The sequence below is a fragment of the Lampetra fluviatilis genome, chromosome 39, assembly GCF_964198595.1.
Source record: "Lampetra fluviatilis chromosome 39, kcLamFluv1.1, whole genome shotgun sequence".
NCBI classification, from domain to species: Eukaryota; Metazoa; Chordata; class Hyperoartia; order Petromyzontiformes; family Petromyzontidae; genus Lampetra; species Lampetra fluviatilis.
In genome coordinates, this window is record NC_136313.1 from 5,725,788 (window position 1) to 5,786,735 (window position 60,948).

The 60,948-nt window shown below is 47.2% G+C and overlaps 1 protein-coding gene across 1 annotated transcript; it reads right to left on the reverse strand.

Moving 5' to 3' along the window:
* Nucleotides 1–27,877: 27,877 nt before the first annotated feature.
* Nucleotides 27,878–60,261, reverse strand: GFM2 (GTP dependent ribosome recycling factor mitochondrial 2). Its single transcript, XM_078874534.1, has 21 exons — nt 60,153–60,261; nt 54,678–54,735; nt 54,054–54,147; nt 53,129–53,174; nt 48,558–48,655; nt 45,581–45,706; nt 44,851–44,939; nt 43,664–43,752; nt 42,551–42,611; nt 41,685–41,894; nt 40,918–40,998; nt 40,289–40,437; nt 39,630–39,770; nt 38,518–38,617; nt 36,575–36,779; nt 35,382–35,458; nt 33,580–33,718; nt 31,657–31,836; nt 30,176–30,291; nt 29,851–30,033; nt 27,878–29,509 (listed from the first exon to the last, which is right to left on the reverse strand). The coding sequence occupies exons 2-21, from the start codon at nt 54,714–54,716 to the stop codon at nt 29,384–29,386; spliced, it is 2,349 nt and encodes a 782-aa protein (XP_078730660.1). The 5' UTR covers nt 54,717–54,735; nt 60,153–60,261; the 3' UTR covers nt 27,878–29,383.
* Between the last annotated feature and the right edge of the window lie 687 nt (nt 60,262–60,948).

Sequence of the window (60,948 nt, forward strand, 5' to 3'; positions counted from 1 at the left end):
CTTTGTTCAGCCTGCGTACGCATCTCACGTGTTTTCGCGGGCCCGTGCTTTACCCTCCTTATATTATATGATTGATTATACCGCGATTTTTTCCCATAACGCGGTGTTCTACAGGAACGCAATTACTACCACGTTATAGGAGAACGGACTGTAACCGCAAAGCGAAAGGGCAATGTAAAAGGGAGGATTTTTAACTTAGCAAGGAGGGACGCAATTACAAGTGAAGGTCCGAGAATTGATAACCGACGTAAACAAATGTTTATTTACAAAGTGCCAAGTAAATCAAATTGATCTGGGCAGGACGCCGAGCCAGGATTTTCAGATGGCAGTTGGGGTGAAATATAACAACGACAATGGGGGCGCAAGTGAAAGAATAGAAAGTAAGAGATGACAGAGAACGAATTGGCAAGAATTGGTTTGAAGGAGTGCAATGGATGGGGGTTGGCGAGAGTTCGTGAAGAGTGGAAGACGTTGGGGAAGGGGGCCTTCACCCAGCAGTAGGATGGCAACAGCTGTGCACGTGTGAGCGAATCTTGATCAGAAGATGCTGTATAAAAAGTGGGAAGTTGGCATCATGGGAGAAATCACCAGCGGACAGGGAGTTAGATATCTCTACATAAAGTAGACTCTGGATTATCCACCTGAGGTTTATCCAAATTACGGATTAACCGCGCACCTGAGATTTTGACACAAATTAACAACTCATGGAATTTCACTTGAGCCCAAGTGAATTGCTTAAACTGAACAAATATTTTCTCCGGCTAATCCGAAATCCACAGTCGAGTAGTCGCACGTCTTTCGAGCAGTGGGCGGAGTTTGATGATGTTGATTGTCGTGGCTCTGCTGTCATCCGCTTAGTGGGCCGAGTCTTCTGCTGGGCGGCTGCAGGAAAGTGTCATCACTGAGCACGGGCATCGATCGGTCGATTGTTAGTCCTTGGCATAGAGACCCACGGGAAATTGATAGTTTGGATTATGCATTGTTTTGAATTATGCGCGGCCGTCCTCGTCCATCATTAACGTGCAAAATCGAGAGTCTACTGTATAAAGTATTTTGTTGTTACATTTGAGATGCAGGAGGAGACAGTCATCTGCAGAAGGGAAGTGCGATGGTCATTTATGTCCGTGAAATATTGCGCGTATCGTAAATCGCATAATTGTTATTGTCATCACCCACCATCGTATAAGCCTGGACCCAAACAGGGGGCGAGGAGTCAAAAGCACGGACCGCTGACGAGAGTAAGGAGTTCCAGACCATGGCAGAAGCAGAGGCAACAAAACGAGAAGGAACAACCTCCCTTCGACCTCCCTTTCGCCAGAGGTCAACTGTTCGACGAGGAGGTGCGTAGCTGCTGACGAGGCAGCCGGCTCAACCTCGGCTCTTACATATCGACGAGAAGTCGCCGGGGCTCCGTTCACCGGCAGGCACGTTCTGCAAATCTCCGTGAACAAAAAAAACGTTCAAAGCGACGGCACGCGTCTGTGTGGGGTGATTGCGAATGAGTAAAAAAATTGTAAAAAAAAAAAATGTTTAATAAATTACGCGTCAATGTGTCTGAGAAGGCATCGCGATGGCTGTAATTGTGTTGTCGGTTTCGCGGTAAACCCGTGTATACTCGATACTATTCTCTGCCGCGTGACAGTAAATAAGCACAGTGTGGTGCTTAAGTCTTGTTGAAGTTCATGTGATTGACTTTAAATGTGTATTATTATTGTTGTTGTGCAAAACATGCTCTGGTCTTTCCTTCCCCGCAATCCAATTGGTGTTATGGGTGCAGTATCACGAGATTGAGCGTCCATTCGGAAATCTTATCACAGATCAGTGCCGGAAAAGGTCAGGACTCGTCCTGAGAAATCCTTCGCACGGCCTTTCTATCCTTCACACACGAGTAGCCAGAGGTGTGGACTCGAGTCATGTGACTTGGACTCGAGTCAGACTCGAGTCATGAATTTGATGACTTGCGACTCGACTTGGACTTGCATAACAATGACTTTGTCCCACCTATGAGATGTGGACTCGAGTCATGTGACTTGGACTCGAGTCAGACTCGAGTCATGAATTTGATGACTTGCGACTCGACTTGGACTTGCATAACAATGACTTTGTCCCACCTCTGCGAGTAGCCGATAACACCTCCCCACGCGCACTGCTGTGCAGAGGTCGCAAACGTGTTTTGATTCCTTACCCGTACCCGTACCCAGCCGCACCAGGGTCGCAAATGGGTACCCGTACCCAGCCGGGTACGGGTACCCGTACCCGTACCCTACCTGATATGAGTGACAAACAGTTACTCACCGGTGACTTACGGCCTACCCGTACCCGTACCCGGCCGCACCAGGGTCGCAAACGGCTACCCGTACCCGTACCTGGCCAGGTACGGGTAGCCGGGTATCGGGTAGGGTACGGGTATCGGGTACCCGGTTGCGACCTCTGCTGCTGTGAAACTGTTGCTTGACGGTCAAACCGATGTAAACAAACATTTCATTCTCAAGAGCGTTGTGGAGAAATCCTCCTGTTCCGGTCTTAAATAGAGAGATACATGTGATGTCACTTGTGAGCCAATCAGGTGCGAAGGTCAGAGGGGGGATGGGGGGGGGTAATGTATGCATATGAATTGCAATATATATCCTGGAGGATTTCTCCACGCTTCTGGCTGTCGCCTGATGATGCTGGTTGGAATGACTGGCGAAAGAAACGTCACGGAACTCGAATGGTAAATGTTGTGGGTTTACTCTCCAACACACAACCACATGTACAACACACGAGTAGACACAGACACGTATAACACACGAGTGGACACACACAGACACGTGTAACACACGTGTAGACACACACACAGACACGTATAACACACGTGTGGACACACACACAGACACGTATAACACACGAGTTGACACACACACACAGTGACACGTGTAACACACGTGTAGACACACACACAGACACGTATAACACACGAGTTGACACACACACAGACACGTATAACACACGTGTGGACACACACAGACACACGTATAACACACGTGTAGACACACACACACAGTGACACGTGTAACACACGTGTAGACACACACACAGACACGTATAACACACGAGTTGACACACACAGTGACACGTATAACACACGTGTGGACACACACAGACACACGTGTAGACACACACACACAGTGACACGTGTAACACACGTGTAGACACACACACAGACACGTGTAACACACGAATAGACACACACACACAGACACGTATAACACACGAGTAGACACACACACAGACACGTATAACACACGAGTAGCCACACACACAGACACATATAACACACGTGTAGACACACACACAGACACGTATAACACACGTGTAGACACACACACAGACACGTATAACACACGAGTAGACACACACACACAGACACATGTAACACACGAGTAGACACACACACACAGACACACGTATAACACACGAGTAGACACACACACAGACACGTATAACACACGAGTAGACACACACACACACACAGACACGTATAACACACGTGTAGACACACACACACACGCATAACACACGAGTAGACACACACAGACACGTATAACACACGAATAGACACACACACAGACACGTATAACACACGTGTAGACACACACACAGACACACGTATAACACACGAGTAGACACACGTGCTCGGTGCACAGAGAACGAGCCAAAATCTGTCTTGCCGATTGAGAGATCAGCCGCTCCGATGTTAATGTTCCACAGGCAGAAATCCGAGTACTAGACACAAACAACAAAAACCAGGGTCAGTCTGTCTCCCAATCGGTGGTTTATGATCTCAAAGAGTCTGTTTAAGAACTGGATCACTGTCAGCTGGCATTCATGACTCCCTTCAGATGCATTCTAGTCTCTTGCCATTCTTCATTCGCTTTCACGTCTTATTCCTATTGCAAGCTTTGTTACGGGTTTCTGTTGTTGTTGTAATCCTTGTCCATTTCCATTGAAATGTGGGCCACAATTTATATTCGGAATCATTACATCTGAAGTGATTAATATGTAGCATCTAGAGTGATATGAACATACATTAATTTGGAACATTGATTTTAACATGCATGAATAGTGAACCTGAGAATCAATGTTTTCATTGACTTGATATATCATTTTCACGCACAGCAAATATTTGTTTCATTCTTAATTACAGTATTTCTAATTACTCATAAATGGTTATAAATGCATGTCATAGATTATAAACGCAACCCAGTTACTAGTCATTGGTATCCGGCTTTTCCTGATTCAATGGGCTTGAGCGTCACACACCTACAAAAAAAATACCTGATAAATTTGGTTATCGAAAATATGATGTCATGTTTGTACGCAACACCATCCAAAACGTCGAGATACAAAACTTTGAGCCAGGGATGTATTCAAAACAAACATAAATAAATTAAAATTGCCCCCGACATTTAAAGAATTGGCTTTTCTGATCTTTATATTCAGCTGGATATTTGAATCGCGTTTTTTTTTACAATTAAAAAATGCACAGTTTATTAGTCCTAGGCTTTTAAACACTGTTAAAACGATTTGCCCCCTTCTTTTGTGGGTGTATGGACCATCGACTATTTGTTGATATATTATCTCGGCACTCTATAAAACCCCAAGATGCAAAACATCCATACGTCTCTGCTCTAAAATAAAAACTATTGAAAACAAAAATGTGGCCTTTTATTTTATTTTATTTTTGGTGGAACCAAAAAAAATGGTAACATCCAGCAAGCCTTACTTTACTGATGAGACCCAGAAGGTCAAAACCGGCCCAGAGTTTGCTTTGCTCATACGGTAAATGTGCTGCTAGAGAATATTTCTCTTGAGAGCCAATGGGCCGCTACCTAAAGCATGTTTTATTTATAGATATGCGTACACACACACACAAAACAGAGTTTTGCTTAGTTATGTTATTACTTTTTTGGATGTAGATTTTAGCGCGTGAAAAGCTCAGCACCAACTCAACGACATTGCTCACACGGCAGAAGAGAATCCTGGAAATACCGAGTTACATTCCTGGTCACGTCTAACATCAAAATGCGCATCAGCCAGTCCCCTCGCTTCAGACTGACACAGCATGGGGGCAGGCGGGGACGTCATCCAGCAGTAGATAGATTCAAGAAATGCAAAAAAAAATATTGACAACTAATGTTGCACACGATAGCACTCCCCCCCCCCCTTTAGTTTAGGCTAAAACTAAAAAAAATGCAACTCATGTCCGACAATTTTTTTTTTTGCGTGGCCCTCAAGCGTCAAAATTAAAGTGTAAATTAATGACCAATTAGGCGCACACTCTTTTGTGTTTTTGCTTTGCGTAAGATTAATACAATTATTTTGAGGCCCCGCGTTTAATCTCGTTAAGAGCGCTTCCCAGCTGCAACGTAGAAACTAACGTTCGTTTCAATATGGCACTGCCGGCAGCAAGACAAAGACTAATGAAGTGGATAAGCGTTCGAGTAAACAAACGTGTTTACTACAGAGGACATATTGAGGCACGATTTGTCTTTGGCAAAAGGGGAAACCTGGGACTTAGCGAGATTAAAAACAATCATACCGTCCTGGCGGTGATCAAAGGAGCACACGAGAGACGAAGGCCTGGGAATTACCCTGGGGGAAAGAAAGAAGAACACTCAGATCAGAGAATGAATGCAGGTTGTACACAGTTAAGTAAAATTAAGTGGGCTTAAGTAAGATACGTCGCCGGAAGAAACGATCGCCGATGAGTTAAGAACATTGACGGACGGAGTGGCAGCCAAGGAACGGAACTCATCCGAGGGAACCGTTCATAGGGGAGATGGAGCGATGAAACCGGCTCGTGTGGATTGATGCATCACAGGATCGTGACGGACGGAGGTTTTCATCCAGCTGGTGGATTGACCCACCCGGATGATGATGATGATGATAACACAAAACCTTGACGAAGCCATGTTTAAACTAAATCTATAAAATATATTTTTTTTATTTTTGACCAGGTAAGGCCCACTGAAATATGCAGGCGTTTTTCGGAAGCCACTTGGTCACAGCTCAAACGAAGCGGCTTATTACGTGGATTTGTTATTTATAGGAGCCAAATACTCTAAACGCGTGATGTTGATTATTATAAAATGTGAAGGAAAAATCCGGACGACCCGGGCGGGAGAGGGTTGGGGTAAATCTACACGACCACGGAGAGAACATGCACACTCTAAAGACACAGGCGTCGGGATCGAACCCACGACCTACTGTATACCGGGCGATGGAGTTAACATCTCCTAGCCACCGTGATGAGAGAGAGAGAGACACACAAACTCCAAATATACAGCAGCAGGCGTCAAGGTCGGGATCGGACCCACGACTTCCTGCATACCAGGCGAGGAAGTTAACATCTCCTAGCCACCGCAATGATGAGAGAGAGACAAGCAAACTCCAAATATACAGCAGCAGGCGTCAAGGTCGGGATCGAACCCACGACTTCCTGCATACCAGGCGAGGGAGTTAACATCTCCTAGCCACTGCAATGATGAGAGAGAGACAAGCAAACTCCAAATATACAGCAGCAGGCGTCAAGGTCGGGATCGAACCCACGACCTCCTTCATACCAGGCGAGGGAGTTAACATCTCCTAGCCACCGCAATGATGAGAGAGAAACACGCAAACTCCAAATATACAGCAGCAGGCGTCAGGGTCGGGATCGAACCCACGACCTCCTGCGTACCAGGCGAAGGAGTTAACATCTCCTAGCCACCGTTGCTTCTCTAAATGCCACCCCCCCCCCCCCCGAAGCGAAATGCGCTTGGTGCATAATCATTATCACCATCGATGTGCATAGACTTTAATCCCCAGTGTGAATAACCCTTTGTCTCACTCATCACTACTTGCGCACGGTGCATCGCCACGATGAAATCACTTTAACTGCGAGTCATTCTTGAGCTGTAACAACAACCCAGAATGCACCCTGGAGCATGCACTGGTGAGTATGGTTCGTCTCCATAATTTTCTCAACATGTTTTCGCAAGATTTCTTCATAGTTTCTCTTATTTCTTTTTTTGTTGCGTGTGTGTCCGGCACATTTTTCCCACACACACACGCGTAATATAAGTTGGACGGGATATCGTTCCCATCTCCACGATTGATTATTTCCATCGGACGGATCGCGTGGACGCGTGCCTGTGTCACCGACGCCAACTCTCTGGGGCAGCTCTGCCAAACGGGTTTATTGTTTCAGCGTTTTTATCAAGGTGGGAATCATCAAGGTGGGAATCATTCCCACTATTGTGACAGCAGCACACTGACCACATCACAAGAGTGACAAAGGGGTCAGGAGCTTGCCTTGTGGCGATCATCAGGTTAAGAAACGAGTCGTCGCTTCATCGACCAACAATTGATTCCCGCTATGCGTTTAACTAGTTACGCGCGCGGAAATAAATTGCGTAGCATTCATGTAGATTGTATGCCAAGTGTTCTTCCAACGCTGGATTTAGGTTCCACGGGGCTAACACAACTGGAGACGAGACCGAAAAGGAAGTGAGTTAGGTGGACAAAAACTAAACATTTAAGTGGAATTCCCGGATCGAATCGTGTTACCCTGTCCGGCACCCAAATCGTGAAAACTCATCAAATCACCGCCGGGTCTTTTATTCCCTACACGTGCGTCACATTGCCTCGGCCCGATTAATAGTGCGGCGTGTGTATGAACCATGACACTGCCACGCGCGCGGTTCCGATTCACGGAGGACGGAGTAAAAGATCCCGGGAAGTCATTCGCGAGAATAGGCCCACTGTGAGCCGGCGTCATGGTCCAAATTGTGCCATGTTTGAAAAGTATTACCCGTAAATCACTCAACTGGCTCAACTGGAATTATATACATGGACATCACCCCCCCCCCCGCCGTTTTGAAAACTTGGCAAGATGCTCCTGAAAGACAAGAGCGTCCTGCACAGGAAACCTTCGCTGAGTCACGAGACTCGACTAAGGTTTCCTGGGCTAACAAGCGTAACACAAAACCAACGCCTTCGAGTGCTCATCGCAAGCGGTAACCCCCCCCCCCCACCACGTACACACCGCCCTCCCGAGCCGGTGGTGGAAATTCCACATTCCTACGTCAAGGACGAGATCACTCCACGTGACAACCGCACTGCCCCGTCCGACTGAGCGTGGTCACACTTAAGCACTTTGACCCACCTGCCCACCCCCCCGAATGATGGAGACCCGCGCACAAAAGCTTTGGCCCCTTAATCCGGTGTCCAAACGAAAGCTCCACCCTCCTCCCACCCCCGCCGCTCTGCTCTGAAGGCGCCGGCGAACGCTTCGTGTTGCGTGAGGCAGTGCCCCCTTGCGTCGTGTCGTTGTCGAACGCGTACGCCACTCTGCGTCGAGCTCACTCCGACGTAGGCCTCGGCAAGGTAAGGTAATTGTACCCTTTTTAAATCCTTTATATTAAGTTCACTTGCTTGCTTGCGTGCTTACGACCGTGCAAATCTTTCGGTCGTTTTTAACCCACTTCCCGTGATCCAATCGAGGTGACATTTTCCACACAGACTCGTGCGTGACAATTTATTTTCGTGAAAATTGTTTTCCAAAATGTTACACTTTTTAGAAAAAAATAAATTATATTTATTTACCCATTGCTTAATGGTGGCAGGCAATCACCTGACCCATAGGTGGCAGCCATCTCAAGCCAGTGGACGAGAGGACTCTAGCCGCCATGCATATAAAGGATTTATAGTGAAAAACTTAGTTTTTACGGGTTAATTTTTTACCGGGTAAAAGGGTAAAGGTGTCGACATGCCAAGGGGTAAGGGTAAAGGGTAGGGTAAAAGGTCGGCTCGTTGCTTTTTACCTTTTAACCTTACCTGCTAAAGGGTAAAAGGTAAGGGTAGAGTGATTGTATTGTGGTAAGGTAGAAGGTAGGGTAAAAGGTCGGCTCGTTGCTTTTTACCTTTTACCTTACCTGCTAAAGGGTACCTGCTAAAGGGTAAAAGGTAAGGGTAGAGTGATTGTATTGTGGCAAGGTAAAAGGTAGGGTAAAGGTAGGCTCGTTGTTTTTACACTTTTACCTTACCTTGCCGAGGCTCACTCCGACGTACGCCCGTGGTGGAACTCCCATCGCACCGCCGTACCGTCCACACGGATTTAGTTTAAATGTAAGATCACCTCCACTCACGGAGTGGGTATCAAAACATTCTGCACTACAATCAAATTCAAAGACAATCAAATAACGTTAAAGGGGCCATCCATAAATGACGTCACGCGATTTTTAAAGTTTTTTTACCCCCCCCCCTCGTCACACGGCGTCACAAAAAGTCAGACCCCCCCCCCTCAAATATGACGTCACAAAGCTCTGCCCCCCCCCCCCACAAAACCATATTTCCATTTGGAAAAAAAACATGCTTCAAATCGCTTTAAACTATTGTCATTGTAGTGCGTATTTAATGTGGCGCTGCACTCTGATGTTGTAGGAGAAAACATTTATTAAAAAGTCTAATTAATTAAGTAGAACGTGTTGTCTATATTTATTTAAAGTTGTCTATAATTATTTAAAGTTGCGCATTTTGATGTGACGTCACATTTCTCACCCCCCCCCCTCGTCACACATCGTCACAAAGGTCTGACCCCCCCCCTTCCCCTAGGTGCGTGACGTCATTTACAGACGGCCCCTAAGTGAAAGCCACGAGAAAATCGTGAGTTCTTGCAACTCCCCCCGAAACACACCGAGGCTCGTAGCGTACTGGATCACCGCCAGCTAGGCGTTCCAGACCATTGGGGGGGGGGGGGGGCAGCACTTGAGAAGGCCCCGACCCAGCGTCGAGCGCAAGAGCCGTGGCTGGGAGAGCAGTCGTGTGGGTCCTGCTCTGAAGAGCGGAAGGGCCGCCACTATAGCAATGGCTGGGGGATATTTGGCCTATTCTTACACACTGGCCAGACGTGTCGGAAGGGGTGGGCGGACCCACACTGATCAACACCAAGGGGCCTGCTCCTGTGTGGTTGCTCAACAAAACGGTTGTTGAAAGCCCATAATGCCCCTCGGTAGGAAAAGGGGTCTCTATTCCTCGTGTAAAATCTACTCGTTTCAGTGTCAAGTCGGCGCGTGTGTGCAGGTGCACTGGGAGCGGTGGTGCAGCGGTTAGCACGCTGCGCTATGGAACCCGGAGACCCAAGTTCGATTCCCGCTCAAGGCCATCACCGTTGACTATTATCTGAACGGGTCATTGGCCTCGCCTAGGTCGACTGAGCCTCAAATGAGTACCTGGTGCGGTGTGTAAACATCGCCACTGGGGAGACAAAGGCGGCCGGGCGTGGTGGTGGCCACCCACCCCTTCGTGTGCCGTGCCGGCCTGTATAGGTGCTCGCTAACAGCACTTGCTCCAACAGTCTGTTCAGGCTATACGGGGGATCTTTGTCTTTGGTGGATTAGGGAGGCCATCATCCAGCTGTGGATTGACCATGGCTGCTGCTGATGATGATAATGAATATGAAGTCATCTCAAAAACGTAAAATTAGCATTACGTTAGACGACTCATCTCTCCTGAACAATTGGCGGAAATTCCACCTTCATATGGCAGGAAACAGCCTCACATGGAACAGCCGCTATTGAATCCCACCACGTGGTTTCTAATTTTATCGACCATGGACGTACAATGATGGTGAGCTGAGTCACCCCCCCACCGGCCCGGCATTTGACCTCTTGACCCTTTGTGACCGCAATTCAACCGTTCTCAGCAAGGCAAACAAAAAAATTACTCTGACCGGACTTTCACTTTGGAATAAAATAACAAAAATAATTAAATTGTAAGCTAAAATTGCGGACAGTGATTAATTACGGGCAGGAAATAACGCATTCATATCGTAGCCTTTAATAAAAACAAAACATATGCAAGCGGTGTTATAAGACAAGTGTAGTATTACTCGGTGACTGATGATGCCCCGTGTTTAACGGAAACCACACACTTATACTGCACCACTCTCCGTATTTCGCAAAGAAAACATTTAGAATTGTAATATACATACATGTCAATAGTTTAAGCAGTTAGCATTCAATTATAGCTCTTATACAGGTTGTCCGTAAATAAATGATTATCGGCTTTGATCAATCCACCGTTGGACTAAGGCCTCTCACACGATCTTTCGATTCAACGATCCACCTCATCATCTGCACTTCCCTCTCCCGTTCAGAGATGTCTGCAAGTGGCAGGGTTGGGTGTCTCGTTCACCGCCGAATCTCGTAACGCACAAGCGGCTCAGCGTTAATTGTATAGCGCCGTTGTTTTTATCGACGTTGTACTCACCGCAGAGAACTGTAGTGAGATGACCGCACTCTGTGATAGCTGGCGCCAAACTCTGCCACACTCCCTCACCCGCATGGCCTTGTGGGAGCCTCGGTACATGTTCCGATCGGAAGACATACCGATAAAGTTATATTAGTTTACGACGTTTCGATCGCTGTGCTTGTCCAACCTGATGACGATTGCTTGTGTTGCGATCGAAACGTCGTGATCTATTATTTTTCTACCTATGTGACTTTACCGAAAGATCCAAAGAGGATGGATTGCTGCAGTCACGAAAGCTTCAAATCAAGATTATATTGGTGTGTTCTTCAGATTCTTCCGATTCCGCTCCGACGGACGTGCGTGCGTGCGTACGTCATTAGAACGGAATCGTAAGAAAAACGGATGACATACGTGTACGTCATTTGAATGAGAAAGGGTTCTACCGATTTCATCGTTCCATCTCCTTGGCGGGTCGGGGTTGTCCTCCCAGACTCGTCCCGTCCGTGAGCTGTCACCCCGTCGTGAATTTTTGACCATCGGCCATCGTCCCCTTTCCATAGCCGTGACCACGTCCTGAATCAGGCCCACTCACTTTCCTTACCAGTTAGAACGACGTCTTACCTCTGCGCATGTTCTGCATTCCTCCATTATTCAGGTGTCAATCTCACATCACTTGATGCAAGAACAAAATGTACATTGGGCCCTGTTCCTCCGTAAAATAATTTTTGTCAAAATCTTGCGCTATACTTTGCTCATTCATTATCTCAATTGTCAAACACGAAAAACCTAAGGCGTCCATATAATTGCCTTTTAAATGTCCCTTGAACACGAATTGGAATGGGTGACAAAGCCTTTCCCGTTGCAGCACTGACGTTTTGGAATAACCTTGTTTCCTCCCTTAACATCGTAAATCTTCCTTCAAAAATAGGAGTTGACATATCCCCGCCGTGTCGCCCCTATATTGGCCTTCCCCAGCGCACTGCAGTCTCTGATAACGTCTTCATTCAGACTCGTTAGTTTCGTCTCGTCAGAACCAGTCAAGCTTTGGTCTGTGGTCGGTAGCGGTCTCAGCCATCGTGGCGTTTGATGTTTTTTGTTCGTGAACAGTGGCCGTTGAATGGAATCAAATTAACACCGCTTTGTTGACATATATTCTCATCACCAATTTCGGTAAGGTAATTAACAATGCCAGCATTTTTTCCCAACATCGTTGTTAACAAATCCGATCAGGCGAGCTAATGAAAACACAAATACTAATACCCCCTGTATAGCCCTAACTGACTCTGTGGGCAAGTGCTGTTAGCGAGCACCTATGAAGGCCGGCACAAGACAAGAGGGGGTGGGTGGCCAACACCACGCCCGGCCGCCTTTGTCTCCCTCGTGGCGATGTTTACACACCGCACTGGGTACTCATTTGAGGCTGAGTCGACCTAGGTGATGCCCATGACCGGTTCAGATAATCGTTACTGGTGCTGGCCGACGAGCGGGAATCAAACTCGGGGTCGCCGGGTTCGTAGCGCAGCTTGCCAACCGCTACACCAACCTCTCCCCATAAACACACACACCTTTAGATGTGGTGAAGAAGTGTGTGTGTGTGTGTTCAATGAAAGCGCCTTAAAGGAACTACGTTGATCTCAGGAAACACAATGACAAAACTCTTGGTCTATTTTATTTTTCTCTCTCTCATATAATCATTTTGGAATTTCGAGCACAAGTCGCCTTAGGGAAATGAGTTCAAATATTGCGTGAAGTAGGTGGAATGGTGTGGACATGCACCGATGTGTGCCCTTCAGGGCAGGCGATCTGCGTGTGGATGTGATTGTCAGCTTAGTGCGGCCTGCCACTTCCGCACAGCCCACCGCTAGCCGCAGCTGTAGTAGCAGCAGCAACAGCATCAGAATCAATGAAATGTATATCACCAGTGCTACCATCACATCACAACCGATGAGTCAGGCGCTTCCGATAGATATGAACACCGCCAAATGCTTTGACCAAAAAATCTGAAAAAATTATACAGATCGGAAAAACGAGATTGTTTAAACCTATACTTTGAAAAAAAAAACTTAAAAAGGACGCTAACACCATGTACCGCCAGCAACATCAAAGTTGCTTGAACATAGACACCACACATTTCAGCTTCAAAGGGATTAAACGCATTTGCAACGCCCGACTGAACTGCATTAGGCAGGACACTGCAGCCTGCCCGATAGGGCATTAATAATTGACACGTTCCCTTTTTTTAAAGAATGCCGTGCATTTACTCCTTCAGCAGTCCGGGCCGATTCTCCCGATGAACATTCGTGAGCTGCAGGTCCGCCACGAGCCACGATCGCCGTCTGCGCGATGAAATTATCTCATTTGTCATCTTCATCCACAGGAGCCCTCTTCCTGCACCGGATGGAGTGCGTAGGGTGTCGTGGGCGCGGAGCAGAATCGGGAACCGCAGTGAGGCGCGTGGCACATTCAAGGCGACACCAGCCTCTCCACGTGGCTCGTGAAAGTGGATGACGTGAGAAGCAAACTTGTAAAAATAATGTTTTTGCCATTGCTCACTTCTCACCGACGATTTAAAGATGTCGCAACAGCTCAAGATATTCCATGTCGGGTGGAACGGGGAGGGGAGCATGTCAAAGGTTTGGACCGGACCCATGAACCAAGAGGATTTACTCCCCTGTGACATCAAAGTGCGATTTCTGCTCACTGCAAGGTATCTGCGAGCGCGACTGCGGTCGTGGTTAACGAGGACTGGGTTCGCTTCATTAGCCGAGCATTCTTGGAATGGCACCGACAGAGAGAGACAGAGAGAGCAACACGTGGATGAGAGACAGAGTGAGGAACACGTGGATGAGAGACAGAGAGAGTGACACGTGGATGAGAGAACAAACGTAATTTTTCAGCGACGTCACATTGACAGATGAGACCGTCGCGAGAAGGGACAATGTCCGATCGTCAAGGCTCTCGACGGAGTGGCAGCCAAAGGGTGGAGGGCTCAACAACTGCAGAGATGGAGCAAAATGATTCAGCTCGTGCACAGCGACGATATGGATCGTTGCGTGCGTCACGTGACCGTGAGGGATTTACGATGGCACGGGGATAAAAACAAAATTCCATAACGTGCACAATTGTACCGATGCAGTGGATCAGCTTCAGCGGTGCAGTCAGTGGCTCTCCGTCCAGCAGCGGATTGGCGAGTTTCGTGTGGCGATCATTTTTGTTTATATTCGTGGCCCTGTGCCAGGGGAGGCAAGTCCACATTGCCATGACGAAAACCAAATCAATCCCATGGCAAAAAAACAACCCACTTTTTGACCTTGCCATTAATGGGCGCCACCGATTTCTGACGGAGTGAAGATGACGGTCGATGATTGGGTTCATACTCTTAGGTTTTTTCGGTAAAGTCACGTAGGTAAAAAATAAAATTTAAAGTTAGAAGCTGTGACTTCTTGTCTCGTTGTCTCTTAAAAACTCTAACAGATAGGTGAAATTCCTCCCCGTAGAGGGTATTAATTCTAGATTTGAAGCTTTCGTGACTGCAAGGATTCATACTCTCATGAATCCTTGCAGAGTATGAATCCTTGCAGTCACGCAAGCTTCAAATCTATAATTAGATGATTGAGTTGGTGATTTCACCAGGCGAGAGTCTGAGTGTGTGTGTGTGTTTTTCAAGGGAGACCCGCGTTTCACGATTGACACGAAGCTTCGCGTACGACGGCAAAGTAAAGTCACCATCGGCCGTGATCGATCCGCCGTTGGATGAGCTGCCGCCGACTCTCGCGATCCTACGACGCGACAATCAACGTGGATCCTGCGCCAGAGTTGATTCAAATCGCTCCATCACTCCATGATTGGCACGCCCGAAACAACAAGAAAGGGACAAAATCCATGGCACAACCATCAACGGGTAAAATAAAAACGAATGTTGAAACACATTCGGAGTGATCTGAAGCGAATTTTTTTTTTTTGCGAAACTCGAAATAGTTTCACGCGAAGCGAAATACAATACTCTTGGCACGCGATGCGTTTCACTAGCCTTGTACGCACTATTTGTACTGGCTGTACCGTGATGGTGATGCACGGCCTTGCCATTCTGAACTTGACCGTATGTAAAGTTGTTGTTCTTATTTTTTTATTAGAGTCTTTGGTCCAGGTGTGTTTTTTTTTCTTCTTCCTGTGACCACGTTTCTAAGGCGTAGCCAGGTCACCATTGAAAACGGGCACCCATTTCCCGATGTAGCGTTACCTGCGCCAATAATCACAATTTGTATTCAGACTGCAGGAATATCTTTTTCACAGATGTCCAGTATGGGAACGGGGTAAGAACGTTACAACAACAATCAATACAAAAAATCACGCAACACGATAGTCGTGCAAAGTACAATAAAGGTAAACAAATCACCCAAAACACGTACAAAGAAATCTGAACCATCTCCATCCAACCAGGCAAAGCCCATTGAGGTATTAATTTATTTTTCAAAATAAACCAAACCACACCGAAAGAGTAAAGGGACAACAGTCGAAGGCACTCCCATTCCCCAACTATCCAACGCAGTTTATTTGATCGCCAAAATCTTAAAAAATCCCAAGGGAATGGACGCAAATGGTACGAGAGATGCCATATTGCCTCCCCACCCCAAGCATCTCGAGAAGAAACCTAATCTTCCACATTCGGCGAACACCAAGAGTGAGACGCAATACAAAGGAGGCGGTCGAAAGGGAGACAAAAGACGGTTCTTCAATCAAAGCACATCGGTGGTTTAATGGCCTGTAATTCGGCCACTCTATCTGCGTTGTTTGCACTCCGTTTTTTTATGGATGCTGTGTTTTTTTATTCCTCGATATAATGCCATCGTGTCTGAGACTGTATTATAATGACGATGGTAGATTTAAATTAGTATTTTTTAAGAGATACAATGTGGTATTTGATAATAGTCTATATTTAACTTAATGTTTCTTTAAAAAATGATATTGCGATGATGATTTTCGAAGCTATTTTTTATTTCCCTGATCCGTTAATGTTTATTACCGATTTATTTGACCGTCAAATTGTTGCGTTTGTCTGAAAAGTGGCGGTGCGTTGCTTTCGTTGATGAAACACCGATTTCAGGGAGCTTCTCGGCTCGCAGGGGCACTTGAAAGTAAACTGAAACTGAGGAACTGAACTTCAATCGAGACAATTGAGCGGCTCCACCACGTGGGGGGTGGGGGGGGGGATGCCACGTGCACTTTTGCACGCCGAGGCTGTCGAAACAAAAGTTGGACAGAAGCTTTCTTTTTCGATTTAAAGCTTTCGTGACTGAAGGGATTCATCTTCTTGGTTCTTTCGGTAAAGTCACGTAGAAAGGAAATAATAAAATAATAAAAATAAACCAATAACATAATTCTCACGACGTTTCGGCCACAGGACGGCTGCTTGCGTTGTGGCCGAAACGTCGTGAGAATTATTTTATTATGTTTAATTTTTATTATTTTATTATTTCCCTTCTACGTGACTTTACCGAAAGAACCGAGAAGAAGAAGCTTTTTTGTAGGGAAAAAATTATAAGCATAGGTCTTACCCTTTTCTGGCAATAACACAGGATGCGTTAAAAAAGCTCAAACACCAAATAGAAACCATTTGCAAGGAATCATGGCTGCGTTAAATACACACGGGACTTGTGGTGAGCGCGGTGTTCGCCTTTTGGCGTTCTCTGGTCTGGAACTGGCGAGACTAGGCCCTGAAGAAGGCTGCTGCTGCTTCTGGTGTGGACCAATCAGTTTCAAAGAGAATGCCAGCTATTATCAGAACCATGTTTGTTTCCATGTTCACCACAAGTAGTATGTGTGTGCTTAATGCAGGACTTGATTCCTTGCTAAAGGTTTCTATCTCACGTTTGAACATCTTAACACATCCTGTGTTAGTGCCAGAGAGGGTAAAACGTATTCTTAGATATTTTTTCATACTTTGATACCGGAAAAAAGGTCACAATTTCTTTGAAGTTTTCTTTCCTTCCTGAGGAGGAGAAAAAAAAGTCTAAATTAAAAGTCGGTCAGAAAATGCTGCCACTGCGCCCTCTAGTGGCATCGACAGAGTAAGACGACTCTCTCACATGGTTTGTAAAATATATTATACTGGGTGTTTAAAAAAGATAGACCCAATTTCAACTCTGTCCGGGGAATCCTGAACTGAAATGTTAGGCCCATTGATATTTTTTTAAACAATAAGTGCGTAAAATTTTAATTTAAAGCTTTCGTGACTGCAGGGATTCTTTCGGTAAAGTCACGTGGAAGGGAAATTTTATTATGTTTTATTATTTTATAATGTTTAATTTGTATTATTTTATTATTTCCCTTCTACGTGATTTTACCGAAAGAACCAAGAAAACAAGTGCGTTCCCTTTATGTGGCAGGACAATTAAGCGTTGTGCCTGGAGAAAAACGAGACGATACTCATCATCACATGAACTAGGAGACGCAAACTCTTAGGTTTTTTTTCGGTAAAGTCACGTAGGTAAAAAATAAAATTAAAAGTTAATAATAGAAATAAAATAAAATAATAAATCACGACGTTTCACTTGATGCAGTAATTTTAGCTGTGACGGTCCCACCTGATGACGGAGACTTGTGTTGCCTCCGAAACGTCGTGATTTATTATTTTATTTTATTTCCATTATAAACTTTTAATTTTATTTTTTACCTACGTGACTTTACCGAAAAAACCTAAGAGTATGAATCATTGCAGTCACGAAAGCTTCAAATCTAGAATTAGGAGACGCAACTCAAAAGGGGCCCAACACGGCTGGGTTCACAAAAAAAACCCACTTGCTGTACTGCCATCTCCTGGCCAGCTTACGACCAGTGCCTCCAACGCACCGGGATTGCAAATGTGCGCCTCCACATTTCACTGTGAGCAGCGAACAGAAAGCCACGAGGCAAAATGTAAACAATTAAATTGGCCCAAAACTAAAATATAAATCCCGCAGTCAGTTTACGTCTAATAATGTATGTTGCACTTATTTCGCACCGTACTGAATGATGTTTAGCGAAAGCGTTTAAGCAATTAAAATCCACCATAAATGAACCACGTGTGATAATAGCAATGCAAGTCTCTAATCCCCAGCCATCTCTGAGCCCAGATATGGCAATCCACAAACCTCTCCAAAGCAAAGGCGGAGAGGGAGAGAATGGAGGTGTGCGCTCACCACGCCTGGGATATCGGTCGCACAATCCAGCGACATCGATTATCTCGTAACGATAATAACGACGAGGTCAGGTGACTCGTGGGTCAGAGCTGCGAGCTAAAACTGCCTGCAAATCCTGCGTTTGAATCTGGGGTTCAGCCGCCCGTGACTAAACGGGTTTCTCCAGTGTAGCGAGTTGGTCTTAGCCCGGTCACCAATGACCGCGCAAGAATAATCACAACATTAAACTTGGTTTTTGTCGTCTTCTTGGTTCTTTCGGTAAAGTCACGTAGAAGGGAAGTAATAAAATAATAAAAATAAAACATAATAAAATAATTCTCACGACGTTTCGGCCACAACGCAAGTAGTCGTCTTCAGGTGAAGAATGAAACACTCCAAGTTTGGCAGTGTTTCATTCTTTTATTTTATTATGTTTTATTTTTATTATTGTATTACTTCCCTTCTACGTGACTTTACCGAAAGAACCAAGAAGATGAATCCCTGCAGTCACGAAAGCTTGAAATCGAAATTGTTTTTTTCGCTTCATTTCATTTATTCCAGCTATGAGAGTTTAAACAAAAGCATAGTTCGACTGGCCTGTGATGAGCATCTCTATAGCGGGGGCACGTGGCAAAAAGTGTTGATATAAAGAGGTCACTTGAATGAAGGAACCTCAGACGTAGCTCAGTGATATCTCATTCCACGGGCAATTCTACAGCACGGCCGGCAATGCACTGCTCTGGGGGAGTTCCGGAATGGATTTTCAAATCTCGCGATCGAGATGCCAACAGTGCAATTGAGAATAACAATTGGAAGAAAAAAACACAATTTTTTTTCAAAGTCTGTTTCATCTAATAACCATTCTCTCTCGGTGAACAGACGAGATACATTATCATCTTAAAAGTAAGCGCTCGTGGCTAATAAAACGGACAATGCACTGAACATCATGTTTGTACACACACGCTGTTTGTTCTCGAAAGGATAATACCGGTTAGCGATAAGTGTAGCGGAGGATGAAGGCAGTGTATTGATTTTCAGACCCAGGGTATTAAGACTTAATCGTGCTCCATCACAGCATTGTAATTAATCTGGATGAAATCCAACGTAATAACGTGCAGGTTACCGCGATGTCACTCGGCAGGATGACGTTAATCTCTGAGAATGCGTAAAATCGTCAATGATTTGATGGTAAATCGTAATATTTTTTAAAAGGCTAAAGGGTAAAGGTGCAGCCCTGCAATGCCTCACTCGCGCCACTGCTGTTGGCGGGGACCTCCACTAGAGGGAGCGCTGGAGAGTCCCCCTTTCGTAGGTAGCTTTGGCCTACTCTTCCATGCTGGCCAGACAGCTGGGGAAGGGGTTGCAGTGACTCAGCACCACCAAACGCAATCTGCCGGTCGACTAACTGTGATGTCCTGTACTGAAACCGAACAATTTTTTATTTTTACCAGGTGACCACTACGGGGATGCCTTCCCAGCCTTCGTAACTTATCATTGCATACTGCAAACACTTCATAACTTGAGGCTCATATAGCAAACAAAGACAATTTACACTGACATTTATATGATACTTTTTTACGGTACAGTTTTCAAATAAATAAAAGGAAATAAATAATATAAACATAGTGAATAAACATGTTTTGCTATTTTATTATTTCTCTACTTAGTAATTTCATTGTATTTATTTATCTTAAGTGTTCGATTTCGGTGTAAAATAATTGTAACAAAAAAGTTCGCTTTACCGAAACCTCGTTTGGATCAAATATTGTCGAGGTATTACTGTAAAACAAAAAAATACGATTGCTGAGATGGAATGGACATTGACATTTCCAGGTGACCCACATTCTTTATTTATATTTTATCTTTCCCCCCCCAAAAAAGATGTATCTCGATTGTTCCATCGGCATCGCGCAGGGCCACCCTGCAGGAGGAGGAGGCTGGGGGGGGGGCACTTTGCCCCCCCCTCCCCGCTTCACACAGAAGGAGGACGACGAATGAACCAGAACGCGTACCTTTACTGGAGGAATCCGATGAGCTATGAAGCTCTTTTTCACAGACGTCCAGCAGTAGGAGCGGGTAATGAGTAAGGTGCCTCCCGCTATCACCCCACCCACGTGACAAGCTTTGCAAGGCATCTGGGAGACCTCAGAACGGCCCCGGAAACCAGATCGTGACTTCCAACAGCGTACGACGCTCGCTAATTTTTGCGTTCCGATGGCAATTTATGAGCTTTGGCCAGTGCCTGTGCGCAGATTTCTTGGCAGAACGATGAATTAAGAGCCACGAATCACATTGGGAGGAATGCTGCCCTCTGGGCAATCCAGCGATGTGAATATATTTTTTTTGGGATATTATTTTTGAAACGCGTTTCAACAAATGTAGGCATAACAGTGAGGGCATTATTCAGCTGTAAATCCAGTTAACGTGGGACGCTGGGTGAACCACACGTGGCTACGTTAGGGCAACGTGACACACTTATTGGGAAGTGTCTCCTTTCTCAGGCGCGTAAATGTTGGCAGCCATCAACGAGCAGTGGAAAATCCACATTTCTATGGCGAATGACAGTGAACAGTTGGTAACAATGTGAATATTTTGAACACAAAACACAACATATTTCAATCTTGACTTAAAGCTTTTGTGACTGCGGGAATTCATATTCTTTGGGTCTTTCGGTAAAGTCACGTAAATGGGTTCAAATTAATAAAAAAATTGAATAAACAAAAAACTACGACGTTTCGATCACAACACAAGCAATCGTCATCAGGAGGAAAACAGTTTGTTTTTATTTTATTTTTTATTAATTTGAACCTATTTACGTGACTTTACCGAAAGACCCAAAGAATACAACATGTGTTTTTACGAACATGCTATAAATATCACAACATTAAAATATTCAGACAAAGGCCCTCCATTTAGCCGTATACACCCCAACGACAAGAGCTGTCAGCGAGCACCTATTAAGGCCAGCACTGCACGTGAGAGGGCTGGCGTGTTCAGGACCATTCCCGGCCACTTTCGTCTCCTCTCAGTGCGGACGTTTACACGCTGCACCAGGTAACTCATTTAAGGCCGAGTTGACCTAGGGGGAGGCCCCGGAAACCGGTGCAGACAATCACCACCGATGTTACCCGTGGCCAGGAATCGAACTCTGAGCAAACCGGGTCGATGGCGCAACGCGTAATCCACTTTGACGCGTGCCGCTCCCCAATGCATACGTTACACACACACACACGCACGCGCGCGCTCTAAGCATTTCACGATACATATGTGGGCATGGTTCGTTGCTCGTTGTGATAAGAAAACACACCCAGCCCGTCTCGGCGTCTTAAATAATGTATATTTCTATTTACTCCTCTTTCCCCCCCCCCTTTCCCTTCGCGCGCCAGCACGATCGATAGCGGCGAGTCAAACGAGACGGCGAGGCACGGAGCGGGGTGGGCAAGTGGGTGGACAGTGGGTGGCTGGCGACAGAAACACGGAGCACCAGGCGTGTAATAAACATCGACTGCCCCAGAATTCATCAGGGGCTCTGAGAGCCCGTTCGAGCGACAAACACACAACTCACTTTTAATACGGCCCCGCGTCTCGCACACATTGATTTTCCACGCGCGCATTGTACCCTTGCGCCGTGGAGGGAGACACTCCGCAGGCGTCCGGGTTTTTTTTTTAAATGACATTAACTAACCCCTGAAAACAACCGAGGCTGGACACGACCGCGTGCGTTTACAAGCGATAACTTTTTATCTTTTTGTTGTTGCGTGCATTCTTACCGTTGCCACCTGGGTGGCAGAGTGATGCGGTGGTAACCGCAGTGGTACAGCTTTATTTCGGTGATTTCGAAAACGTTTTGGTGTAGCCATATTTGTTTGTTGTAGTACAGAGTTAGACTGAAAACTTTAATCTCAATTGTCTCATGGTTGTTGTTGTTTGACTTGCATCCCACTGGGATTTTTTGCACACAGCGTTGATATACGGTGCTTTTTCTGGAAGACTTTGCTGGATTTTTCTGTATGCGCATAGTCACTTTAAGATGTTTCTTGTTCACGTTTTTGTTTGTTGCGGTTGCACCAGATTCAAGAGCCGAATGGCTCACAGGGCTACGCCTAATACATGAAACTGAACTGAACTAACCGCTTGTGCAGTGGACACCGCTTGTGCAAGAAGGTTTTGGGGTGTCGATCCTACCCTCGGCCGTCTGTCTCTCTGCGTGGGTTCCCCCCGGGTTTCAATTCTAGATTTGAAGCTTTCGTGACTGCAAGGATTCATACTCTCATGAATCCTTGCAGTCACGAAAGCTTCAAATCTAGAATTAATACCCACTACGGGGAGGAATTTCACCTATCTGTTAGAGTTTTTAACAGGCAACGAGACAAGAAGTCACAGCTTCTAACTTTTAATTTTATGTTTTACCTACGTGACTTTACCGAATAAACCTGAGAGTATGAGTATCCCCCCGAGGTTCTACGGTTTCCTCACGCATAGCTCAGAAGTAAATACATTAAACATGCAATGTAACTCTCACTTGTGTCGGCCAAACATCCCCAAATGCAGGAAACCTCCTGAAGAATAAGCCTTGGGACTGAGTCAGGCTTTCCAATATTTATTTATACACAGAGAATGATGTTTTAACGGTTTGCGGTCGCCTTTATCCAACAGTAATTCATGAATGCTGATGCCGATGATGATTCAATTTTTTGTTCAGAAAATCCCAGGACTTTGAGGAGGCTCAAGCAATTGCGATGTTTGGCCAATATGTTACCAATGAATGTTTGGGTTCTCACGGGAGAAATCCGAGGGAAACCCGCGGGAGGATGAACACTCAGTCCTGCCATTTCCTGGCCACTTCGCGACATCACAGCGAACAACACCGAGCCAGCCAGCCCCTGTGGTCACCGATTCAACGGGCCAAACAAGCTCGCTCAAATCGAGTTATTTTACAATTGCTCTGGATAGTAATGTTACATTCAGGCTTAGACGGCACGGGCAACAACTACCTTGACAGGGGACGTCAAGAAACACTACAAAGAAGAAAAAGAGACAATTCTTAATCGCGTTGTGACAATTTCATAGATATCGCCAGGGAACTAATACGGTAAGAATACGAATGTAATTTTATAGAGCGTCATTCATGCAATTGCATCGCACAACGCTGCCCTTCAATTAGCCGGTCTCTTGTATAGATAATACAAAAAGAAAACCCCATTATTTATTTAGCAAATTAAAAAAATAAAAGATGAATACATAAGTAACGACACAAAATATAGAATTAGTGAGCGTTCTCGTGAGTGCACTGGTTAGTGAGTGTACTAGTTAGTGTGCTAGTTAGTGTACTAGTTAGTGAGTGTACTAGTGAGTGTGCTAGCTAGTGTACTAGTTAGTGTGCTAGTTAGTGTACTAGTGAGTGTACTAGTTAGTGAGTGTACTAGTTAGTGTGCTAGTTAGTGTACTAATTAGTGAGTTACCCACAGGTAATGAAGGCGCTCTGTCTCTATGCATGTCTCTACTAGTGAGTGAATGTACTAGTGAGTGAGTGTACTAGTGAGTGTGCTAGTTAGTGTACTAGTTAGTGTATTAATTAGTGAGTTACCCACAGGTAATGAAGGCGCTCTGTCTCTATGAGTGTCTCTACTCGTGAGTGAATGTACTAGAGAGTGAGTGTACTCGTTAGTGTACTAGTTAATAATAATAATGTCATTTTATGGAGCGTCAATCATGCAATTGCATCCTACAACGCTGCCCATCAATTAGCCAGTCCCTTACACAAACAAAACCCCACACACGCGTAAAGAACGAGAGGTGAGAAATACACGCGACGAGAAAAAAATGATAATCGCAGAGAAATTTAAATTAAATTTAATAAATCCGTTCGGTCTCCGTACCCTCCCCCCCCCAGTGTCCCCAGTCCCAACGGTGACCACCGCTCTCCACTCGCCAAAGATCGGAGCCACCGCAACCGGAATCAAAGCGCGCAACAATTTTCACGTCGCTTCTTCACGTCCGCTGCATTAAAAAAAATAAACGAGCATCGTCGATTCGCATCGCTCGCACCAAACATCACCCTTTTTAAATCCTTTATATTAAGTTCACTTGCTTGCTTGCTTGCGCGCTTACGACCGTGCAAATCTTTCGGTCGTTTTTTAACCCACTTCCCGTGATCCAATCGAGCTGACATTTTCCACACAGACTCGTTGTGCGTGACAAATAATTTTCGTGAAATTTTTTTTCCAAAATTTTACACTTTTTAGGAATTTTTTTTTTATATTTAATTACCAATTGCTTAATGGTGGCAGGCAATCATCTGACCCATAGGTGGCAGCCATCTCAAGCCAGAGGACGAGAGGACTCTAGCCGCCACGCATATAAAGGATTTATAGTGAAAAACTTTGTTTTACGGGTTAACTTTTTTCCTCCCCGCGAATCCAAATCATCACTACATGACAAAGAGAGAGAAGAGACACACACGCGCGCGCGCGATGAAAATAATAAGCAGCGTTTAAGAAAACTAATAGCCATCTCCTATCTGCTCGGCGTTACGCTTCCTCCACTTATCGCTTTAAATACAGCGCCGGTGGCTCATAGGGGACTCGCGTATCTCGACGGAGCGGCCTCTTGCATTATTCATCGTAATAGGCTGACCCAGATAAGTCGATCACACGCGAATTGCCCCCTTGCAGCTTTGCATTGCTACGCTCACACCGCTCCTCGCGTCTCGCAAGGAGCGGGGGACGCCATCGTTACCATCGTTATTATTGTCCATAATATAGGCGGGTTTTTTTCGGTGGAGGGGGGGTGGGGTGGTATTTATATATAACGCGTAAATATTAATGTTGTGTCGTTGAACCCCCGCCCACCACCCGACAGAGGCAATTGGTAAGGTTTGTCACGTGAACAAAACGTCGCAAGTCGTTGCTAGCACAGCACGAACCGGCTTGTGTGTTGGAGAGTAAACCCACTGCAGCATTTACAATTTGATGACCGCGACGTTTCGCCAGTAGCTACAACAGGCACCATCAGGCGACAAGCCAGCATTGTGGAGAAATCCTCCCGTGTCATTAATTTGTGCGCGATCAAACCACAAAAACCTTTATTATGGATGACATTGGTCACGAAAGCACTTCGAGGTGTTAAACTGACCACCACCATAATTATTATCATCACTATGCCCCCGGCCCCGTGTTTTCCCCTTTCACGTCGTGAACGCATCCGAGCGCTGACCTGCAGGATCCGTGTATCCACGGCGAAGATTTGGACACAAATGTCGGCACGAGGGTGGACCCGGGGTGGCTTCGGGGAGGACAGAGAGCCAAAGCCTGGTTAATAAAAAAAAAAACAGGTTAATAAAAAAAAAACTGCTTAATAAAAAAAATTCAGCTGAGGAGCAGTGCCGGATTATTCTCGTAGCAAAATTAGCTACATATGCTCCTGCCCCGCACTTTCAAGGGCCTCGCGCTAAATGCTTTCAAGCTATCAATTCCGGTTCAGTGATTCTGCACTTGCTCTATTACTATAGTACTATACCGCCTTCAACTTTTATGAACGACTGGGTGTTAAAGGTACGCAATTTGTCGTATTATCTGGCTGCATAGCAAATGAAAAAAATACAATTACTTTACTATGCAAGTTGAAAGTTGTGTTTTAATGTTTTATTTAGGGCCCCTTTATAAGTTATGCTACAGGCACCGCACCAGCGTAATCCGGCACTGTGCAGGAGCTGTGTATCCACGGCGAAGATTTGGACACAGGGTGGCCCCGGCGTGGCTTCGGGGAGAGAGCCAAAGCCTGGTTACGAATAAGTATAACCCGTAAAAACAAAGTTTTTCACTATAAATCCTTTATATGCGTGGCGGCTAGAGTCCTCTCGTCCTCTGGCTTGAGATGGCTGCCACCTATGGGGCAGATGATTGCATTGCACCATTAAGCAATTGGTACTTAAATATAATATTTTTGTCCTAAAAAGTGTAAAATTTTGGAAAAAAAATTTCACGAACATTAATTGTCACGCACAACGAGTCTGTGTGGAAAATGTCAGCTCGATTGGATCACGGGAAGTGGGTTAAAAAACGACCGAAAGATTTGCACGGTCCTAAGCAAGCAAGCGAACTTAATATAAAGGATTTAAAAACAAACCCACCCGAAGAGACCTGGGTTTGAATTCAGGTCGGCAAGCCGCCTGTGATTGAAGCAGGGTTCTCAGGTGGTGTGTGTTGATGGTCTCAGCACCCCCCCCACCGCCATCAATTACTGCACAAAGGTAAAAGCTAAAGATCCCCCGTATAGCCTTAACAGACTGTCGGGGCAAGTGCTGTTAGCGAGCACCTATGAAGGCCGGAACGGTACACGAGGGGGTTGTGGCCAGCTCCACGCCCGTCCACCTTTGTCTCCCAAGTGGCGATGTTTACTACACACCGCACCAGGTACTCATTTGAGGCTGAGTCGACCTAGGGGAGGCCCAGGACCGGTTCAGATAATCGTTCCGCGTTATAACGGAGAGCATTCCGCGTTGTGCGAAGTGTTCCCTAAAGGAAGAACCGCGTGATGGCGATAAACGCGTTATCGTGTGAACTACGCGTTAAGTGAGGACTCGCCACATGTGTGTGTACACATTTGAGGTTCTGGCCAGGATAGACTCAACCCGACCTCCCCTCAGGACTGCTGACAGGAGGCGAGCACCGTCACAATTCTCATCTGAGCAGTAAAATCCCAGCCTCCGTTTGCCTTGTTAATGATACAGGCAGTGGACCATGGCCATCCGAGCAGGCGTATATCCAGCGTTTGTTGAGGTTTGTGATTTCCAGATGTTGTTTGTGGTTATGGAAGAGGTGTGGGAGTGATCACAGCAAGTAAAAAAAAACATTAGGCTATAGCCAAACTTTGAAAATCGATGTCTGGTTCGGGCATATTTCACTTCGCGCGTCAATTGACAATGCCATTTACCCTGGAGAGCCTCAGCGACGCTCCTCCTCCAAACGCAGGAAACCCCTTACAAGCCACGCCCATCACCGTGACGCGGTTCAAGATGCCGATGATGTCACTGAAGCCTCGCGTCCAGTGGCACACGTGGGAACAAGACCCGAGACTTATTATCTCCAGCTATTTTCGTGTTATCTACTTTGGAATCGAACCGATAACGAATGACTTTAAATAAAACACCATGCTTGTGAAACTGCGCATTTCTGCATTGGACACTGAACCCATTCGTCAATAATATTAACGTTTTTGGGAAACGGCCCTTGTTCAAAGCATGTGCTATGGTACCTATTTTTTTATTATATTATGTATTTTTCCTTTAAAGGCCAGTGTTATTGACGAATGTGTCGAGTTATTTTGTTGCTTGTACCTGCACACCACTGCCAACGCAAGCATTATCAGATAACGGCAAACACAGGCCGAGTAACGCAAGTGTTATTTGATCTTTAAGTGAAGAAAATACACCGATGTGTGTCGACACGGTATTTTTTATTAACCACAATCCCACAGTACAACGAACACCACATTTTTTTTTTACAAAGTTTGTTGCACTGCGCCGATCAACAAACCACCCGTCAACTCCTTCACCGTGACACCCCGCAGCCAGGGCCCTACGATCCTCCGACACCCATAAACTCGTTGCGTCTCCCACCAACCTCCGCTCCATGGGTGACAAGGGGCCTTTCTCCTCCGCTGCCCCGAGGCTATGGTGCACGCTGCCCATTGAGATGAGATCCACCGAGTCAATCGCCACTTTTAAACCTCATTTATAAACTCATCTGCTCAAAAGGTCCTCCTCCACTCTACCACCTCGTGTATTCCGTCCCTTGAATGCTCTCCATGCTGATTTTATGCTGTATATATAATGTCCTTTTTTTTCACGTCATAGTTTTTTTTATAGTATTGAACACTTTTTTACTGTTCAGTGATTTAAGCGTGGGGAAAGGCGCTATATGAATAAAATGCATTTTTATTGTCATCCAGAATGTGCCAGATACCGTCGGATCTCGGAAGAGCACCATTAGATCTCGGAAGCAAAGCAGGTTTGGGCCTGGACAGTACTCTCATTGGTGGCCCTCGTGCACAAATAGGGCGCCGTAAGACTGCGGAGATACGCCGACGGGGGCGGCAGATGGCAGCGCAGCAAAATCCATCACTGTGCTGCACTTCTACGCTTCCACATTTATGGTCCCCGTCTTCACCAGCCTGCGCTGACCAGCGTGGTGAAGGCCAAATAATCCCCATGACCAGTGTGGCATGGAGAGCTCCCTCATCCAGCAGCGGAGTGAACAAAGGCCCTTCACATATATATTATCTCTTTAAGATCTCTCACCCGGTTAAACACCAAATGAACTGCATCTTGCGCATACGCCCTTACAGAAGTTTGTCTTGACCCAACTGGCAGGTCCCCAGAGTGGTGGGGGTAAAGTGTGGGAACTCCCACCTCTGACGTCTGGTCACCTTGGAAGAGTAGGCCAAAGTAACCTGTTGGAGGGGGCTCCATAGAGGCTCCGTCTAGGGCAGGCCCCTTCCGCCAGAAGTGGCGTGAGAAGGACATTGCAGGGTGGCGCCTTCGCCTTTACGGACAAGACAAAGACACCCTGTATAGCCTCAACACACTTTTGGGGCAAGTGCTGTCAGTGAGCACCTATGAATGCCGGTGCAGCACAAGAGGGGTTGAGTGGCCAGCACCACGCCCGACCGTCTTTATCTCCCCAGTAGCGATGCTTAAACACCGCGCCAGGTACTCAGTTGAGACTGAGTCGACTTAGGGGAGGGCACAGGACCGGTTCAGATGATCGTCACCGGTGTTGGCCGCGAGTGGGAATCGAACTCGGGGTCGCTGGATTCATAGGCCCAGCACGCCAACCACCGCGCCACCGCTCCCCACACCTTCACGGACGCCGTGTATAACACAAGCTCTTGTCCTGTGCGCCTTGAAATCTCCCGTGCACCGGCAGACACGGGAGGAGGAGGAGGAGGTCTTAGAGGCCGGTGAGTCGATGGATCAGCTGCTGCTGATGCTGCGAGTTCATCGGCTGGTAGCTGGACAGCTCCAACGAGAAGGTGCCCGTCCCGGATGTCAGCGTGCGGATCGCAGTGGAATAGCCCTGCGTGTGCGCGCATGCAAGATGCGTCCCGTGTTCGCACAAACGGAACAAACAGAGGAGAGGCGTGCGGCAAGCTGATTGGCGCAAGCCTTCGAACGCACCCAGCGCTCTCGCGGGAAGGGTTGTCGGGCCGCGCAATGCTAAACGGTGGCACCGCGAGTGGATCGTGAGCTGCCCGCAGGTCAATATGGACCGGCCGGAATTGTTTTGCATCCGCACACACACACGCGCGCACACATTTTCCCCGGTCACCGCACGCTCCTTGCTCCCCCCCCTCCTGCCCCCACCGCCCCCCCCACTTCGCCCCGCTCACCCAGCCCCCTTCACTGACAAACGCTTACCATGGTCTCGGCCAGGGGCACGCTCGCCAGCACCACCTTGGAGTCGAGGCGGCTCTGGACGTCGCGCACGCAGCCCCTCCGCTGGGCCATGTCGGAGAGGACGGCTCCGAGTCGCGCCTCGCTCACCGACACCTCGACGCTCATGACGGGCTCCAGCAGCTGCACGCCGGCCTCCTTCAGCGCCTGCGGCGGCGCAGCGAGCAGAGAGGTTATCGTGGGAGCCCCCGTCACAGGCAAGGCCCGCGGAGCCGTATAACCCAGTGGGCCTTAGCTGGGTATTCAATTTTTTTTTTATTATTATGACCAGGCCTGCGAGTGCGCACACCTGGTGCAGACACGTGGAGGCGCACGCGGCCACCACGGCCGGAGACGACCCTGGCTGGAGCGAGACGGACACGAGTTCCACCTCGATGTCCACCACTGGAAATCCCAGCTCGGGGCCTGCGAGCGCACGCACAAGTACGAGCGGCGGTCAAGGAGAGCAATCGGAGGGAGGGGAGGGGGGGGGGGCGTGCGTGTTCATCATTGGGTTGCCACCTGTCCAGGTTCTGACGGGAACAGCCCGGGAATTGTCGGCCGTGTTCGGGTGGCAGGAGTTCATTTGTATGGAGATCGGGTAGCGGTATTGCCGCGTTGAACTTTATTACAGTACACTGCAGCACGGTTTCGATAATAGACCTAGCGCCGACTCAGAAATGTCGCCGGATTTGGCCTGTGGAAAAGCTAACTCTTTTCAACTATTTTTTATTTTACCAGGTAAGGCCCACTGAGCTATATCGCTCTTTTTCCGAAGATACCTGGCCACAAATGATATATCAACGATGTGGCTTATCATGTGGAAATGGATGGCAGCCAGGCACTCTTCATGCATGTTTCTAAATGAGATCACGGAGAGAACATGCAAACTCCAAATATACAGGTGTCAGGATCGGGATAAAACCCACGACCTCCTGTATACCAGGCAAGGTAATTAACATCTTGCCACTTTGGCAACCCTCGGAATTCATCTCCGTTAGCCGATGGTAGTGATATAATAGTTTATAATGGGATCTGTTTTGCCAGTATCAATGAAAGATCCATGATACAGCTGCTCACCCCAAGCTATAAATGCTCTGATTAGTGCCTTATCTTTCTAGTGTTCGCTCTTTGGTGTTCTCTAGTCTGAGACACCAGTGACATTAGGCCATAAAGAAAGCTGTCTCTGGTGTAGGCCAATCAGTTTAAAAGACAATGCATATATAATAATTATCAGAGCATGTTTGTTCGCATGTTGTGTGTGGTTAATGCAGACTTGATTCCTTGAAAAAAGTTTCTGTTTGGTGTTTGAACATCTTAACACCTGTTTTATTGCCAAAAAGAGTAAAACCCATTATTTTTCATATAATAGTTAGTTCATTCATAAAATCTTTTGTGCCAGTCACCAAATCGTCTGGAATTCGCCCCGATCTCGTCAAGACTACGGTGTACAGCTCTGGTGTTTTATGCTGTGAGACTGTGATATGGGCAGCAGAGGGCATCGCAGTAAAACCCATTGGTTTATCCTTCATCAATCAACACTGACCAGTTCGGTGAAGTATTTATCACAAAACCCCAACTATCCGTAAGGCATGGGGAGGCCCTTATCCAGCAGTGGATTGACATAAAAACAGTACATCTACACCACGTTATAGTATGAGGTCAATAGTGACTCTCCAGTGGACAGACTGCCCCCTGCCATAGGAATGTGGGATTTCCAGTGGACAGACTGCCCCCTGCCATAGGAACGTGGGATTTCCACCATGTTTTTGAATGAAGGCAGACACGCACCTTGCTGCGCGCCGGCCTCCACACCGCTCCGCACCGCGTCGATGATCTCCTTCCCAGCATGCATCGCGACTTTCTCGTTGACCTTGAACCGTGGGGTCACGCAGCCCTGAGGGCAGGGCCCCACGGCGAGCTCCACCACCACCTGGTGCAGCTTCTCCCCGAACGAGCGCTCCAAGGAGACTGCAACCGGCATCAGCGGCGGAAAATCGGGGCGGTTACGTTCCGGAAGGGTCGCCCGTGATTAATACCGCGACTTCCGATTAGCATCGGTTCTGGCCCCCTTCCCCTTAAGTCGACACAATCTCAAGTGAATACCTGCTGCGGTGTGTAGTAAACGTCGCCAATGGGGAGACAAGGACGGTCGGGCGTGGTTGCTGGCCACTCACCCCCCCGTGTGCCGTACCGGCATTCTTAGGTGCTACAGCGCTTGCCCCACAAGTCTGTTGAGGCTGTGAGGGGGAACTTCGTCTCGTCCATGAAGGTGAAGGTGCCCACCTGCAAGTTCCTGCTCAGGCCACTGCTGGCAGAAGAGCCTCCCACCTCTATAGAGCTCCCCCTCGAACAGGTTACTTTGGCCTATTTTTTAACGGTTGACTGCATGTATTGTGCGAAAGAAGTTCAACGTACATACACGTGTACACATACAATCCTCCGGGGGGAATTATACTGGTCAACAAAAAAAAACACATTTTTTTCTGACCTGGTCTTTTGCAGCTGTTTTAGACTAATTTCAGGGTGCTGATTCCAAATCTGATCTCATATTTGCTCTATCACATCTCATTTTTATGCTATCAGCATACCCCATTTTCATTGATTTTACCCAAAATTAACTCTGTCACTTGTGATTGCAAGTTGTTGCGAGTCAGTGACTGCTTTAGGGTTAAAATATGGTGCTGTATTTTTAGGATAGTGTGTTTATAATATCATTTTATGTAGATATACACATTTATTTAATATTTTTCTTCTGCAGTTTTTATTTAAAATGCAATATTTGTTATCTCAAAAACCTGATGTGATAGACAAAACTGATGCCAGATTTGGAATCAGCACCCCAAAATTACATTAAAACCGTTGGAATAACTTATGCCAGAAAAAGTGTGTTGACCAGTGTTATCAATGAAATACGCGCAGCGGAATGTGAGAAATCCCATAGCGTCATCTACGAGAAAAGCGAGAGGCCTGCCTATGGGTGTTGGCGTCATGAATCAATTTAGGCAAATTAGAAGAAAATTACTCGCGCATTACTTAACTGGGAAAGACAGAGCAATCGTCGCCTCCTCCTGCGCCAACAGCAGGAGGCTTCTGAAAGGGTCTTGAGACTCGGTGAAGTATTACACGGGAAACGAGTGTAGGAATTGCAACAATTAAAAATACGTATGCTATGGAGTTTAATCACTGGCATATGGAGTAAATGCGCCCACTTAACATTGCGATGGTTACACCGGGCGAATGAATTAGTGAGTCTTGTGGATTAAAAACAATATAGTCTGTTAAAAATAATCATGACGTTGTTTTGCCACAGTCGAGGAATAGGCCCCCTCATCCAGCAGTGAATTGGCATAAGGCTACAAACAATTATCATAATAACTTATTGACTCAGGAAAGCCACTACGAGTCTGAAGACTCTTTTTCAGGAGGGTCCTGCGCTGGATTGTTGGGCCAACACCAATGACACGGTGCGCCTTGGGCAATAGGAGCAAACCGGAGAACACGGAGGAAACCCATGCGAAAAAGGAGGAGAGAACACACACAAACCCGGGGGAGATCATACAACACTGCGCGCAGAAAGGCGCCCGAGGCCGCAATCGAACCAAGACCCTTCTTGCTGCGAGGCACGAGCGTGTTATCGCTGCGCCACCCTGCCGCCGATCAATCGCCACCGTGGTCACCGTCACCATCGCGGCCATCCCGTCAGCGCCTCACCGCTTGCCGTGCCTCCTGTGCCGACGGTCTCCCTGTACGCCACTTGCAGCGGCCCCAACGCCGTCTCGATGCCAAACTCGCGACGGATGCGGTCGTGCACAATCTCTATGTGCAGTTCCCCCATGCCGCACAAGATCGTCTACTCCACACACAAAGACAACGATCACCCCCCGTGAAGCCCGCAGAAACCGTTTGGTCCAAGTGCTGCTAGGAGGCACCAAAGGCCAGGATGGCACAAGAGTGGGGTGGGCAGCACCATACCCTGTGTGTTTACACGCCGCATCAGCTGCTAATTTCAGGCCGAGTCGACCTAGGGGAGGCCCAGGACTGATTCATATATTCACCACTGTAATTCACCGGCGAGACTGAATCAAACCGGAGCCGCCGGGTTCATAGGGCAGCGCGCCAACCGCAATGCCACCACTCGCCACTACACACAAAGTGCTGTAAGAAACTATTCAGGTCAGCACGGTGCACGAGTTGATGGGCCACATAAATTCGTTAAGACTCCTGACCCAAGGGGGTTTAAGGTCACCATTTTCTGGCTTGGCAGTGTGGCAGTACAATTGTCTTACATTCCCGCTGTATTTCATCTGTACAGGAATCGAGCGTTTTCCCCCCACTCCTCAAATTTGTGAGTTTTCTCCGGGTACTTCCAGGATTTCTCCCACGTGTATGAAACATACTTATGGAGTTGGCCAAACATCCTGAGTGTAGGGCCGCAGAGCTTAGGCATTCGTTGGTAGCGCGGGTCTCCGGCTGCCACCCCACTTTATGGTTTCCCCCGCGCCTCCGTGCAAAAAATTGGCACTTGACACATTCTACAGCTTTTGTGAAATTCAATTTTCATGACCGACACGCTATATAAAACTTATATATCAGGGTAGTGTGGCCAGGACCACGTGCACCAGACCACCTTTGTCTTCCCCCTAGGCCAATGTTGTTGACCGCACCAGGTACTTACATTATGGAGTGGCTCAAGTACAGTTTAAAGTTGGACTTATTCAGAGAGAAGAGAATTTCCAAGCCAATTGATGTCAACCAAAGGGTCCTACATTGGGATGTTTGGCCAAATCCGACACATTCACGGTTTAAGGAATGTATTCCTTTATAATTGTTAAATACATGTAAACAAAAGAGAGAGCGTGTACGATGGCAGAGCACGTGGGCATCCAAGGGCACGGGGTTCACCGAAATCCACACGATGGAGGAGTGAAACAGATTGAAAATTGCCAGCGCAGAACCGCACGTTCTACGCTTGCTAGCGTTGGCAAGCGCATCTCGTGGCAGGCTCGTGCGCGTGGTTTAATGGCGAAAGCCGAACGCCGCATCCTGCCACGCGCTGTTGAACTAACGGCACGGACAGCGATCCGCTCAGTCTTTTTTCCGGATCTTCTCATTTGTATCAGGTAGCCCGATCATCCATAATACAGGTTTTTTTGGGTTAGATCGCATAAATATAATTGTCGTTAAACCCGCCACCACCTGACACAGCCGATAAGTAAGGTTTGTCATGGAAACAAAACATGCCAATTCGTTACTAGTACAGCACCCTGGTGTATTGGAGAGCAAATCCACAACATTAACAATCTGTGTACGATGTTTTGCCAGTAATTACAACTAGCTTCATCAGGCGACAGCCAGATTTCGCTTACTGACAATTCTGGCTTACTCGAGTCCGGCTTCGAGAGGTACGGCTGCATTTGACAATGACGTGTAACACGGGCGGGGGAAACGAACTGTGGGTTTCGTAGCTGGGTGCACTTAGTGCCCGTTTGTGCGTCTCTCGCCCCGTCTCCCACCTGTCCAGAGTCCGGATCGACCTTCACCCTCAGACTGGGGTCCTCTCTCTGCAGGCAGGCCAGGGCGTGCTCCAGCTCTGCACACACACACACGCACACATCGACAAGTCCGCCGCTTTGTGTGAAAATAGCGTAAAAATCCATCCACCAAAAAAATTCAACTAGATTTTTTTTACACATCCCAGCCACATGGCCTTCTGTGTGTGTGTGTGTATATACACGTAAAATTTCAGCAGCACCGGTTCAACACAAGCAAACATTGTACCGGTTTCAACTTTCAGAGTCTCATCATCGGACATTTGCTTGAACCAATGCTGATACCAATGCTACTTAATGGCTAGAAGCTCACAGAAAGCTCTTAGGCTGACGGCAATTTGTAAAAACCCATCCATATAAAATAAGATAAATATGGAGGGACCGATATGTGAATGAAGCATATTGTCTGCTCCGCACCAACGCGTATGATTATAATTCAGTGTTGTGTAAAATGAAAGGTGGCCCAGTGGTTCAGGAGCACTGAGCCTGCACCATAGAGAGACCCCTGGGGTTTTCCAGCTACGGATCAGAAACATGCACAATGGAGAGTTGCACAAAACCTGAAAAGTTGCAAGATACGAGCATGGCGAGGTGCAGGACTGGAATTCGATCGAGAGACAGAACGGGGAACATGTGGATTGGGGAGCAAACGTAAACTGGAGAGGCGTTAACATAAGCGAGCACACCCGTGGGCCAACTGATATCATCACGAGAAGGGCCGACTGGCCGACGGAGGAGACTGGTGACGAAGTGGACAGAGAACGCGCGAGAGTGTGCGACCGCCACGGAGATGGAGTGACGGAATGGGCCCGTGTGCAGGAAAGAAATAGATTGTGGCATCGTGAGACCGTGAGGGATGGATGAAGACTCGGTCAAGGAATTCATCCAGAAGTTGATAGATCACAGCTCGCAATGATGTATGGACGCATGGTTTGAACAGGGAGACACTTTTGTTGTTTTACTTTTTATACTATTAGAGAACAAACCCTACTGTCGAGAACGAGGTTCAACCACAGGTGGAAATAAGCCAGATTCTCATCGTTGCCAGCCCATCGGTCCCGACACCAACATTAGCTTGAACCTCCTAACGCCACGCGGCCATATCGACACTTTTCGCTTACTGCTCGTTCACTGCCTCCCTTCGCGCACACCCTTACCGCCCTGTTTGGCGACGGACGGCGCTTCGACGGTACAGAAGAACACGGCTTCAGGCACCTCGACGCCGGCTAGGACCGGCAGCTTGGATGCCCCGGGGTCCTTGGGGCTCACTTTGCTCTGCGTGGAGGTGGCGGCGGAGGAGGCGCGGCGAGAAGCGGCCTGCGCCGATGACTTGGACGCCACCAGCGTGTCTCCCGTGCCCGTCTGTGCGAGCACGGAAGGAGGAAAGGAGGGCGAGGTTGGGTCGGGTGGTAGGAGAGGCGCAGTGGTGTGTGGTATCGAGTGGCAGTCAGCTGTGTTAATGTCACCAGGTGAGAGGCCATCGTGATACCGAGGAGTTGGTAACCATGTGGCGTGGGGGGCGTTATAAATCGTTTGTGGCTCCCTGGTGGTCGAGTGGTTAGGATGGAGGAGGCTCGTGAAGGACGCTGCTACTGGGTAGTTGGAGGCAGTCGCCCTCCAACAACAACGGAGGGCAGAGGAGCGACGCTCACAACAACGTGCAGAGTGCCAGCGGCTAAAATACAGCAAGTTTGCACAGGAGGGGGCACAGCTGGTGCATCTGCCAGTCATCTCAGTCAATCAACCCATGGCACATGGGAATGTCCCGTGACCTCCCGTCAGCGAGTATTCAACACTTCACGTGGCCTCTAAGTGCACCTGGCCTGGCACAGGCACTGTGGTGACATCGTCACTTAGTGGACTGGCGGGTGTTTGTTGGTTAGCGGTTAAGATTAGGTGCTCCCACCGCCGCGCCCCGGGTTCAATTCCCGGTCAGGGAAATACTAGTTTCCCGCACCACCGATGAGCATGGTTGGCTTCGTACGGTGCGAAAGAAGTTCAGAGCGGCAAGCCAACACCGCCAATGGTTTTCAAAAGTTAATTTAAGTATTCTTTGGGTCTTTCGGTAAAGTCACGTCAATAGGTTCAAAGAAAATAACAAAAAAACTACGTTTCGATCACAACAGAATTGGTCGTCACCGGTTAAAACATTTAATTGGTACATTTTCGTAATGGGAAGTTTATTTAATTTAATATTAATATACGTTCTTGCACCGATTTCAATCTCTTCTGTCATGCAGTTGTTTTTTTCTCCCATTTCTATCTGCCTATTTTTGTTGATTTCTAATTGCTTCATTGTTGTACTGCATTGTAGACTGTTCTCATTTTCATTGACCCAGGTAACTCTTGCAAACGCGATTGTCCTATTTCTCAACTTGAACCGCCAAGTTTCTGGGTTCGAATCCAGGTAGCTGACTGTGATTAAACCAGGTTCTCCTATACGTCATTAGAAATTCATCCTTTTTATTTCACACGGGGGGGGGCTGAACTTTCCCACTTGCCCTGCTGCAGAGATTTTCATCACGAAGCAATGAAACAAAAATTTGCAATTGCCAGTGGTAGAATAATTGCCATGCTAATTGAAAAACCTATTTAACGTGATACAGTATTTTTTTTGTGCGGTCATTGGCAATTGAGTCAAGAAACCTGAGAACCTGGTGTATTCACGGGCAGTGGCTGGAACTTGGATTTGAACCAAGGATTTCCACGGTGCTAGCTCAACGCACTCCGAGCCCCAAGCCCCCTGGCCACCAAGACAGCAATAGCCCGCCCCTTGTTGGCAGAGGGTTCGCGTTTCGAATCCGGCAGATGGCCCTGGTTTAATACTGCGGGTGTATTAATAATGTGACGCAATTGAAAAATGCCACCGCAAGTTACTCATTGGGATTACACAAAGGAACCACAATCATCGCCCCATACTGGCAGACTAATGCCCACTTGCAGGCCCAGTGCCGAGTCACCTCTGCGCCGCACAGGGCCAGCTTCCGCCGGGGGTGCCCTTGGAACGTCGATTTGAGATGACGATATCAAGGCGCTTTGAGTTGACGGTGCACGTAAGTAAGCGCTACACAGATGCAAAGACCGTTGCTATTAAACCCACCTGCTTAAGGCCGACCGCAATTGCGATATTTCCGGCTGACAGAGAGGAAAGCTCCACGTGTTGGTCAGCGAAGGGCAGCAGCAGTTTGTTCATTCTCTCCCTTCGACACACGCACGAGCACAACAGCCGTGGCCAAGTCAACAGGCAACGAGTGCAAAGGTCACCTCCACTGAAGCCAGCTATGGAAATTCCACATTCCCACGGTGGCTGGCAGTCTCTCAACACGATGGACACACTTGCAACAAGGTGGCAAGACTCATTTTTAGAACCTCAGAAAAATAATGATGATTAGAACAATAATGTACTTTAACGAGTAAAACTTAAACCTCCTTGTCAAGTTCTTTAAGTGGGGAGGCCTTCATCCAGCAGTGGATAGATCGAGGCTGACAATGGCAATGATTCTAGATTTGAAGCTTTCGTGACTGCAAGGAATCATATTCTTAGGTTTTTTCGGTAAAGTCACGTAGGTAGAACATCAAAATTAATGAAAATAAAATAAAAAACAAAAACAAAAATCACGACGTTTCGGAGGCAACACAAGTCTCCGTCATCAGGTGGGACCGTCACAGCCGAATTAGCTGCAGCTGATGACGGAGACTTGTGTTGCCTCCGAAACGTCGTGATTTTTGTTTTTGTTTTTATTTTATTTTCATTAATTTTGATGTTTTACCTACGTGACTTTACCGAAAAAACCTAAGAAAATGGCAATGATGATGATGACGATGACAAACACTACAATGACGGCAATGAAGACGACAATGACGCTGCTGCTGACGACAACATACATGACAACCCTGAGCCAGGATTTCAACCCGTGCTCTTTGACCACGTGTGTGTGTGTGTATGTTGAACTTCTGTCGCACCGTACGTAGCCAACCGTGCCAATCGGAGGTGCGGGGGAAACACAACAAACTAAACGCAAAAAGTAGTTCGGAATAAATTAGTTTTAAATATAGACGATTTAAAAGCGCATGGCCTCCAGCGGCTTCCTGATATCGCAAGGGCGTTCCAGACGGCCGCAGAAGCGCACGTGAAAGCACCGCGCGACGACCGTCTTCGCTCGATGGCCGGCAGCCAAAGAGCCGTCGGCAAGCCCGAGGGGGGAGTCTCACGTGCAGTCCTTGTTGATGTTGTAGACGGACGACTGCGGCCGTAATGCCCCGGAGTAGACCCTCAGGAAGACCAGAGGCCCCCTCTGCTTGTCGTGCGTCACCTTGAACGCCAACGCGCACGGCTCGTCGCCGTACCACTGCCTAGGGGCGCACGCGGGCAAAACAAAAAAATAGCGCGCTCGTTCAGCCTCGTGGGAAACTTTGACCTCACCACGCAGCTCCAGTGCGGGTTTGGTGCCAGGGCAGGGAGCAGGGATGTTTGAGGGGGACCGTAGAAGTGAAGCACAACGATGGATTTCGTGGCGAGGCCTTCATCCAACAGTGGACTGGCTGTCCCCATACACTCTACGTCTCTACGTTCACCATGTACTCTGTTTCTATTAACTGAAAGGATTATTTCTCCCCGTCCCATCATCTGGTCCACTGTGTTCTCTGTGCCGAAGTCTTCCAAGTGTCTCTTCTAGCATGTCCCCTGTGCCTCCCCTCCGTCTCTGCTCGTCCATCTTTCCCTCCACGGCCTCACTTATCCCCGTCGATTCCCGCATGTTGCTGTGTTCCCGTTTGTCCCTGCTTATTTGCCCGTCTATCCCAGCGTCTATCCCCGCGTGTCCCCCGTCAATCCCCAGATGTCCCCCGCATGTCCCCACCGCGCGTCTCACAGGAAGGGGTGCTGGCGCTCGACTGGCGAGGGCAGGTAGTGCGTGACCGCGTCCATCAGTAGCTGCACGCCCTTGTTCTTGAGCGCGCTGCCACACAGCACCGGCACTGCCGCCCGGCTGAGCGTCGCCCTGCGCAGGGCCGCGCGCACCTGCGGGCGCCGTCGATCCGGCCACGCACAGAAGGGACCGGGGGGGGCGGGACAGGGGAAGGGACACACGGAGCGGAACAAACGAAGGTTCCGGCACGATTGACTTCAGGGGGAAACGGAAGGTTGAGCCGAGAGAGATACGCTGCAAGAACTAAGCTGGAGCAAGCGAGCGAAAACATCCAGAAAGGTGTGAATTTAAAGAGGTCGAATCTTTTGTCTTTTTTTCTCTACATTGTAATTGTTTCCCACAATGCATTCGGGTTGTGCTGACAGTATCGTGAGATGTGCAGAAGTGAGATGGACTGCAATATACCAGGACCACGATAGATAAAAGAGTGGGAAGGCCCTCATCAAGAAGCGAATAGGCCATGGATGATGATGATGATGATAATGATGATGAACCTTGTTCTGACCATTTTTACCAATGGCCGCTTTGCCTTGCGGGGGATGCGATACTAAACTATATCGAGGCATACTCACGTGTTCGCTGGCCACGGAGGAGAAGTCTTCACTGTGCTGCCCTAAAACCAGCTCTGCGAATGCGTCATCTCCGTCCGCCAGCTGCACCACAACAACAAACAAACAAACAACAACAACCACATCAACGGCAATCGTCTGCCACGGGACGAAGAACCCATCCGGATCGCTCGCAGAGCAGTTGCAACCCCCTTCGTGTTCGAGAACGGCCCACGGAAGCGGATAACACAGAGCTACCACTGAGATCCTTTACTGAGCGACCTCTCGCTCGCACCTCGATTAGCACGTTTGGCTATGTACGGAGCGAAATAAGTTCAACACACGTACAGCAATGTAGGCGTCACCACTTCCCCACCCATTCTGCCACGGAACCACAAGCAAGCGAGAAGGGCAGCCAGAATCGGCGTCCAACAATTGCCCAAGCTCTGTGGTCCTACATCGGGATCTTTGGCCACGTACATCCGAGCCTGAACAAAGACAAAGATCCTCCGTGTAGCCTTAACAGACTGTCAGGACAAGTGCTGTTAGCGAGCACCTATGAAAGCCGGCACGGCACACGTGAGAGGGTGGATGGCCAACACATCGCCCGGCCGCCTTTATCTCCCTAACCTGCGTCGCCAGGTTCGTAGCGCAGCGCGCTAACCGCTACGCTACCGCACGCGCGCGCACGAACGATGTGAGAATAACGTGAGATGCAAGTTATGGGACGCCGATATCGCGACAAATCCCATCGTGACAAAGCGAGGGCCGCTCGTCCGCCAGCGTCCCACCTGCTCCACCAAGGTCTTCCTCGCCTCCACGGCGCTCGGCCACAGCTCAGGGGTCCCCGCAGGGCTCAGCGTCGTTCTCTCAAACTCCGAGCCGTCGTCCCGCTCCGGATGCGCCCGCGATCCGGCCGGTCGCCCGCCCCCCCACGTGAACGCCTCCATGGAGACGACGTCCACGATTCCGCGGAACGTCCTCTCGGCGCCGACGGGCAACTGGCGAGGGGAGGGGGGGGGGGAAGAAGGGGACACGGAAAGAAAGGGGCCGCAACACGCCATCGCTTCCTGCCCTCTGCCGCAGACACCGCGCAGGTGCCGAGTGCGGTTTTTTCCCCCAACGGGTTCGCACAATGCGCCGGTTGGGGCGCTGCGAGCGGCGGGTCGAGCAGAGCGGCGGAGGGGTGTGACGAGCCAAATTTGGCATCGCCGTGGCGTGATGTTATCTCCCTCGCCTGGTACGCAGGAGGTCGTCGTGGGTGCGGTAACCGACCCCAGACTCCTGTATATTTGGCGCTTGCACGCGAGGATTTTTCTCCGGGTCCTCCGGTTTTTCCCCCCACGTTTAGAGTAACTGGCTGCAATAAACTTCCACTTAATAAGCCACTCCGTAGAGCTGTCATCTGTGGCCAGGTCGCTTCTGAAAAAGAGCTAATAGCTCAGTGAGCCTTGCCTGGTAAATAAAATAGTTTAGTTTACGTTTATAGGGGTTTATTTTTCCATAATCAAGTTAATATAAATTTCTCATCATACGCTTTCAAACAAGTCTAGGGCGAAATTTTCCAGACAGAGATACATGCATGCCTAGATACGTACCAATATATAGATTAGCTATTTATTATACAGATGTTAAGCCTCGTTAATCTATAACTGACCTGTATAATGAGAGGCTGGACTTTAAGTTTCTCTTTGATGGAGTCCACTGAGTAGGCAAAGCTGAGAAAGAAAATAATAGATTAATAGGAACACCAAGATGATGTCGTCGTTAACGTCATTAATGCCACCAAACCCTGCAATCGCCTGCTGCCAGAAAATAAATGGTAAGGAGTTCAATCTCTATGGGGTCAGTTCTGGTAGCCTCATCGCCACGGCCACCACCACCACCACCACCTTTAGGTGTCCCCCCCCCCCAAAAAAAAAGTAAAAAGCGTGTCTCCCTGCTCTCAAATGAGCAGTGGGCGGCACCCATTGCCACTGACGGTGATGAACCAGTGATTGAAATTCCACATTCTTATGACGAGGACCAATCTATCCTCAGGATGACCACTGCTAACTTTGAACAAATAAGATGCAAATCATTTTACCAACGCCAAAGTGATGACTGATAGATGATGATGATTTCAGATGCAAATCATTTTACAAATGCCAAAGTGATGACTTGGCTCCAAGGAGCGCGGTAGGTTAACGACTGCCCCACCGCTCCGCCCCATCATCTCTTTGCCAATTTTCATCTCCGACGTGCAATTGGGGTCACGTCACAGCCTGAAGGTTTAATTCAGAGCCCTCGCAGAGCAGTACAACCCTTCGCGTTTCACGCTGGCCCACGGAAGCGGATACCACAGAGCTACTTCTGAGAACTCCGGTCTGCGCTTTCCCACTCGCTCTGCCACTGACAGTAAAGTCCGTCTCGTGTCAGTCAAACCGATGACTTTAATTCTTTAATTGAGACAAAACCCAAGTTGATTGCGATGGTTTTTTTGGGGGTTTTTCCGTGATGCCATTGGTGGACAGGCTACAGCCACGTGACTCGCAACACTTGAGAAGCCGGTTTAATCGCTGACGGTTGAAACCCGGATTCGAACCCAGGTTCTCATCAGGGGTGCCCGGCTCAGTCCAGTGATCTCTTGAGCCACCCGGCCACCTCACGACACTTCACACTGCGACAATGAACAGGAGACATGGTAGGGTGGGGTGGGGTGGGGTGGTGGCAACGATGCACCGATGTAAACCTAGAATCACAATCCGGACATAACTTCCGGGGGACTCACCTGGCTCCCAGTTTGTCCATCTTGTTGAGGAAGCACAAGCGAGGAACCTCGTAGCGATCAGCTTGTCGCCAGACGGTCATCGTCTGAGCCTGCGCGCACAAAACGGACCCTTCGGTGATCCCCCTGCAAGGTCGAGGAACTGAAAACACGGCGCAAGAAGGCCGTCATGTTGAGAGGCGGTCGAGCTGACACCCCTGGGTTCAACTTCAGGCAGCCTAACCTTACCCTACCCTCTAAACCCGAACGTAACTTTATTGAATGTGTATTCTAATTTCTCCATGAGCGTCATGTAAAGGGGGACAGGTGGCTGCTGGAGAGGGCCTCTGAAGGTCCGTCACGGCGCACGAGTTGACGGTGCGGCAGGCGCCACGCCACGCCGTCATTGTCTCCCCAGTGCCGACGTTGAAGCACAGCACTGTGTACCCGTCTTTTGAGGCCGAGTCGATGTAGGGGAGGCTCAGGAACGGTTGGAATACAACGTTTCACCGATGTCGCGCATCGTCGCCAGGAATCGAACCCAGGCGGGCGAACTGCAGTGCCACTTTGTGCAAACCAATGCGCCACTGCTCCCCCAATACGCATTTTCATACACCAATTGAACTAACGCAACAACAGCCGCCATTCGCTACTAAGTAGAGGTGACGTCACTCACGGTGCTTGTGCTAGACCAGGTGCACTTAGAGGCCATGTGAAGTTGTCCCAAGGCTAGCTAACAGGTCACGGGACAGGCCCAGGTGCCATGGGTCGACAGTCTGACATGTCAGATGCACCAGCAGTGACCCCTACTATGCCAATTTGCTTTATTTTATCCGCCCGGCGCTCCGCTCATTGTTGTGAGCGTCACTCTAACAAAGACAAAGATCACCCGTATCGCCTTAACAGACTGTTGGGGCAAGTGCTATTAGCGAGCACCAATGAAGGCCGGCACGGCACACGAGGGGGGTGGGTGGCCAACACCACGCCAGGCCGCCTTTGTCTCTCTAGTGGTCATGTTTACACATTGCACCAGGTATTAAAGGCTGAGTCAACCTAGGGGAGGCCCAGGAGCGGTTCAGATAATCGTCACTGGTATTGGCCGTGGCGGGAATCAAACCCAGATCGCCAGGTTCGTAGCACAGCGCACGAACCGCGACACTACCGCTGTTACACACACACACTTACGCACGCAAATAAACACAAACGCACACCTCAACGCCAGCAGAGGCATCAAACACGGCCACGGCACCGTCCAGCACGCGCAGGCATCGTTCAACCTCCACCGTGAAGTCCACATGCCCTGCAAACAACACAACACAGACACCTACTCTTACTGTTTGGTGGCAAGACAATGTTCGTAAGGTACCGGGACTGGTTTACTGAGAAAATCGATGGGCTAAGCACCGAATTGTGGAATCCCCATCAAAGCATGCTGTGTCCTCGAGTAAGTATGTATGTTGACCTTCTTTCGCACAGAACGTAGTCAACCGTGCTAATTGGGAGGTGCGAGCGAAGGACAACAAACTAAACACAAAAAGCAGTTCTAAAAAACATAAGTTTTCAATCTAGAATGAAAAGTGCATAGCTCCAGTGACTTCCTAATATCGCAACGAAGAGCATTCCAGACGGCCGCAGAAGCGCATCTGAAAGCACACGATGCAGTGACCGTCTTCGTTCGATGGCGAGCCAAAAGCCGCCACTGCGAGGATGACCGGAGTTCACGTGATGGTTTATGCTCCTTGACGAGATCAGCAAGGTACCGTGGTTCGTTTGCGGCAAGCACTTTGTGTGTGTAATAACTTCCACCTCACGACGTATTCGTTCGGCAACCGGAAGCCAATGCAGCTCGGCGAACACCCGGGCGGGACAGCAACACCCACGGCGGCATGTGCCGCGGAATATTGTGGAACACGCTGCAAAAATTCGACGGCACAGTCTCACCGGGGGTGTCGACGAGGTTGATGCGGTGGCCGCTCCAGTGGAAGGACACGGCGGCCGACTGGATGGTGATGCCTCTCTCCCGCTCCTGCGCCATGAAGTCCGTCACCGTGTCACCGTCGTCAACGTCTGCTCGCCCGGAGCGGAATTCAAAAGTCAACAGGGGGAAACGCATCCGTCGGCATTTTCGCCATTGCTGTTGCTGTTGTTGTCCTATTGAGAGAAAAGCCCCCGCCATAGAAATGTGGAATTTTCACCACTAGCTCAGCGGCCGCTGGTGCCAATGGGCGCTGCCCAAAGTTGATTTGAGCCGACCGTTACGTTGACGTCTCATGAACAACGACGACCAGGGGGTGGCAGTGCAGCAGTGAATGTGAGTGCGGTATTCAACGTGTGTGTGTCTGTGTGTTAGATGTAGGGGAGCGGTAGCGCTACGCTGCGCTATGAACCTGGCCACCCAGCCCCTCGTGTGCCGTGACAGGCCTTTATAGGTGCTCGCTAACGGCACTTGCCCCTTACAGTCTGTTCAGGCTACACGGGGGATCTTTGTCTTTTTTGTTAGACGTAGGGCTTCCCCAGGTATGGGCTACCATAAGTTGAATGAATAATGGTTATTGGTCATCATTATGATGTGACAATAATTAAGACTTCACAGCACCCTGTTATTCTTCTGCTGTATGAAACATGCATTTAGATTAAAATCAAATAAATCACGACGTTTCGGGCACAACACAAGCGTCCGTCATCAGGTGGGAAAGCATAGTCTGCTGCTGAGGCAGACTGTTTTAAAAGGTTTGAAATGGGTGTAGCTCAAGGGTTATAAAGAAGTGGCCAGGGCTAGTGATGTTAATGTGAGAAATTAGCACCTGATGACGAATGCTTGTGTTGCGCCCCGAAACGTCGTGATTTATTTTATTTTATACCTACGTGACTTTACCGAAAGAACCAAAGAATATGGATTCCTGCAGTCACGAAAGCTTCAAATCAAACATGCATTTAGATTAGATTATTTGGCTTTGTTGAGCTAGCATTTGTGGCGAAGTCACTTCCGAAAAAGAAGATAACAGCTCATTGGGTTTTACTTGATAAGTGATTTTATTACTTTTCCTATACTTTGCACTCCTATCGTGTTTTTGTATTGTTTGTTGATGTAACGTTCTGACCTGCCCCGACTTGACACCTGTGAAAAAAAGCTTGAAAGCTCATCAGATTCCTCCGGTATAACTAAATATGCTCTGCTTCTGACTCTGACTTCCTGCCTAGAGCCAAAGGCTCAATGAGGGAGGAATCTGTCCAAGGATCCCAATGCGGGAGGCAGCGTCGACGTTTTTTTGTTGTAATGAAACGAGTGACGAACAATGTATTCGTATCAACAAAGTGTTTTATTTCGCTCAGTGTTGGCGAAGGGGGGGGATTGGGAAAGAGGGGGGGTGCGGCGGAAATAATTCGACGACGACGATGGCTACGGACTGCTGCCCACCGCAGGCCATGCAGGCCCCTTCGATTCGTCTTGCCACAGACCCGTGGTCGTGCTTTGGTTCCGTGGTGGTCGCCAGCCGTGGCCACCGCTTGTTGATTTTCTGCCTCCAGCCCCACCCTCCCTCATGATTGCCGTGCATTGCCGGCGGCATTTTTTTTCATTTTCGCAGTTGCAGACAATAACAAAATACCACGGAGGTTGATCCACGGGTGTCGGCACGTTTGCCGTTCTCACACTAAAAAGAAAACTACGCTATTTCTAATTTTAACCAGGTAAGGCTCACTGAGCTATTAAGCTTCTTTTTCAAAAGGCGACCTGGCGATCACAAACGCTATTTCGTACAAAGTGGCTTATCATGTGTGGAAATGTATAGCGGCCAAATACTCTTCAACGCATGTTTACAAATATTGAGGGGAAAAACTGGAGGACCCAGAGAAAAATCCATGCCACCATGGGGGAGAGAGAACACGCAGAGAGACATGCAGACTCCAAATATACAGCAGCAGGCGTCAGGGTCGGGAGTGAACCCACGACCTCCTGTAGACCAGGCGAGGTAGTTAACATCTCCTAGCCACCGTGGTGCTAAGTGTGAGTATCAAGACCACACATTCACTTGTCATTGATAGGAAGTTTGGTTTCAACACATCGACTTACATGCACGGTACTGACTGGCATGGCGTAACGATGTATAGGTATTTGTGTAATGTTTAGAATACTGGACCAGATGTCACCTGTTAAATTTGACCTATCCTGCCAGCTAGATAAAACTATGCATAGACTCAACACGACATAGACCCATCGGGAAAATAAGACAGCTGTCAAGCAAGCACAATCTCAAGCTGGCAGATGAGGTGAGTTATCGGCATTAAATCATTAACCATGACTGGCTGATAGGATAGACTGATAAACAGGGATCAAAGATTACCAGAGCCAGGCAACGTGCTTCATTTTATTACACGCTTTTTATTAACTCACTCTGTCTGTTGTTGTTGTATCCTCAAATCTTCCAACTCAATTTTACCCACTTCCCAATGTGGTATCGACTACAAAATTGGTATACTAATGTCATACTGATGACAATACTATATTCTATCATAAAAAATATTAAAACATATATTTTAAAACATTATTTTTTATATGTTATCTAGATTTGAAGTTTTAGTGACTGCAGGGATCCATACTCTTTGGTTCTTTCGGTAAAGTCACGTAGGTATAAAATAAAATAAATTAAATCACCAATTTATTTTATTTATATGTTATGTTTCAGCTTGTCTCTAATTGTCCACGCTCAACTGACGTTGGCTGTAATTGGCCACGGTCCCTTACGTTATGGCAAGCTTCGGGGCCACTTCCTGGAGTCGCGGAGTTCTTCCATTGCTACTAGGGTACATTTCATTAAAGCGTGTTTTTAAAAAAGTTTTTTTAAATATTACTTATTTTATGAATTCAAAACGGCCACGGGACAAAGCGGAGAGTTGACAGTGTTATCTGTGCAAGTACCGCCAAGCACGCGCGTGTAGCCAGCGTAGTACAGCATGCGTTCCGTCGTCGTGGTCTTTCCCGCGTCGATGTGGGCCATGATGCCGATGTTTCGTATCCTGCAGCAAACAACAACGGGGTCACTTGGAGCGGGAGGGACCGGCATGGCGCGCGAAACGTCTAAAAACTGAAACTATTTTTAGCGTCCTCTGGTCAAACACCGTTTGAGACTAGGCTCGAAAGAAATCTGTCTCTGGTGTGGACACATCAGTTTCAAAGACAATGCATATATTCATCTTCTTGGTTCTTTCGGTAAAGTCACGTAGATAGGAAATTAAAAAAATATATATTTTATTATTTCCATTCTACGTGACTTGGTTCGTTCGGTAAAGTCACGTAGAATGGAAATAATAAAATAAGTTTTATTTTTTTTATTTTATTATTTCTATTCTACGTGACTTTACTAAAAAAACCAAGAAGATGAATCCCTGCAGTTACGAAAGCTTTAAATCGAAAAATGCATATATTATCACAGAGTATGTTTTTTGTTTGCATTCTGACCACAAGTATTGTGGTTAATGCAGACATGATTCCTTGTAAAAAGGTTACAGTTTGGTGTTTTAACATCTTACCACCCTGTTTTGTTGCCAGAAAAAAGGGGAAAACCTTTTCTCATTTTTATGTTGCCACATAAAGCCACATTGAGCTTCACGGCTATTTTTCAGAAGTGACCTGGCTATCACAAATGATAGCCCAAACGAAGTGGCTAATATTTCGATTTAAAGCTTTCGTGAGTGCAGGGATTCATGTTCTTGGTTCTTTCGGTAAAGTCACGTAGAAGGGAAATAATAAAATAGTAAAAATAAAACATAATACAAATTCTCAAGACGTTTCGATTGCAACACAAGCAATCATCATAGTTTTCACACCTGATGATGATTGCCTGTGTTTATGTTTTATTATTATTATTTTATTATTTCCCTTCTAAGTGACTTTACCGAAAGCACCAAGAATAGGAAGTGGCTTATCATCGTGTGGAAATTTATAGCAGCCAAATACTCAAAACGCACGTTTAAAAATGCGGGGGGGAAAAAACAGGAGGACCCAGAGAAAAATCCACGTGGCCACGGCGAGAAAACGCAAACTCTAAATATACAAACGTCGGAGTCAGCATCAAACCCACAATCTCCTGCATACCAGGTGAGGTAGTTAATATCTCACCACTGCTGCTGCCCTTAGGGGATGGCGTGGCCATCACCACACAATAAAAATGTAAAATGTAAATTTTAAAAAACAATGGGAAACTAAAATTGTGATAATGCGATCATGTCGTGAAAATCAACATCGTATCGTGAAAAGTTATATATCGCAGCAACCTTATTCCTTACGTGCCCAAGGAAGTACATCTCTACCTCTTGAGGCTTGAGACCGCTGAAGCAAAGTCCAATTATACCGAATTCTTAGCATCGTCAGCACTATGCCTGGCCGCCCGTGTCTTGCCACATTCACACACCACACCAGGTACTCGTCTAAGGCCGAGTGGACCTCGGGGAGTCCCAGGGCCGGTTCAGATGGTGGACGCCAATGTTGGTCGTGCGTGAACGGGACTGGAACTTGGGTCGCTGGGTTTGTAGCGCGGTGCGCTAACCGCGATACGACCGCTCCTCACCCAGTACGCGCACCAACAAACACACACATGCAGTGTGTCCCGTTTCCCTGGCTCTGGATAACATCAGCGGCGAGTGATATTTGAACGGGTCCTACACCCGTAAACAACCACGCCAACAAAGAGCCAGGTTCGGATAACATCTGCCACTGAATACTGTGCTTCAAGTCCGGACACCCAAACCGAGTTGCCGGGATCGTAGCGTCAACACAAAAACACGCAGCTGCATGAACAAAATATGCACACACTGCATTTCATCCATTTTCGGTGCAGCGACAGGTTGAACCTTACTTGGTTCAAACCTTACCTAATACATTCATGAACTTGACTACGATTCCTTGAATGCCGTCACATAGTGGGAACCCAGCAACCCAAGTTTGATTCTCGGCCACGGCCAACATTAGTGACGATTGACATCTAAAGCGATCCTGGGACACCCTTTCGCCGACCGGCACTGACAAGGGTGGTGAAGTATGGCCAAAACCCACCATGACCGGTACGGTATGGGGAGGCCATGATGCAGCAGTGGAAAGACAAAGGCTGTGAATGCATGAAGACAAATGGCCTAACTCAATGACACCCGTCAACTCTCTAACATGAAAACTACCGACTGTAAGCGTACGACGTTTTTTCCAAAAAGTTAGGACCACACCAAAGCTTGAGCAGACTTAGCATCAATCAGTCCGTTTAAATAACGCTGCCAATTGTGTAAACATATTGACACTAAGCAGTGCACACGCACAGCCTTTTTGTCAATCCACTGCTGGATGAGGGCCTCCCCATGCCACGTGGGTCGTGGTAGTTATTTGACAGTACTTCACCTGGATGACCACTGCAGGACATTGGATTGTGCTGCACCACCCACCACCACGTGGCCCCCGCAAGCCCCATCGCCGGACCTGTCTGTGCACGGTGGTGGTTATCCATCCAAGGAATGTCCAAGCTCAAGCCTGCTTAGCTTCCGAAAACGTGGCGAGATTGGGCTTTATTCCGCGCAATTTGTTGTTCACCTTAACTGGCATAGAGCTCAACGGAACGCTCGTTTAAAGCCTCACCACTCAGGTTGAAGGCGTTAAATCAGGGGTGGGGAACGTCCGGCCTGCGGGCCGTATAAGTCCCGCAAAATCATTTGGTCTGGTCCTGCCAAGGCAGGAGTCGAAATTCAATAAATCTAGGAGCAAACCTGGAAAAGCAGTTACGAGTAGTAACATCATCAATACCAGCTAACATCACACGCCTCACCAAAGAGAAGCAGTTCCAGCCATCGCATTAGGGGTGAGTTAATTAAATATTTGTCCAAATATAACGGGCTAATTTCTAGGTTGATAATTTTGTATGGCCCGCAAATGATGTTATAAATATCCAAATGGCCCTTGGCAGAAAAAAGGTTCCCCACCCCTGCGTTAAATGCATCAACTGTGTCGGTCCGATTGCCTGTCCGACTACGACGTGGAGTCACGATCATTCTCGTGTGTATAGACGATCCAACAGACTGTAATAACTCCACACATTTGTCAATAACACTGTGGCTTTAAAATGCATTTTTACATGTATGAGACGATGTTCCGGGCAATGTCCCTTCTTCAGAGCACGTAAACAGAGACGACAGAGAGACGGTGTTGATAAGCGTTGCAGACTGCACTTGGTAGGAAACTGAGATCTCCTGATCCATACAAGGGGGATTACACTAAAAAAAACTCACCGAGATGTCAGCAAACCGAGAAAATTCGTAACCGCCACCTTCGTAAAAATAAATGAATAATCTGGCGTAGAGTGAGTGATGCATTGTTAAGGAAATATCACGAGGGCACTTATTTGCATGAAGCACTGGAAAATTCTTGACCATGAAGAGGGGGGGGGGGTTGAAAATAAGACCTCCACTTTATATAGGCAATGCAAATAAAGGCTGTGTACTTGGAAACCGTCCAAGTCCGATGTCCCTTATAAGCGCGAAGGGTGTCGTCTACAGGTTATTTGACCGAGGGTAGGTCTTAACTCGTGCATAAATAAAACATTGTCAAGGGTTCGAGGGTTATAAGATGCATCCGGAATGTAAGAGGCACCCTCAAAACTTAGGGGTCATACTCTTTGGTTCTTTCGGTAAAGTCACGTAGGTATAAAATAAAATAAATCACTATGTTTTGGGCGCAAGACAAGCGTCTGTCATCCCCCCACCCCACCACCACCACCACCACACCTCCACCACCCCACCACCACCCCTCCACCACCAACACCCCCCGAGTAATTCCGCTTAAGCAGCGGTGGCCAACCACTATCACAATCAAGATTCTTGACTTAAACTGGAGGAATCCAATGAGCTACAAAGTTATTTTTCACAGATTTCCAGAAGGTTTCACAGGTTGTCCACACGCGGCTCTTATTGAAGGGGCATAACGTAGAACGTACTATCACAGTAGTAGCAAACAATAATGAATGTCTCCCGTACTGTGCCGAAAACCATCAATATAAATAATGTAAGTGCATTGTCTATTAAATTGGTGCTTTGAAAAAGAAATTGAGGAAATTACGGCATGGCGATTATGTGACGTGCTAATTTACGTAGCTTTGTTTAACTATTGAATTGTCACGTGTTACTTACAGCTTGTGCATTATAAGCGATACGGATTGTAAATGACGAGAGGACGTGGCAGACTTATTTTGAACGATCTGTACAAATAAATGTAAACAATAAAATGCAACTGCAAAGTTATTGGGAAAAGATATGGCTTTACTGCCGCGTAGGTTTTCACGGCTGTATAATATACAGCTGTAATCTTATGCGTGTGAAATCCAAATATACACTCTGCCTCATGGCACGAAGCCGATTGCAGAATCGGGATAATATGGGGGGGTCAAATTACAAGGTAACATTTTGAGAATAAGCATATTTTCTGTGCGATGAAGGCTTTATAATGTATTGATTTACCTGGAGATGTCTGGGTTTGGAATCTGACGGAGAGGATTGGTGCCACCTGGAACACGAAACAGAATTCTTAGGCAAGAATGACCACACGGCGCAGGACTTTGAAGGTGCAGATGAATCCGGTACTGACATTGACTCAAAGACGCAGAAAGACAACGCATCACCAACCACAATTTTACCCACTGCTTAATGAATGCTTTCCCAAGCCGTCGCCAAACCGTCACTTACAAACGAATACCAGGGTCATGATCACCATCCGCCACGGTCAATCCACTGCTGGACAAAGGGCTCCCCATCGACCGTTAGAATTCTACAACGTAACAATCTACCCGGCACCAGCAAGAGATCGGATCCCCACCGCTCCATCTCCTCCGTGGACAACCTGTCGATTTTTTGGGTTAGATCGCGTAAATATATAAATGTGTCATAAAAAATCGCCACCACCTGACACAGCCAACTAGCAAGGGTTGTCACGTAAACAGATCGTGGCCAATTCGCCACGAGTACAGCACACCGGCTGCCACGCCATCGTTAGTCTCGACCACCAGCCAAAATCCCTTCGACTAGCCCATCCTGCCCAAGGCCACTTGCTTTTTTTTACAATGGCCAATTAGCTGCCTATAACTTGTGTATGTTTTCTGAATCATCTACATCTGTTCGACGCTTGTCCTGCGTTTTGAGTTTAGTTTCTTGTCCTTGTCCCGCACCTCCGGTCAGCACGAAAGCGCGCGGTGCGGTAACCGTCATTCTTCGATGGTTATAGCCAAAAGCCACTGCTGCTGCGAGGATGACCGGCGGTTGCGTGACGGTTCGTTGCTCCTTGACGAGATCAGCAAGGTATTGCAGGTTCATTTGTGGCAAGCACTTTCTGCATGTAACGAGCGTGACCTCATAATGTATCAGTTCGGCATAACGGAAATCCACGCACCTGGTTTTGAGGAATATTTGCGAGTCATGCTCCATGACTGGTTCCTGAAGGAGATGCGATGCTGCGAGCTTGCGCGCAGCCAACGCTGCCAACACTGCGTAAAAAGCACAACCGCGCGAGGCAACGTAATCTCGGGTCACGCGTTTGACATTTCTCTCGCGAGCTGCAGTAAACGTCGTCGCATATCTCACTCAGAGGTCGAGGCGGACAAGTGGAAAGGTTGGATACGTGAACGTCAACAGAAAATGACAGTTACACGCGTGCAGAAACGGTGCACTGTGGATGGAGGAGGGGGGGGATAATTGGTCCTGGTAGATATGTGATGGTCGAATAAGCGAAATTGTACTGTATTCGTATTTTTCCTTAAGAGTGCCTTAACAAACGTCTGGTACAGAACGGCAAAATGAGAGGTGGGAGTAACCCCATTTTAACAAACCACATGAAAACCTGCCTATAGCCTGTGGTTTATTGGCAGGTCAAGTGGACAGAGGTGGGGGGATTTGTGAACTGCAAGTCCAGTGTGGAAATCGATGCACCATGGTATTATTGTAATAAACTAATAAAACCAGGCTTGCCGTTGGGATACTGAACGTTAAGGGATGGGACACCAGAGTAACATCTTACCTTGCAACAGAGGCTTCTGAACGTCACGTTAAAATGCATTCCGATATTAAGTTGTGGACTGAAAAACACGGAAAAGAAAAAGACCACAACGTAAATTGTTAGCCAAGCCGAGTTCGGCAGTTGTAAAAGCAGCTGTTGAGTTACTGTGTAGCCCAAGAATAAAACAGCTTAACACATCTACCTTAACATTTATTGAGAATGCTCTTTCAAGGTCGAGCTTGCCCATAAAGGTGGCACAATACTAGAAATTGCAAGGGATTGCACGTGATGTATCATACTGAGAAATAAAATACAACTGGGAAAAAACACATTTTAAAAACGAATTAAATGGTAAAATCCAGGAGGAAGAATTGCAAATGCAACTAAACATTTAGAAACAATCTCAAGCATAGAGAATTTGAATGAAAACGTACAAAGTTATGTGAAAACTAATTTCATAATTACGTTAATATCTAAATGTAATGGTTTGTATTAATTGTTTGCATTTGCAAGTGTGGCACCAATGGTCTTGAATCAACAATCTTATGCCGTGTAGAGACAGAAGTAGTTAAACTTTCAGTGTGCCGAACAGTTCATTCCAAAATGTAGGTGTATCACATCGCACAGAATTAGGCCACCCTCGAAGATAGAGAACTGAAGAGGCACGAGGAACCACAAACAAGCCGGACGGCAGCCAAATCACGTGCCCGGCACCAAATATTGCCCGAGCTCTGCGGCCCTCTGTATATTAAGTTATCTACCAATTAATGTGTTTACAAGCGGGAGGAAACCAGAGCACCGGATGAAACCCACACATGCAAGGGGGCAACACGCTATTCCAAACATACACAACAGGTGTAGTCCACATCTTGTCTGGACCACTTTCTCCTGGCAAGCCACGGTATTGCACCGAGACCTTTCACCGCAGTGTGTCCTCAAAATTACCGACTAATATTGGAGTACGATTCCCCGGTATAAATATCCACGTTTTCTTAACAATACCCAGTTATTCGCAGAAGCGCAAATTTTGTCCGTTTACAGCTTGTGAAATGCCATTTATATTGTTTTGAATGATGTGCGTTTTTTTTCACAATGTAACAGAAAGGTAAAAAAAACAACTCCACTGAAACCACTCAGAATCACAAGCGAATTCTGAATGCACAACCCAATTCCCCGTTAAGGTACTCAACTGAGACTGCCTGATAGGTGCCTGTGCAGTGTGGAGATACGGTTAACAAAAAAATCAGCATTGCTTTGCATGCTATTGTTTTTTGCACATTTGGGCTGAAGTTGAAACAAAAAAAATAATTTGTTCGTGGTTCCCACAAAAATCCCCAGTTATATGCAGCATAACTAAATATAATCACTACCATCGTTACACGAAGGACACGGTCGTTCTACAATTGTGTCCACTCTGCAACAGCTGCAGAATCTGGCAGAAGGAAAAACTAAAAGCAATGGAGAGGTGGTATGACATTTGCAGCACTGACCACAATGGGGAAGCTATCTGTAAATAAGAGGTGATAAAAATGCTGACGATTCTGGTGATTAAGCAATTCAGCAGCGGAAATTCCAGATTCTTAACAGGGGCCAGCTTATGCACTGCTATTTCCAGTACTACTGCGATTTCCCAGCATGGGACTCGCGATTTAGACCCTGGGCGAATGATCATCATGGACTCGTAAAGGCGATTTTCAAGAGAAAATATTTGCATAGCAACGTTTCCTTTACAAATTTAGAAAATACTTGGAATTTTAGCTCAACTTATATATACGTTTCACGCTTAAACACACCGGTGGGCTAAAGAACTATTTGTCTTTTGTCAACGTGACACTTTTTTACTGATTGGCCGTGTCGGGTGGTGGAGGGTTACGACACATTTATAAATAACGCGATCTAAACCCAAAAACGTTGATTATGAATTATATAAACGTACCTATGCAAACAATCATGCACATATACATGCCCGGACGTAGTAGTTACAATCAGTGCAGTTGCGTCCTTCTGATCCTGCAGGACCCATCCTGTGGTCATGTTAAGGCAGCCTGCAGCGAATGGACACCCACACGTGGAACAATACAGAGAATGGGCTACATGTGCCTCTTCTGAAGAGGTGGACAAAGAAGGCACTTCCTCCAACATTCGAGGATGCGCAGCCACCGTATGTTGTTTGGGCCGATGTGTTCCTCCTCTGCCAATGTCCCACAGAAATGCTGAGAAAATCTGCAGACCTGATTCTGGGGGTCGAAGACTAGACTGCCATTCTTGCCTTAAGGCAATACGGGTGGCACTGCAAGATGATTTTTTCATTAGGGATCGCAGGGCTGCTGAAGTAATTTCTCCTCAGCAACTCAGAACCAGCACTCATCCCGACCGTACCAAGTGGCTTTCCAACCCTCCGAGAGAAAACTGTGGTAAAGCCACCTCATTCTTGGACATTGAATGTTATAGGTGGCATAAAAAATCAACCCATCAATATCTCAAGATAGCCCAGCTTTTGACTGGAAGTGCACTCAAAAGGTCGTGAGCGTGTGCCTGTGGTGCAACAGCGTGCTGGAAATTATAAGCCTCCGTAGCTGTCAACCCCTTATCAGTGCCTACCTTATTACAGACCAATTCAGACCTTGTTGGTCAGCCCGTGCCCTTATAAATCTCAACGTTCATCCTACAAAGTCCCATCACAAGGGAGAAACACAAACAAACGAAAAAATGTGCCCACATTGAAACGGCTGTACACCGTGTGGACCTGAAAACTCAATTTCCCTGTACAAGAATACGGTTAAACCGTATGGGTTGACAGGTATGAGCCCATGGGCTGCTAAAAAATAGTCTAGCCTTTCTGAACAGCTCCGCCAATGCCTTCCAATCACTTATTCCCAATGGTTAGTGTCCTGACCCACTCGGATACTAACGCCACCCAAGATGACTGTCCACAGGTGTCACTTGCAGCCAGAATTTGGCAGAGGTGGACACAGAAGGCATCCGAATCGTTAGCCTCGTTAACGTCCCAACATGTCGAGGAGACCACAGCAGATAAAACCCTTCCACCTCAACCACGTTGCTGTGGTTTTCACAACTGATGATTGCTTGTGTTGCAATCGAAACGTCGTGATAATTTTATTGTTTTAGTTTTAATATTTAATTATTTCCCTTCTACGTGACTTTACCGAAAGAACCAAGAAAATAAGTAGAACGTGGTGTCTATATTTATTTAAAGTTGCGCATTTTGATGTGACGTCACATTTCTCAAACCCACCCCCCTAGGTGCGTGACGTCATTTATGGACGGCCCCTTAGCAGACTGTTGGGGCAAGTGCTGTTAGCGAGCACCTCTGAAGACCTGGACGGCGCATGAGGGGGTGGGTGGCCAGCACCAAGCCCGGTCGCCTTTGTCTCCCTCATGGCAAAATTTACACACCGCACTAGGAACTCATTTGAGGCCGAGTCGCCCTAGGGGAGGGCCCAGGACCAGTTCAGATCATCGTCACAGGTGTTGGCCGTGAGTGAGAATTAAACTCAGTTCGCCGGGTTCGTAGTGCAACGCCAACCACTACACTACCACTCCCCAAAAATGCACACACACACACATGAACATGTCCACTACATCATTGGAACCTCCTTTGCCAGTAGCAAAATATGATAATTGGTTTTTTACCCTTTTATCTGGCAACAAACTGACACCTTTGGCGTCATCTGGTCCAACACCATGTGAGACTAGGCTCTAAGAAAAGCTGTCTCGGGTGTGGACCAATCAATTTCAAGGACAGTGCATACATTATCAGAGTTGTGTTTTGTTTGCATTCCGACCGCAGGTATTGTAGTCAATGCAAACATGACTCCTTGTAAAAAAGGTGTCAGTTTTCTTGCCAGATAAAAGGGTAAAGAAACAAGTATCATGTCCACTACATATATACAAAATAATCATTAGTGTCGTTGTAGAGAATGTAACTATTTTAACTATGTGTATTTTACCAGGTAAGGCCCACTGAGCTGTATAGCTAATTCAGAAGCGACAAATGATAGCCCAACGAAGTGGCTTATCACGTGGAAATGTATAAGGGGCCGTCCATAAATGACGTCACGCGATTTTGGACGATTTTTGACCCCCCCTCCCCCCCTCGTCACACGGCGTCACAAAAAGTCAGACCCCCCCCTCAAATATGACGTCACTAAGCTCTCACCCACCCCCCCCCAAAAGAAAAAATATTTACATTTTGAAAATAAAACATGCTTCAAATCACTTTAAACTATTGTCATTGTAGTGCGTATTTAATGTGCCGCTGCACTCTGATGTTGTAGGAGAGAACACGTATTAAAAAGGCGTTGGAAAACTCAAATTTAGCATAAAGTTCACTTGAAAATATTCAACGTCTAACTAAAACTGCAGATGTTCAGAATATTATATTGAAATTCTATTATAATTCTAAAATATAAAAAATATATAACTATAAAAAAAATACATTAAACTATGAAAAGCCCTGGTAGAATCGTTAGAATCAAAATGTTTAATAACATTCAAAAAATAAAAAAAATTATGCTTCTCCATTTTCCCATGAAGAAGCAGAATTCTCCTTAATGGAATAAATAAAAGGTGACCTTAGTCAATTTCAATAATCAAATAGTTAATAATGAAAATGAATGAAAAGTAGTGTTCTTATAACAATTCTATTCAATTAATATTTATTTAAAGTTGCGCATTTTGATGTGACGTCACATTTCTCAAACCCCCCCCCCTCGTCACACATCGTCACAATGTCTGACCCCCACCCCCTCGGTGCGTGACGTCATTTATGGACGGCTACTGTAACACACGTGTATGCTAAATGTGGAGGGGGAAAACTCGGGGGGGGGGGAAGAAAAATCCACGCGACCACGGGGAGAGCACGCAAACTCCAAATCTGCAGCAGCTCTTAGGGTTTTTCGGTAAAGTCACGTAGGTAAAAATAAAAAAAATATTATTTAAAATTTTTAAAGTCACGTAGTATAAAGAGTATTAATCCTTGCAGTCACGAAAGCTTCAAATCTAGAATCTACAGCAGCAGCAGGCGTCAAGGTCGGGATCGAACCCACGCCCGCCTGTACACCAGGCGAGGGAAAAACATCTCGCCAATAAATAAACAAGCAGACGATATACTGCATCTCCTTCGTATATCCATCCCTCCGGACAAGAAATATATAATTTTACACTTTACGCCAAACAAAAGCGTTTCAACAGCATTGGTTCACAACATTGCATTGCACCGATGATCATACGGACAGTGCATATGTACATATAAATACATACACATAAAGACAAATATCCCCTATATAGCCATAACAGACTGTCAGGGAAAGTGCTGGTAACGAGCACATCTGCATGCTAATACAGCACACGAGGAGATGGGTGGCTAATAACGCCACGTTAGGCAGCCTCTGTCTCCCCAGTGAAGTCTACATACCGCACAAGGCACCCACCCATTAAGGCTCAGTCAATTCAACAACAACAGCCGCCATTCACCTGCAATTGGCGCTTCGTGCCAGGCTAGGTGCACACAAACGGGTCCCACACAGGAACCCACTCTACTGTATTAACACGTGGGTGAATTCGGCACCGGTAACCTCCAATGACGAACATTGTGGACACGGTATTGGTTCAAATGTACCACGTGATGTGGAACGAACCATTGAGGGTGGTATATGGTAGGGGGTATGTCCTTAAACTTTAGCTTAAATTAATCTAAATTACGCGTGCGATGAATGTACCAATCAAATGTATTTAATTTAAAGTAAGATTTTTACGGTTATATATCACTTCATAATGCTTTAAAATTGCTGTGTAAATAGACACGAACTTATTGAGTTACCAAATGCTCCTCTAAATGTCCGCGTCCATGGTTAAGGCGGCTTGGTGAAAATGGTCAAGGACGCGCAGTTCAGGCTATCGGGTGGGTAGCCATGTTGGTAAGGGGTGAGCAGAGGTGTGGACTCGAGTCATGTGACTTGGACTCGAGTCAGACTCGAGTCATGAATTTGATGACTTGCGACTCGACTTGGACTTGCATAACAATGACTTTGTCCCACCTATGGGGGTGAGCCAATCGGATGAGTAGTCATGTTGGTAAGGGGTGAGCCAATCGGATGAGTAGTCATGTTGGTAAGGGGTGAGCCAATCGGATGAGTAGTCATGTTGGTAAGGGGTGAGCCAATCGGATGAGTAGTCATGCTGGTAAGGGATGAGCCAATCGGATGAGTAGTCATGTTGGTAAGGGGTGAGCCAATCGGATGAGTAGTCATGTTTGTAAGGGATGAGCCAA

Excerpts from the sequence above, each read along its gene's own strand:
- GFM2 (XM_078874534.1), bottom strand. The coding sequence starts at position 54,716 with ATGCATTTTAACGTGACGTTCAGAAGCCTCTGTTGCAAG. Across the intron at positions 39,771-40,288 it reads GAGCGCCAGCACCCCTTCCT|GCAGTGGTACGGCGACGAGC; the intron begins GTGAGACGCGCG and ends GTGCGCCCCTAG. Across the intron at positions 33,719-35,381 it reads TCGATCCGGACTCTGGACAG|ACGATCTTGTGCGGCATGGG; the intron begins GTGGGAGACGGG and ends TGTGTGGAGTAG.